This window comes from Micromys minutus (assembly GCF_963924665.1).
Source record: "Micromys minutus genome assembly, chromosome: 22".
NCBI lineage: Eukaryota > Metazoa > Chordata > Mammalia > Rodentia > Muridae > Micromys > Micromys minutus.
Window position 1 is genome coordinate 20,994,111 of NC_137957.1, and position 72,089 is coordinate 21,066,199.

The window sequence follows — 72,089 nt, forward strand, 5'->3', positions numbered from 1 at the left end:
ACATTCTGTATAATTATTGATTATAGAGTATTATAGTATTTATAAGTTTTAAAAACAGATATCTACTATAAATAAATACATAAATTATTAATAAATCATAAATAGTACTACATGATGATATAGCAATTAATGGCTCACATTCTTTAACCTATGAGTAATGAATATATATCACAGACATGAGAAAATAGGACCATTCTTTTTCCATACCTCATCTCCTTGGTGCAGAGATTTATCAACCCAGTTAGGGTAAAATGGCATGGCCATCAATGTCACCCTTCAGTTGGAATTATATCCTACATTTCTATAAATTAGTTGACTTAGTCTCATAGAATTAAAATGTTAGCTAACTTGGAAGGAATACCATTAACTGAATAGAAAATGGAGACATCAAATGTTAAGCTTAATCATCAGTTTTATCTTTAGCTATATACACAAGGTAAACACATTACGTCACTGATGCCATTCCATGTGCAAAGTAATTTTAACTGATACCTTTTAAAACTTCACTGTCTTTCTGATGTCCGTTGTCTCTATGAGTATGTGTGTGCATTGTATGCCTGAGTGCACACACACAAATGAAGTGCACATCTGTATAACTGCATGTGGAGTTCAGAGGTCATGAATAGCTGTCTTCCTCAGTTGATCTCAGTATTACTATTACTATGATGATGATGATGATGATGATGATGATGATGATGATGATGATGATGATGATGGTGATGATTGAGATGAAGAGAATGAACGTGGAGCCTCTGATTTCAACCATACTGCCTGGCCAGCAATGGGACCCTCCTGTCACCAGGTTGGAATCCCTGGGGGATGGTGACATACAACCTTTTATTTGGACTAGGAATCTAAACTCAGAACACTACGTGTGCACAGCAAGTACTTTATCAACACCCCACCCCCTCTCTTCGACTCCTTCAAATATAATTTCTTTTATTGAAGCTGGGGTAATAAAGCCTTTTTGTCTATTTTCTGTCACAGAATTCTCATAAGAATTGTAGATAAAGAGCATGGGAAATCCCCCCAAAATGTAAATATCTGGAAGTACCATGGATTCTATCTCACTTTTCTTTGCCTGTTTCAGATAACAATCCTGAAAGCCACACACAAGAGTTCTGAGATTGGATGCAGTGCTTGTTCAGTAAGAGTTTTAAATTAACAAATTTTAGTTATGCTAACTCAAGTTGAACTAAGCAAATGAAACACAGTTGTTGAAATGGTGCTACAATAAAAACTTTGCAACAAATCTTGCTGGTTATCAGAGACAATTTATAGGTCCCTGCTCTGCCTAACACGAGAGAAGATAATATACATCAAAGAAGAGTTAGAAACTGATTCAACTCATGTTAAATCTGAAACAGGTAATACATGGTAATGATTCCATTGCATCAAAAAGAAAGAAGTCCTCTTTCTGGTAATACAGCAGTGGAATAAATGACCATAGTTGAGAAGCTAAAATAATCACAAATATCTATAGCATAAATAAACTCGAAGTTCATCAGAGATTAAATTGGAACAAGTTAGACTTCATAGCAAAATTTTAAAACATAAGTATACTTTCAGTTTGTTTTAAAAAAGGGATTTATTAATTTGAGCAATGTGATAAAATCTAACATTTAGAAACATTCCTATACTAAATATAAACATGAAATAGAGGGTGGACAATCATTTAGCACATTGTGTCTGCCCTTTGGTTACATCTCCTAAAGAACTGCACAGAGGTTTGACATTTTTCTTAAATTAGTACAAGTTTCTCTCCTTGTTTCTAAAGGGACCTGTCTAAACCTCAAGCTGCTAATAAATCCACATGTTTGATTTTACTCTTATAATAATTAGGAAATAGTCATTTTAATTAAATTAAAGCCATATTTTTAGTTTAATTAACATCTACCGATATGTCTAGCACACTCTTTTTCAGCAATTTTGTGTGTTTGAAGGTCTGTTAAACTCTTTCTGTTACATAGAGTTCTCAAGGGCCATACTTTTACTCATTTCTAGAAAAAAATAATCATGAGACCTAGGCGATTAGAAACATTTATCAGAAACCCAATACTTTGAAGCACTTAGGAAGCTTAAAGCATAGAGTTGGAGAGAGAAGGAACAATTTCAAGATAATGTTCTGAGAATTCTGTAGAAGAATTATGTACAGTTGCCTATGGGGCTATAGCAACAGTGGTGCCAAAGACAGACTGGAGCACCATATAGCTTCAGGTAGATGGCATTATGGGGATATGTGGAATATAGTAAATGGCCCTCAAAGATAAATTAAGGTTATTAGTAACATTTCTTTGTTCGTTTTCCAGATAAACACAGTAAATAAATTGAGGCTAGCTGTTTTAACAAGGCAATCCTATATCTACAAAAAGAGGTCTCTGCTAAAGTTCAGGTGAATATGAAGAGTATAAATTTATCAACACAGTAATTTAGTGACCAAATATCCCCCACTACAATGAGCCCTTCTTATTTTTGTGCTTCAGCATAAATCAAAAGGGAACAGAAACATTAAAACCACCAACCCATTCTCTATTGCATTATTATGTTTAGAACTGAAATATATTATTCATATTTCATTGGTCAGATGGCCCCGCACTTTTTCCAATAATAGCTTTCTTCTATGTGAGAGTCTGCAGCATGAACGAAAGCTAACTACATTTTCAGATGCAAGGGGAAAAATATGTGTGGGTGGTGGAAGAGTATGTATCGAAGAAACAATTATCTCAAAAATTCATTATACTCTATAAAGGTGCCTAAAACATTAGCAAGAGTGATGAAGAACATCAGACACTGTTGCGAAGTGAGAATAAGAAGGATCAACTTGATATAATACCAACTGTACCGATTGAAGCAAACATGTACTGCATTGGATCATAATTTGGGATAAACACATACTTCAAAAATATGAAAATATTCACTATAAATGCACATACTAAATTTCTGCAATAAATTTCTCTGAGGAAAAAGTAAAGAGAGAGAACTGTGGAAACACATAAAATAAAAGCCAACTTTGCCAATAATATATTATTTCATCTATTATAAGATACTAATGGCCTGGAGAGATGGTTCAAAAGTTAGCCTGAGCCATTCTTGTAAAGGACTGGAGTTTAATTCTCAGGACCTAAGCCAGGAGGTACATTTTTAAAAATCAAATAAGTCTTTGGAGATTAAAATAAAAATAGGACAATGGGATGTTACTTTCTTTGTCATTTGAGATAGAGAGTATAAAGTTGTTGATTGGAGTTAATGTTTCCCAGATGGCAGACAGAAGAACACATGTACAATGAGATTAGCTGATCTCCTAGAAAGGAGGGACTCAAGGCTCACACTTCAGGCAGACTTATACTAAAACATTTGGATTGTTCAGCAGTTTTTACACCATGGCCTGGTAGTTTATTTTACACTCCTTTGTGGACTGAAAATACCCACACTGAGCTGTCGAGTGTAATTAGGGGTGGAAAGAAAGAGAAAGAGAAAGTTACCAGATGGGACAGAATGGGCTGCTTCAATTTAGTACATTTATACTGTCTTCCAATCTATCCCCCACCAAGATTCAAGACGAGAAACAACCCATATGGTTCCCAGGAAGACACACTAGAAAACAACTTTAAAATGCGGTCCACAAATGTGGCAGAGTTGTGCAACTGCTTTATTTTCTTTCTTTTAAACTGTCTACATTTATTTAGTTTCTTATTAGAGGTGAAGGAAAAGTGATAGGGGTCAGTTCTTCTCTTTAATCATTCAGAGTTCAAGGTTCAAATTCAGATCATCAGCCTTGACACCACGTGGTTTTATCCACTAAGCAACCTTGCCATCCATATTCTTTTACTTGATAAACTGAATGCCAAATAATTAATCTTTCCTTCTGTTCATATTACTCAATCATGGTCCATAAAAGAAGAAATTTGACTTGAGAGACCATTGATGGCTTATAAGGATCTGTTATTGATTCCTAGAATTAACTCACTTGCTTTTCCTTTGTAATTGGAGTTATATAGTTTGGTGGTGAAATTGTGAATCAGTTGTGCCTTTGAGATTAATGGAAGGGATGACAAGGGACATATGCTTGTGCCATTCTCTGATAAAGGCAGAACACAAAACATGTGAAGAAGATATAACTCAACACAAGCAAGCATGGTGACAGACATGTGGGAGCCTACTGGCCTTCCCTTCCCAAGTTTGCCTTGACCATATCAAACACAATGCTTCACTGGATCACAGTCTTCTACAACATGTATAATAGCTCTGTATTTGGATACTCATTTTCTTACACAAGGGCAGATCAGATATTCTTAGAGATGAGTATAACATTGTAAGTTACCATCAGAAATTAGCTAGTGTTTTATTTCCTTTTCAGTTTCCATAATAAAATGCTCTGACACAGTAAGCTTAAGGAAGAATCATTGTAGAGAAGTCAAGGAATGAGTAACTTGAAGCCAATTCCATTGTATCTAGAGCCAAAAGCAGATAACTAGGAATTAACATACATACACATACACACACTCACACACACATAGAGAGAGAGAGAGACAGACAGACAGACAGAGAGAGAGAGAGAGAGAGAGAGAGAGAGAGAGAGAGAGAAAGAGAGAGAGAGAGAGAGAACTATGCTCAACATACTTTCTCCTTCTTACAATTTAGGTTCCACAGTGTAAGGAATAATACCACTCCCCATATTAATTATGGTAATCAGGTAATCCCCACATTCAAGCTGACAGGTCAACCTGATCTAGACATTTCCTCACTCTGACTTGCTTTCCAAGTGGATCTAGATTGTGTGGAGTTGGCAAGTAAAAGTACTCATCACAACTACATACTTACATGTAACCCATAATAACTCAGGATTGTTTCAACAAGTCTTCCAAAACGCTTGCTGCATTTCACTGCCATCCTATCAAGTGTTTGTAGGTGTATCTTTGAGAACCGAATAGAAAAACATCGACATTACAGTTTGGGATAAAGAATAAACTTGAGCTTCATAATTTCTGTGAATTGTTTCTTGGGTATTCTGAGTTTTCTGGGGTTAGTATCCACTTATCACTGGGTGCATACTGTGTGTGGGTGTGTGTGTGTGTGTGTGTGGTGTGTGTGTGTTTGCATGAAAACATCAAGTGGTTTATGTAATACTATAGGTAATAAAAGGGCTATTATCTCTATTTTGTCAAATGTCAATCAACAATTATTTTAAAAAATGAACATAAGGAGAAAGAAATATATGGATAAAGTATGGTTGATGGATGAGTGTGTCTCAAAACTGAACAATTAGAAGATCATCATGTAGGGTAGAGAGATATTTGCTGCTATTGCGGAAAACTAGGTTTCAACTGAGCCTAAAATCAGAGCAACCAATTTTCTGTTATTTCAGCACCAGGGTATCTCCTGATGCTTTCTAATGACCAAGTTACCTGCATGCATTTGTGCTTCCACACACAATATCATGTGTGTTCTTTTGTGATTGGGTTACCTTATTCAGGATGAGAGTCTCTAGTTCTATTCATTTGCCTACGAATTTCATGAAGTCATTGTTTCTAACATGAGTAGTACTCCATTGTGTAAATGTAACACATTTTCTGTATCCATTTCTCTGTTGAAGGATATCTGGGTTCTTTCCAGCTTCTGGCCATTATAAATAGGTTGCTATGAACATGGTGGAACATGTATTCTTGTTATATGTTGAAGCATCTTTTGGGTATATTCCTAGAAGTGGAATAGCTGGGTCTTCAGGTAGTACTATGTCCAATTTTCTGAGGAACTCTCAGACTGATTTCCAAAGTGGTTTTACCAACTTATAACCCTACCAACATTAGAGGACTGTTCCTCTTTCTCCACATCTTCACCAGCATCTTCTGTGATCTGAGTTTTTGATTTTATCCATTCTGACTGCTGTGAGGTGAAATCTCAGGGTTGTTTTGATTTGCATTTCCCTGACCCTATGAAGCTCAAACAGAAGGGAGGCCAAAATGTGGATGCCTCAGTCCTTCTAAGAAGGGAGAACAAAACACTCACAGGAGGAAATACAAGGTCAAATAGAGGAACAGGGATTGAATTAAAGATCATCCAGAGGCTGTCCACACAATATGCAGCCACTAATTCCAAGCATTATTGCTGATGCCAAGAAGTACTTACTGGCAGGAAACAGATAGAGATGCTTCCTCAGGGGCTCTGCTAGAGTCATACAGATATACCTGAACATGCCTGCAGCTAACCATTGGACTGAACTCAGGGAACCCAAGAAATGTGCTAAAGAAAGGACTGAAGAGCTGAAAGAGGTTGCTACCTCATGGGTAGAACAACATTATCAACTAACTAATTTCTCCACAACTCCCATGCACATAAAAAAACCAACCATTGAAAACAAATTGAGAGACCTATGGCTAACTCTAGGGCATATGTAGCTGAAGATAACAGTGTCTGGCATCAATGTGAGAAAAAGCCTTTTGTTCAGGGAGGGCATGTTTTCCCAATGTAGGGGAATGCCCAGGGTGGAAAGGGTGATTAGGAGAAAGTGCATCCAATAGTCAGAAAAACTATGAAATACCTTGGTTGACTCTAACTAAGCAAGTGAGAGACCTGTATGACAAGAACTTAAACCTCTAAAGAAGGAAATCGAGGAAGATCTCAGAAAATGGAAAGATCTCCCATACTCATGGATTGGAAGGATCAACATTTTAAAAATGGCCATCCAATCAAAAGCAATCTACAGATTCAATGTAATCCCCATCAAAATTCCAACCCAGTTCTTCATTGAATTGAAAAGATCAATGTGTAATTTCATATGGAACAACAAAAGACCCAGAATAGCGAAATCCATCCTTAACAACAAGAAAACATCTGTGGGAATCACTATCCCTGACCTCAAGCTATATTACAAGGCAATTGTGCTGAAAACTGAATGGTACTAGTACAGAAATAGGCATGTGGATCAATAGAATAGAATAGAAGATCCAAAAATAGCCCTCACATATATGGTCACCTGATTTTTGACAAAGGAGCAGTAAACATTCAATGAAAAAGGACAGCCTATTCAACAAATGGTGCTGGTCCAACTGGCACTCAGCATGCAGAAGAATGAAAATAGACCCTTTCTTATCTCCTTGTACAAAGCTCAAGTGTAAGTGGATCAAAGATCTCCACATTAAACCAGATACACAGACATTATTAGATGAGAAAGTAGGGAAAACCTTAGAACACATAGGCAGAGGAGAAATTTTTCTTAACAAAACACCAGTGGCTCAAGCTCTAAGGTCAAAGATTAACAAATGGGACTTAATGAGATTGTAAAGTTTCTGTAAGGCTAAGGATATTATCAAGAAAACAAAATAGCAGCCAACAGAATTGGAAAAGATCTTTACCAACTCCACATCAGATAGAGGCCTATTATCCAAGGTATACAAAGAACTCATAAAGCTAGACACCAGAGAATCAAATAACCCTATTAAAAAATGGGGTACAGAGCTAAACAAAAAAGGTCTCAATTGAAGAATATCTAATGGCTGAGAAACACCTGAGGAAGTGCTCAACATCCTTAGCCATCAGGGAAATGTAAATCAAAACAACCCTGAGATTCCACCTCATACCAGTCAGATTGGCCAAGATCCAAAATCAGATGACAGCAGATGCTGGCAAGGATGTGGAGAAAGAGGAACACTTCTCCACTGTTGGTGGGGATGTAAACTGATACAACCACTCTGGAAATCAGTCTGGCAATACCTCAGAAAATTAATCATAGTACTACCTGAAGACCCAGCTATTCCACTTCTGGGCATATACCCCAGAGACACTTTAATACACAACAAAGATACATGCACCACAATGTTCATAGCAGCTCTATTTATAATAGCCAGAAGCTGGAAAGAACCCAGATGTCCTTCAGAAGATGAATGGATACAAAAATTGTGGTACATTTACACAATGTAATACTACTCCGCCACCAGAAACACTGACTTAAGAAATTTTTAAAAAATGGCTGTATCTAGAGAATATCATCCTGAGTGAGATAACCCAGTCACAAAAGAACAGACATAATATGCAGTCACAGATAGTGGGATGCTAACCCCAGAGGCTCACACTGCCCCAGAAATAACTCACAGACTGTGTGAAGTCCAAGAAAAAAACAAAACAACAAAAAAAATTTGCTCATCCCACTAAATTGAGGGACTTGACAAGTCTGGCCACTCTCTGCCTACCTATTCAACATAGTACTGGAAGTCCTGGCTAGAGCATTTAGACAGCAAAAGTAGATCAAGGGGATACAAATTGGAAAGGAAGAGATAAAAACATCAATCTTTGCCGATGACATGATAGTGTACTTAAGTGACCCCAGAAACTCCACCAGAGAACTCCTACAGCTGATAAACAAGTTCAGCAAAGTGCCTGTATACAAAATCAACTCAAAAAACTCAGTAGCCTTCCTATACTCAAAGGACAAACATGTGGAGAAAGAAATTAGGGAAAAGGTACCCTTCACAATCATCACAAAAACTATGAAATACCTTGGTGTGACTTTAGCTAAGCAAGTGAAGGACCTGTATGACAAGAACTTCAAACCTCTAAAGAAAGAAATTGAGGAGGATCTCAGAAAATGGAAAGACCTCCCATGCTCATGGATTGAAAAAATCGACATCTTAAAAATGGCCATCCTACCAAAAGCAATATACAGATTCAATGCAATCCCCATCAAAATTCCAACCCAGTTCTTCATGGAATTGGAAAGATCAATGTGCAATTTCATATGGAATAACAAAAGACCTAGAATAGCGAAATCCATCCTCAACAACAAGAAAACATCTGTGGGAATCACTATCCCTGACCTCAAGCTATATTACTAGGCAATTGTGCTGAAAACTGCATGGTACTGGTACAGAAATAGGCATGTGGATCAATAGAATAGAATAGAAGATCCACAAATGAGCCCTCATGTATATGGTCACCTGATTTTTAACAAAGGAGCAGTAAACATTCAATGGAAAAAGGACAGCCTATTCAACAAATGGTGCTGGTCCAACTGGCACTCAGCATGCAAAAGAATGAAAATAGACCCTTTCTTATCTCCTTGTACAAAGCTCAAGTGTAAGTGGATCAAAGATCTCCACATTAAACCAGATACACTGAAACTATTAGATGAGAAAGTAGGGAAAACCTTAGAACACATAGGCACAGGAGAAAATTTCCTGAACAAAACACCAATGGCTCAAGCTCTAAGGTCAAATATTAACAAATGGGACTTAATGAGATTGCAAATTTTCTGTAAGGCTAAGGACATCGTCAAGAAAACAAAACGGCAACCAACAGAATGGGAAAAGATCTTTACCAACACCACATCAGATCGAGGCCTAATATTGAAGGTGTACAAGGAACTCAAAAAGCTAGACACCAGAGAATCAAATAACCCTATAAAAAATGGGGTACAGAGCTAAAAAAAAGGTTTTCAGTTGAGGAACACCGAATGGCCGAGAAACATCTGAGGAAGTGTTCAACATCCTTAGCCATCAGGGAAATGCAAATCAAAACAACCCTGAGATTCCACCTCACACCAGTCAGATTGGCCAAGATCCAAAACTCAGATGACAGCAGATGCTGGTGAGGCTGCGGAGAAAGAGGAACACTTCTCCACTGTTGGTGGGGTTGCAAGCTAATACAACCACTCTGGAAATCTGTCTGGTAATACCTCAGAAAATTTGATATAGTACTACCTGAAGACCCAGCTATTCCACTTCTGGGCATATACCCCAGAAACACTTTAATACACAACAAAGTTATATGCACCACAATGTTCATAGGGGCTCTATTTATAATAGCCAGAAGCTGGAAGGAACCCAGATGTCCTTCAGAAGATGAATGGATATAAAAATTGTGGTACATATACACAATGGAATACTACTCTGCCACCAGAAACAATGACTTAACCAAATTCGTAAGAAAATGGCTGCATCTAGAGAAGATCATCCTGAGTGAGATAACCCAGTCACAAAAGAACAGACATAATATGCAGTCACTGATAGTGGGATGCTAACCCCAGAGGCTTGTACTCCCCCAGAAACAACTCACAGACTGTATGAAGTCCAAGAAATAAAGAAAACAAAACAAAAACAAAACAAAAATATTTACAAAACAAGAAAACTTTAACTATTTCCATGTTACATTTTGTTTTACATGTACTTTAGCTCATTGTAACTATTAAGTTTTCAAAGCATACAATCAAACCTTGAAAAAAATCAAGTACTGACTAAAAAAATATATTCTTAAAGTTTTATGTAAAAATTATGTTAAAATCTGAAAAAAAGTACTCACAAAAATGTATAATTTTAAGCAAAAAATGTTTAAAATCTGTACATCTATCTTTGTACCCTGTATTACATGTACTGTTTGCTCATTGTAAAAAAAAAAAAAAAAATCTTTACACACCAAGAAAACTTTAACTATTTCCAGGTTACATCTTGTTTTACATGTACTTTATGCTCATTGTAACGATTAAGATCTTAATCACACTATCAAACCTTAAAAAAAAAACAAGTACTGACAAAAATGTATTGTATACTTTTATGCAAAAAATGCTTAAAATCTGTACATTTATCTTTGTTTTTTCAAATAAAGTTGTAAAATAGAAAAAAAGGAGCGAGTGCATCTTCCTGGAGACAAGTGATGGGGAGGGGAATGGGAGTGGGGTGAAGGGAAGTGTATTTCAAATGTAAATACAGAGAGTATCTAATAAAAAACTTTTTTAATTAAAAAAAGAATCATAAATGTTAAAAAAGAATAAATTTGGCCTGATTTTCTATCTGCATTATTGCTTATCCTCTACCCATAGAAGGGCCCTTGCTAGATGCTGGCACCATGCTCTTAGACATACAGACTCCTCAATTGTGAGTCTAATTCCACATAAGCTTATAGAAGAATTTTAATCCAGTAATATGGCTGTTCTAGCAATGGATCATGTCTAGAGACCTACGTCTTTGATATCCATTATGGCTGGAATGCAGACATGCCACACCCTTAATCCCTCTGGCTGGAATATAGATAGTCCTTGGTACATACCTTTAACTCCAAACAATGTAAGTAAAGTTAGTTTATAGAAGACAGTAGTCATGTTTGAAAGTAAAGTCTAACTGAGGGGCAGAAAAAGTGACAAATGAGAGAAAGATTTGACAGAATGAAATAGATGGAATACACCTGAAAATCAAGAGGACAGAAAAGAAAGGTGGCTTAAAAAATCAGCAGCAAGCAAGCACACACACACACACACACAGAGAGAGAGAGAGAGAGAGAGAGAGAGAGAGAGAGAGAGAGAGAGAGAGAGAGAGCCAAAGACAGAGACAGTTTTTGCCAGGACAATTTATAAAGACAGGTTGGAAGATAAGTAGAGGCCAGAAGTTTAAAACATATTGCTAGAGTTAGTTTTGAGTCCAAGCAGAACAGTTCAGTGAGAAGCTGAGAAAATTCTGTTTCAATAAGTCAGCTTGGAGAAGAGTTTCAGTCAAAGAACTGAATTTAACCAACCATTAAGACTTCAGAAAGAGCTAGAAAAGGTGAACTTGTTCAGCTGTGAACCTCTGAGATTAGATATGGTGAAAAGTTATTTTTACATGAACCCCACTCTCTGTTTTAGCAACAATGAACACACAATGGACAGATAAACAGGAAACAAACTGAGACACAAGCTTTCTTGTGTATGATTTGTTATGCTACATAGTAAACCCTGGAGAATAAAGTCTTCCTGTCCCAGCATGTCTTCAGACAGGGAGACAAGACCTTTTGAGGAAAAGAAATAACCTATTTCTACATTTCAAAAAGATCTCTAGAAGCACCATAATCTTGTTATATCAGCAAAAATAAAAATGTTTAACTACCATTCTTTTGTCTTTAATATTACTGACTCTCTACTCATATAATTTTTCATCATTTTAACATTATTTCTCATACATACAGAATGATAAAATAATATTAAATTAATTATAAGCTATTAAAGTCTGTGAAATGTTTGTACTGATGTTTTATGTTGGTTTTAATTTACATTTCCACAGCGTGAAATTGTTGGTCATTTATATACTTTCTAGAATATGGGTTCATATTTATTCATTATTTCCTAATTGAGGTTTCACCCATATTTATAGATAAGGATATATAATCTTTGTCTTACAGTTTGCAAATATGTTCCAATTCCTGTTTGCATTTTTGCTACATAATTGGTTTTTTTGTGAATAGAAATTTCTTTGTTTTTTTCCTCTCTTTGAACTTTATTTTTTAAAAAAGAGAGATACATGTACAAAGTTTTAAAGGCATTTTGGCATAACACTATATGAATATGTTTTTGTCAGTACTTAATTCTTTTTTTAATATTGTCAAAATAAAAGTCCTTTTTCTACATTTTGTACTTAGCTGGTTTAAGAAATGGTACCACATATGGGATAGATATAAGGTAATTAAAATTGTATTTTTAATGTTTACATTGCTGTAAACACACATATACAGCTTATGTTGGCATATTCAGCACAGGGTTTACTTCCACATACTAGAGTGCCAGCTTTATTTCAAATTTAAAATGCCACATATGAATACATTTCTGTTTTCATACAGAATACAATTCATACAATGCAATGCTTTCTCTTGTTTGTATCTCTCTAAATGCCTATCTTTTATAATAAGTTCTTTTAACAAAATAGAATAAATCTTCCCAGTTTGTTTCGCCTAAAAAAATGTGATACATATTCTTAGACTGGTGTGCTTCCATATGAGTTGTATATTAGAATTTCAAGTTTCTGAAAATTAGCTAGTTGATGTTTTCATAAGATTTTACTATGCATATGGATAGATACAGGACAATTATATCTACAGAGCCGTGTCGTTTCTACCCTGTAAGCATAGTTAATCTCTTCATTCATGTAATTATTTACCTTTATATTAAAACTATATTTTTATTATTTTCAGCATTTATAAGAACGGGTTTCACCTTGGCATCTTCACAGGTCAGTGTACCCTGTGACTTGTCTTCTCCTTCACTATTCTCCCTTTACCCACTGAGCATCCTTCACTGATTCATTTCTTCATCTTGTTTGATCTTTTCTAACCCAACATAGTACCTACTTCTATACTATGTTTGAGTATGTAGTACGTTTGAGTATCTAGTATGTAGTATGTCTAAATAATTTTATTATGTTTTTAAAGTAATACTATGATATGTTTTCCAACATGTAGCAAATAATATCTCTGCTCATGAATGTGGTCAAAGGGAAGTGTTTTTTTTTTTTTATTCTATTCTTCAGAATAAATAAATAATAGAAAAAAAATAAAAATAAATAAGAGAATAACTTTCTTTCTGCCAATGTGGTCAAATTATCTTGCGAACACTTGCAGGACAAAGTTTTTTGTATTAACTGGGAGGGATCCTCACTTTGTCTTGACTGTTGTATTATTTTACCCTATCCTGACTTATTATCGTTTCAGTTCAAATACATTTTATGTCCTATTTGAAATATTCTCAAAAACTCAGAAAAGCATTTTGTTGCCATGGATAATGTCAAAACTGATTATTATTCAAAATGCAGAGAACAAGCAATTCTGGGTGCTAGCTGTACAGGGAATCATCCACATCCTCCCAGTCACAGGACACATAAGGGAAACAAGGGGGGAAGGGAGGAGCTGGAGGATGAGGAGTAGTGCTGTGAAATTCTGTCCTCTGCACACAGTATGGCCCCTGCACACAGCATGGCCCATGCACACAGGAACTCAAGCAGCTCTGGTTACCTGCACCACATCAAGCCAGTTAAAATTTGAAGAATGTAGGGAGAGGAGCTCCCTCTAATTAAGGAACTATCGATACTTCAAAGCTGATAACCTTCTACTGCCCAGAAGCTTCCAATTGACCATAGTTCCATGACTAAAGGCTGGACTTAGTACCCAACTCCTTTCCACTGTGGGATTATTTCTCTATTGGGCTTTGTGATAGTTTCATAAAATGGTCCCTATGATGCTCGACTTGGCCTAGGGAGTGGCACTATTGAAAGTTCAGGTCCTGTTGGAGTAAGTGTGTCATTGTAAGTGTGGTTCATATGACCCTTATCCTAGCTGTCTGGAAATCAGTATGATGCTAACAGCCTTCAGTTGAAGACATACAACTCTCAGCTTCTCTTACTCCATGCTTGCCTGAATTCTGCCATGTTCACACTTGGATAATAATAAACTGAACCTCAAAACCTGTAAGCCAGCCCAAACTAAATGTTGTTCTTATAAGACTTGCTTTGGTCATGGTATCTGTTCATAACAGTAAAACTCTAACACAGTCCCCATAGGACCATAGGAAGTGGCACTATCAGGAGGTGTGGCCTTGTTGAATTTGACGTGCCTTTGTTGATGGAGATGTGTGTTGGGAGTTATATATATATATATATATATATATATATATATATATATATATATATACACACATATATAGTGTGTGTGTGTGTGTGTGTGTGTGTGTGTGTGTGTGGCAGGAATTAAATTGTTGTGGTGATTCACAGGCATTATAGTGAGTCAGACTACTACTTACTTACTTCCCCTCCTTTGGAAAACTGTACAGCACTACCTGGTATCATAAAACAGAGCAGGAATTTCTACTTCTTGCTCAAAAAATGCACATCTAATTCTCAGAGGTCACTGTCAATTTTTTAACATCTTACCTATCATTTATTTAACCTATAACATCTACATCTATTATCCAACTGTTATTGATTTGATAACAATATGCTTTAAATGTCAAGATAATGTGGGAGTTTGATATATATTTATTATAATATGTAAAATTATATATTATATATACACATATTTTGTACACACACATATATATTAGAAAACAACTAGAACCAAAAGCAAATGGAAGGTCAAGACTTTATAAAATCATTCAAGATCTTTAATTTTTAGAAAGAAATTTGTATGTTCATTTTCACAACAAAAGTATACAATTTTAAAAACTTGTTATTTGTCTAAAAAAAAAGAAAATGAAAGAAAGAAATTATCATCATCAAGAAAACTCAAACAACATAAATTTAGAGGAAAAAATTTTGTACGAATGATCAAATCTGCTTTAATTGCAATACCATCTATTAACCCATAAGAAAAAAGACATGAATTGCTCAATATAGTTTGCTCAAATTAACATGCTGATTTCAAGGATATGTACTCATGAAAATTATAATGAAGCCCATTTCTTTGGGTGCTGTAATAATAAAAGGGATGAAAATGAAGATGCAGATGGGACCCTTTAACAAATGGCAATATAGTGACAGCTTCACTGACTTTCAGCTATGTTATAGAGCATGTGCTCACAGAGGTGCATGCCACAAAAATACCCAGACTCCTTATACATCTGACTTCAAGATCCTAACATGACCAGTCTACTTCCTTCTACTATGTCATTGCTAAAATTACAGTTATTAGTGTAGAGAATAGTCAGTGAAAGCAGACATGTATGTTGAGGTTTTGTGTCAGAAGATGTTTTTTCAGATGGTAATACAAGTTAGGATACAAACTGATTTAGATACAGAACTCTGGCCTTGCCAAGATAGGAGAGATGATAGAATACTTCATCTAAGTTGCCAAATCTAAACAGGCTGAACTTCTATTTTCTTTCAGTGTTTATATATGTAATTTATTTTAAAGTCACTAATGCTCACAAGGATTTATATAGTCAAATTAATGTGAAGTTATACATAATGGTTTCCAAATCCTAATGCATTATACTCTGTTGCATTTAAGAAATAAATTATATTTTAGGTACATGATGGATAAATTCAGGCTGAACTTTTAAATATAACTCTTTCCTAATAATTTTCATAATTGTTTCATAACTGCTCTTACTCCATGTTATTTATTATTATAAGACAACCTTTTTATTTAGACAAAAAGGGGGATTGTTGAAGTTTGGTCTATTGCTATGTAATATAATGGTAATTTCTATGTCCCAAGGTCTAGTTGCTTCAAGATGAATGAATTCTCACATATGCCAGCTTTTGTTGTGCAAAACTTGATCTTTAATTGCAATCTATTGCTTAATAAAGATGCCAATAGTCTTTATTTGGGCAGAAGAGAGGTAGGCAGGGCTTAGGTTCCAGGTTCTCTGAGACAGAGAAAAATAAGAGAGAAGATGCCATGTTGTCTGGATGAATCCTAAGCACATGGTTATGGTTTCCAGCCAGCTAGAGTAGGAATGACCCAGGAAGAGCAAGGGAAGTAAAATCTCTGTGTTCTTGACAGTACCGACATGGTAGTAAACAAAAAAATAAAAAAAAAACACAGAGGGTTGATATCTGCCCAGCTCCAGTGTGTTAAGGCTTATAAATATGAATGATTTCTGTCTTGTACTTGGGAACTGAATTTTCTAAGGTGGTATAGAAACTCCCAAATAAAATTACTGCAACACATGTATTTTTAAAAACATTATATGTTTGTATACAGAATATATAATATATATAATATTATATAGTATATATTAAATATATATTATATACATATATTTTTCAGTAAGAATTTAGCAATCTCCCCATAGAAAATGTTTAAAAATTGTTTCCCTAATAATTAACAGATTTATGTTTCTATCATCACAGTGTTATCCTCTAGGCTAAGAGACAAAACTATTTTGTAGAAATTAGATATAAAACATAGTAACTGAAGAGAATTACAAACTTTATCAGAAACCATTTTAACTTCACTTAGTTGAAGAACTGTCTGTGTTTATCCATTGTAGGCAACAAATAAAGAAAGGAAGCCTCTCTCAATATGCCTACAAGCACTTTAAGATTTATAATTGGAAATGTTGTCCTCTGCAGCTTCACAATATTTATAAAAACTTTAAAAATTCATGTAACCTTTTACCCCACTCTTCTTGTATCTAAGTAAAATAACAGATTGCAAAAAAAAAAAAAAAAAAAAAAAAATTCAAGGCTGTACTGGAAATAACATACATATTTATGAGCTAAGTCTACTTCAAATACATCATGTTCATACATTCAGTGGAATAATATACTGTGTTTAAAAGCACATGGAAATTATGTTTAAGCAGATACTGAAAAGGATGCCATCTCCTTATGAAGTAATTTACAACATATGGTATTTTTCTTTGTAAAAGCAATTAAAAACGTATGTGTGTATGCTTGTAATCTTAGTGTATTAGATAAGAAATATCAGTAGATATGCTTGCGGAATAAAACTAGTTCCAATAAGAGTTAGGAAAGTTTTATTTTTAAATCATTTCCCAATTTCTTTTGGGTTTTATATTTTATGAATACATTGGTTTTAAGAAAATAACCAAGTTACACTTAAAAGTGAACAAAGATTTAAACAGCCTTCATTGATGGGTAGCCAGACCTAGCTGCTCAAATAAGTCTGGATTTAAATGTTATCTAAAATGGGCCTCGGATGCTGAATGTCAACTAGAAATAATGTCATCTCAAGTTAATGGGTCTGACTGCCTGATAAATACCAAGACAAAGTCACTGTAAGCATTTGTTAAAATGAAATCATGACCAGTGTGCTTAAACAGTTTCTCCTGTCTTCTGAAGAAAAAAAAAATCAGTCTTTCCACTCTCTCTGACTCACAGCTTTTAAACCTGTAAGTGGATCAGCAGAGCAGGAGTCAGTAATTTGACAGATGTAAGTTCTGCTCCTTCTTTGTACTAATTTGCTGTTTGGCTTTAAGTAGAGCATAGTATTTGTTTTAATCTACACATCTGAATGAACACTACTATGTTTAACTTAATGACAGTAGGTAAGCAAGTGGCTTGTATATTAGCTAAAGAAGAAAACTAAGAAATGCTGTTCACTGGTAGCCTTAGGGTCACTGAAACTTGTGTTATGAATGTTATCACAATGTCAGGACCTTGAGTCTACTTAGCCTTTTTATTAACCAGAACACTAATATATGATTTCTGTACTGAGCAATATAAATGATGATTCTCTTTCTAGGAGACAAATAAACTTCATTGGTGATCCTTTGTTATTTACCCCATAAACAAACAAACAAACAAACAAACAAATAAATAAATAAAATTTCTTTAAGTACTTGAATTATACCCATCCATTTCCACAATAGGAATGATACTTTTAGATTAAATGATATATTTGATAAGGGCTAAAAATAATACTAAAAATGTCCCTCCTGGAGAATCATATCAACAATATTTAATATGAATTATCTTATCAAAATCTCTGATAGTATTACATTTGCTGAATTCCTCTGCTGGTTTGGTACCCACTCCACCTCAGATTTAGTGGGGCTCACATTCTCCTGATCTTGTTATTTCTTATTTCAACTGTCTTCAGTACGTCACTCAATGGAATCTACAGGAACAAGCCTCCTTTGTGATAATGCAGCTATTAATCTTATTCCTGAAACCCCTTATCTCTACCTGCTTCAAAACCTACTGCTGCATATCTACCCAAATGTTAGCCAATTGCTTCCAGCATTGGCCTGCACTTCTCTTCTAACTTAATGCAACAGGTCATCAGCATACTTGCTAGCCTCACTTTAATAAACTCATATATCCGAGTGAATAACACTTCAAGGAAGAACAGAGGACCTCCTCAATAGCTGAGGTGAATGCTCTCCATTATTTAAATGTGATGCGGTGAATGGTTCAGATGACAGCACAGGAGAGACTTAAAAGCCAGTTTTAGTAGCAAGAAGAGCAGCATACTGAAGGAGGATGGGCACATTAACTAGAATTCTTTCTAATATTTGAGTTGAAATGTTGTAGCAACCACTGTAAGTATAGCAGATGGCCCAGTGATGTCTTATCTGATCTAGAATATAAGATGCTGGATACCAGATGATACAACTGCTTGGCCAGATAGTATTGCCAGCACAAGGTAAGCCACCAACCAGATGGCTTCTTGACAATTAGAGCCAACAAAATAACCTGGCAAAGGTTTCTGAGACAGGACCTTGAAGAACCTCCTCATCCTTTAGAAACCAGAAGACTGTACTCAGAGGAGAACCTTGTAATAAATAATGGATATGTTTCTGCCTTATTTATCATTAGTAAAATTGGCTTTGTGTTTTCTCATGGAAGTGATTTCTCAGGTATAATGTATTGTCTGGAATCATCTGGAGGATTAGAGAATAGATCCTCAAGCTATGAAAAATGTGACATTTTGCATAAAAAAATTGATCTCCATGGCAAAAGCTTATGTACCATGCTGCGAGGCATTAATTCACTGTGCTTAGAGTTTCCTGGGTTGCTTTCCATCTCATCCCATTCTGTCCATATCATCAACAGAAAGAATAAATCCCAGTCCCAAGACCAGGAATGAGTGGGAAGAAGGCAAAATATATTCTGGCAAAACAAATTGTTTAATGTAGTTGGGATTTCCAGTTTTGCTGATATTGTTTGGTAAGCCTTGTATCATGTGTGCAACCCACCCTCTTAAGTGCCATTCCATGCCTGAGATCATAAGTCTCTTCCACATTTGGTAGATTTTCAAGTTGACTTACCAGATATTAAAAGAGTTCTAATTTTACACACAGAATCACAAACTTTTAAAATTATTATAGTATGACATTATTTTAACCACTATATACTTCTCAAGGAATATATACTTGATGACATATATTTCTCAAGGAATATTTCAATTATTTTAGTGAAGCAAATCCATCTCTCTATATTTCATTTTTACCACAGTCTTGTCACTTTTCCTCTTTAAATGTATATTCATTTATCTTGAGACAGATTCTTGTGTAACCCAGACTGGCTTCAAACCTACTCTGTAGTGGAGAATATCATTAACTCCTAGTCCTCCTGGTTTTCCCCTCCAAAAGCTGGCATTATAGGCATCAGGTCCAGATACACTGTCAGTCTTAATAACAGCAAGATAAGAATACTTTTAAAGGTGGGTATAGAGCTAGAAAGAGCTTAAGAACATAGTAAACACCTACTAGACACTATAGCAGACAGCTTATGTGCAGCAATTAATCCTTAACACAAAAGAGGGTATATGCATCATGAAACCCTTATTTTGAAGCTAACAGAATTAAATCTCAGTAAGTTGAATTAAATTCCTTAATGGCACAAAATAAATAGTAAAAGATCTGGCACTTAAATATGTCTGGCTTTGACTCCCATAACTTGCTATTCCATGAAGGTTTCCAAACTTACCATTAAATAATAGAGCATTATGGCATATGAAAGATAAATAATCAGCTTAAGGTTAATAAAAATATATAGCCAACTCTCCCTCCCACCTGTCTGCAGGAAACAGTTATCCATGCTAATGGCACTTTATCTTACCTGTAGTAATGTTAGGGATAATTTTGAGATATTATAATAACTCGGTACAAATCCTTGCCATCCCTAATGAAATGCTCCTCCTTATCTAAGTGACTTTACTACTCCCTGTTTCTACATGGCTACTAATGCAATGACTTTGTCGTAACGAATAACTAGTGAGAACTTTTTCATCTAACCTCTCGTTTTATGATGTTGATAGTCCTGTTGTTTAAAAGAAAAACCCATTTCACTCCCTAAATTCTGAGACTATGAACAGATACTTACTAGACTATTCTTTAGTTAACCACCAATTCTCATCTTCTGCCCTTAGTTTAGATATCAAACTGGATCTTTTTTATGGAATTTAATATAACATAATATTAACATAAAATGTCTCAGGTATTTTCATATCATAAAAATTTCTCATAAATGTTAAACTTACTTGGCCGTGTAAGGAATGAAGCTATTCCTGGAGCAGATCACTGTTTTCATTGATCTAAGGATGCTATCAATGTCCGTTCCAACAGTAATCTCAGAACCCTAGAACTCCAATCGCTAGGCTTTTCCTGCATGATTTTCTCTACACTTTAGCTACAAGATCAAAGTTTCCTAGCAATCCTCAAATGAGACCATAAATTCTAATGCTGCACTTTGTGAAAGTTCAGTGTCAACTACACAGCCATTTAAAAAAGTAATTATAAACTGTGGTTCCAAGATCACAAGGTTAAGGCTGCCCTGGCCCTGAACAACTGTGAGCATGTAAAGGAACATTTTCAGTGGGAATGTCTTATCTTTCGATGTGATTTTATGCTCAGTCCTTCAAACAGCTCATCAGGTCAAAAGTATAAAAAAGAATATTCTGAGGCCTATTCTAAAATGAAAAATCAAAATATGCCACCTCCTGTGCACAGATAAAAGCAAAGAACAAACCACAGCCTAAAGACACTGCACAAAATGCACCATGGGCCAAATGATGCCAAACTATTTTAGTGCTGACAACTGGCTAGCCTCAAGGAAGAAAAGTATCCTTTGGCATTGATTCCTCAATAAATACTTTATTCTACATGAAATATTTAATGACATTAAAATACAATTAATTAGACTTTCTGCTTTAAGACAACACACTGTTATCTGAACTAATACAAAAAGAAATCTAGTACTGTTAGCATACAGGTAAATGTCATCTCTACCTTTCCTATCTCTCCCATAGCCAGTGTTTGACATTCGGAGTAACTCTTTCTGAACATCAGCAGATGTAGCCCATCTCTCTCCTCTCTCTCTCTCTCTCTCTCTCTCTCTCTCTCTCTCTCTCTCTCTCTCTCTCTCTCTCTCTCTCTCTCTCTCTCATGATTAAAGGCCTTCATTTTAGAGAACAGTAATCCTACTGTCTCAGCTTTCTGAGGTCTGAGCCTATAGCTATAAGCCAGATTAGCTAGAAAAACTTATTTTCTGGATCCAGAGAGACAATGCAGTGGTTAGGATATATGCTACTCTTTTATAGGAATCCATCTCAGCTTTAATTCACAGCACCCATTGTAGCTCACAATTTTTGACAACTCCACTTTCAGGGGAACCAGTGTCCTCTTCTGGCTCTGTGGGTATCATATACACACTTGGGCAAGTGGTGTATAAACATACACACACACACACACACACACACACACAACAACAACAACAACAACACTCATACACATAAAATAAAATTATAAAAATACAAAATGTTTTATATAAATAACAAATGGTAAATAAATGCATGAAATGATGTTAAGTGTTCTTAGCAATCAGGCAGATGAAAATTGAAGCTACAGTGAAAGGAAATGGTTCAATAAGTGGCCACTTTACAACCATGATGACCTCAGTTTAGATCCTCAGCACCTGCAGAGGTTCAGGATGGGAGCATCCATCTGGAACGACAGCTTTGAGGATCAGATTCCACTAGAAGTGAATCCCAAGATGTCGCTAGCCAGCCAGTCTAGCCATGGATGATAGATACTCTCAGAAACCAATATGAGAGTGGTCAAAGGCAACACACCTTGACCACTGGATTCACACATACAAGCACACACATTCATGTATATTTACACACCAGTACATATACTGTAGAAAGCTTTTGGTGCCATTTCTAGGAAATTGGCATTTGTCACTAAGCTCAGACAAGGAAGGAGGCTCAGATAAGAATATGAGAAACAGTGACCATGGGGCTTTGTTTACTGCTTTGCTTAATTACTACCTTGTGTGATCTCTTGCTTACTCCTTTGTGTATTACCTTGTGTGTTCCTTTTGCTTTACTACATTGCTTGATTGCTATCTTGTGTGATCTCCTTGTTTACTATTTTCCTTGATTACTTTGTCTTTGATCTAAGAACCGACCATGTTTTTTGGATGCACACAGAATGATGAAAAAGCAGGATGGTAAAAAGTAAAGCTGCTTCAGCCTCAGCACTGGCCAGAGTCATGTTATAGTTAGTTTTGTCTCATTTTCTTTTCAGTGCTCACTCCCTCCCTTGAGAATCTGTTTATTGAAAGAGCTGGCTTGGTCACATATCCATATACACACACAAGGATACACACAAACACACACATACACCCCCACACAAGTACATATACCAGTGCACACGTGCACACACACACAGAAACACACACAGAGAAGCACACACACAAGCACACATGCACAAGGACACATATCCACATAAGTGTTCATTCACATACACTCAAACATGAACAATATATCAAAACTATATGTAAAACATCTATTGATATCACTCTGGTCAGAATTGCTCTCATCCAGAGAGCAAGAATCGCGATTAGCAAGGGGTATGATGGAGGAGAGTGGAGAAAGCCTTGAAATTGCTGTTTTTAAATTGGAATGTATTCAAAGAAAAAGAAATGCTGGTGAAGGCACTGAAAAGAAAGACCTCTTGCTCACTGTGACCAAGGTGTAAACTACGAAAGGCATATGGGAATCAGCAATAAACTTACTTTGCAACCTTATAGGAAGAACAACATCGATAAACTGGACCATCCAGAGCTCCCGGAGATGAAACCCCCAACCAAAGAGTATACATGAAAGGATTCATGGCTTCAGAAACATATGTAGCAGAGGACGGCCTTATCTGACATCAGTGGGAGGAAAGCGCTTGGTTCTGTGAAGGTTTGATGCCCCAGCATAGGGGAAAGCTCGATTGGTGGAGTGGGAGTGGGTGAATGGGTGGAGGAGCAGCCTCAGAGAGGCAGAGGGGAGGGAGGAGAAGGAGGATGGGATTGTGTGTTTGTGGAGAGATAACCAGGAAGAGGGATAGCATTTAAAATGTAAACAAATAAAATGTTAAAGGACAAAAATGAGAGAATTTTTTGGTTCAGATATATCACTTCCTTCCTGTCAGAGAAATCAGGAATATTTATGTTAAGGCATTACATGATTGAACAGGGAGAGGTAGGCGAGGAAAGGGCAAGAAATCAGGAGAGGAGGAGAGAGAGAAGAGGGAGATCAAGGTGGACCTCGAGAAGGATGAGCTGGATCCAGGTGAACTTAATGGCCATAGGTAGATATGAATATTTTAAAGGTTTTGTAGGTCTTTTATATGGGAGGGCAGTCTGTATCTTTGTTCATTGGATGTAATCTTATTGTATAGAGGGTTTGTGAATTGAGAATTTGATATGTAAAACTGTATGAAAAGCTACCAGGCCTTAGAGTCATGTTTGTGTTGGGAGATGGGGTAAAAAACAAGCCAGGGAAGAAGCATCAGGGCAGGTGGCATGAACCACCTGGGAAGGGAAGCTCATGGAGAGTGTAACTCATGGGGTAGGTGACAGAGTCTGTGTGTGTGGGTCCATTTTAAGTGCAGGGACTGATAAAGAGAGAAGACAGCTTCAATTAAATAATTACTGCAACAGTTGTTGGCAAACAATAGGGACCCCTGAGCACACGTTTGCTGTGTCACTGTTGACAATAGACAGTTCCAGAGTCAGCCGGGCACCCATCTGAGGATTAAGGAATAAAGAGCATGCTCTACTCAGTCATGGAGGAAAATAAAATTCTGTCCTCCGCTAGAAAATGTGAGGAAATGAGAAAACAGAGATCACAAAAGGAAATGCTAGTGCCACAGAGACGGGCTTCGTAGTTTCTGTTGTTTGTGGAACCTATAGATTGATAAATTACCTACACATGCAGAGGAATGAGGGAAGTAACAAGAAGCCTACTCGTGCTGAGGACTGAGAAGGGAGTGGAGGAAGTGTGGGGAAGAGTAATAGAGGTGGTGACTGAGATCAAAGCACATTGCATTCTCATATGGAAATGCAAAAATACTGTGTCTCTGTCTTATGTTTGTTTACAAGCTCACCTTAGCCTTAATGATATCTGTAGCCTCTCCTGGTCACCTGCCAAATGTAAGATGGAAAGATACAACTTAAAAATTTGCTTCTGGATACCTAAAACATCTCACTAATCTCATTGAAAATTTCATCTCAGAGTATGGAGAATTGAAATGGTTGAATATCAAATAATTATAGTGGTTAAAATTAAGTAAGGAATGTCATCTCTAATCCTAATCCCACAGATAATTCAAGACACACATTTCTAATATTGAGGGCCTCTTTATGCTTCTTGTAGAGGACAGGGATGTTATGTCCTCTACAACTATCCTCAGCTACTATCAAAATTGGACCTGAAAACAGTAGTTAAAGAAACACATATTCCTGTCTTGCTGATATTTGTCATTTACCATTTAATTGGAGAGCCCCTTGGCATTAGAGGAAAAAAAATTTACCTGATTAAAACAAACACACAAACTTGGTTTTCAGAGAAGAGGAAGAGGGATGGAGCACGGAGGGACAAAGTGAGGCTGGGACTGGAGGGGTTACAGCAATTGGGATGTGAAGTAGATAAATCAATCAATCAATAAATAAATAAATAAATAAATAAGGAAAATGTAATAAAATTAATAAGAGACATTCTCGTGGAATGGTACAGATATAAAACAAGCAAGCAAGCAAACCAGAGTGTTGCAGATGGTCCTGTGTTTGTGTAAATATAACCCACTTAGCATCAGAATTCTGAGATTTCTTAGATTTTGACAATTACAGCTTATGTACCCTACAAAACAAGAAAGAAAGCAGTCAGGTATCATGGTTTTCCTTTTACAGAATCTGCTAATAGTATGTTTCAGGAAACATTTTGTAAAGGTTGTATTATCAGTACTCAGTGCCCAAGTTTCTATGAATGAAACCTGTTTTGTACACAGGGTAAGCAAATTAAAAGGCACTTTTCTTACTCAGATTGTCAGTTGAATCAGACATCATGAATGATATGACTTAAAGTAGCCTAATCAGAATGCATTATTCAATATGTTGGTTTGGAACTCTAAATTAAAAGGAAGAAGTCAAAAATAAAAGTTAGTGTCTTCTTAAAACAATCAAGACCTACAACGTGCATAGTGTGTAGGATACCAAAGGCAGATAGGGATTCAAGTCTGTCACTACTAGTTACGTTCCTGTCACTGTTATCTGCAAGTCTGATTATGCCTCTGTGCCCATTTAGTATGTGGTTTATCCTGTGCTTTTGGAATAAATTGCTTTATTTCCTGAAGCAACTATTATATAGCAAGTGACTGCTCAATATATCAAGTGAGGCCTAAAGAAAGAATATGCATACAGCTCAAAGCCATCTGCTTTGCCAAATGCTGTTTACTAAGTAAATAAGGATGCATTTAATCAGTGTATGTGACCTCACTGGTTACGTACGGAAAGCAACGTTAAATATAAAACGTGAATCTTCTCAAATACCGGTGGATTATTAATAACTGGGTTAGCGAACACAAGATTCTCGCAGCTCCTCTATTGCTTCTTCACAGCAAGGTTAATGCCATTGCCTGTGTGGAGACTGAGTGTGCCTGTAATACTCCAACTGTGAAAAAGGTGGCCTCAGCCACGGCAATGGCAATGGAGAATACCCTGAAGACTTAGTCATTGCATGAAGTAAAGTGGTTGTGTTCTCCTGTGGTTCAGGGTGAGGGAGAGGATGGTATCATGTTCATTTTAAAGATAAGAATGACAGAGGTCAAGTAGGTTGTAGGTGATGTAGAAATACCGGGGACTAAGAAAAGATTGTGCTCTGAATGAAGTATTACTACTCATAAGAACTGTACCAAGTTCTCACCATGACCACTCTGATGACATAGGGGATTAAGGGCTGATGCTTTCCGGTAGAGTGGGTTTCCATCCCTGCATTTCTTTTAGACCAGACAAATTTGCAGTCAAATGTTTTGTGGGTGTGTTGGTGTTCTTATCCCTCCACTGGGGTCCTTGCTGGCTATAGGAGGTGGCCTCTTCAGATTCAGTGTCCCCACTCTTAGGCATCTTGGCTAAGGTCACCCACATTGACTCCTGGAAGCCTCCCCTACCCAGGTCTCTGGAACTTTGAGATTATTTCCTACCTGCCCTCACCCTAGGCAGCTGCAGATTTGCATTCATTCTGCTGGTTCTCTGGGCCTCTCTCCTCTCTCTCCTTACACCTGATCCTGCCTCTCCTTTCCCCTCCTCCTCTCCCACCCAGTTCCCTCCCTCCCTTGGCCTCCTGTGGCTATTTTGTTTCCCCTTCCAAGTTTAATTCAAGCATCCTTGCTTGAGCCTTCCTTTTTGTTTAACTTCTTTGAGTCTGTGGGGTGTACCATGGGTATTTTGTACTTTATGGATAATCAAAACCCATCCTATGGGAAAACACCAATCCCTGACAGTATTAATGATACTCTGTTATGCTTGCAGGCGGGAGCCTAGCATAACTGTCCTCTGAGAGGCTCTACACAGTGATGGAATGAAACAGATGCAGATACCGGCAGCCAAACATTGAACGGAGGTCAGGGACATTTATGGAAGAGTTGGGAGAAGGATTAAAGGCCCTGACAGGGAAGGGAACTCTACAGACAGATCAAATGAGTCAACTAAACTAGATCCATGGGAGCTCTCAGAGCCTAAGCCACCAATCAAAAACATAAATGGGTTGGAATGAGTCTCCTGGCACACAGGTAGCATGCATATAGCTCAGTCTCCTCGGCTGCCTTGTCTGCCCTCAGTGTGAGAGAATGTATCTAATTGACAGAGACTTGATGGGCCAGGGTGGGGCGGGTACTCAGTGGGCCACCCTCACAGAGGAGAAAGGGATGAGGGACAGGGAAAGGACTCTGTGAGGGCAGGAACAAGAAGGGGATCAGCATTTTGATTGTAAATAAAGAAGTACAAAATAATTCTTATAAAATTACAAAAGCAAAGCAAATAAAAAAACCAAAAACATCCTAAAAACACAGGGGGTTAAAATTGCTACTGATAGATCATGGCCCTGTACATGCTGGTAGTTTTGTTACTGCAGGCCCACTGTCTTTTTGAATAAAACATAAATAAAAAATATGCTCTCCTAAGTACTTAAGGCTGAACTTAAAAGAAAATTAGTAATAATAACTGTACAGCACAAGATCTTTTTCGATGCCATAACTTGACAAAAAATTTGTTAAGATGTGAAGGACAGAGACCAAAGAGAACAGAGTGGAGAGGAATAAGCTCATAGACAATGGTGGGGAGAGTTTCTGGTGTATGAAACTCACTTAAGGCAAACAAACAGGAACCTTCATTGCTTTATATAGATGTAGCCTTCCTTTTGTGTACCATCTTCCTATGAATTGAGACAGTACCCAATGCAAGGAGAAAGAAGTCTCATAAGACCTGTGAGAGGAACAAATTTACATGTCTGGAAAAAACAAATCAAGACTGAAAGTTTACAAACAGTAAACCACTGGAACAGTAGATTGACAGGTCAACTTGTTTATCTTTTGACAAGTTGTGCAGAGATCTCCAGGATTTTATTCCCTCTTAAAAACTCTAATACATTCATTGGCTCACCAAGTTCAACTTTGGTAGAATGTTGCTTGGCTCTGCCACTGACTATCTACCTGGATTGAGAAGACATTTGTGTACTATGTCTTGCCAGGCAAAGTCTCACATAGCACCTACATAAAGAAAATTCAAAGAATACCATATTATGCAAAACTCTTAATAGTAATCAATTCATCAGTAATAAAGGATATAAAATTAACAGAGACCACTAGCATTGTTTTAGACCAGAAATCAAGGAAAGATTCTGACTTCTGATAGCTACAGAATTTGATGAAATATCAAAGAATACATTTAACATAAATGAAAGTAAACATTTCTCAAAATTTGACAGTGTACTGGGTGGCTGTGCATGTCAACTTGACATAAGCTGGAGTTATCACAGAGAAAGGGGCCTCTCTTAAGGAAATGCCTCCATAAGATTCAACTGTAAGTCATTTTCTCAATTAGTAATAGAGGTGGGAGAGCCCATTGTGGTCTCTGGTCTGGGAATCCTGGATTCTATAAAAAGTCAAGCTGAGCAAGCCAGGGAAAGCAATCCAGTAAGCAGTATCTCCCACCTCCTCCTGCGATTGCTTCTGCATCTGCTCCTGCTTCTAGGTTATTATCCTTTGTGAGTTCCAGTCCGAACTTCCTTTGGTGATGAACAGCAATGTGAAAGTATAAGCTCAATAAACCCTTTCCTCTCCAACTTGCTTCTTGCTCATGATGTTTTGTGCAGCAATAGAAACCCTGTCTAAGCAGAAAGTATAAAACACTGGTCATAAAAACTGGACTCAAAATAATTAAAAAACACAGTGTGTGGGAGAGCCTCAGAAAGAAAATGATGGATAAAAACTGTTCAACACCTACATTGTTAGTGTCCACACTACAAAAAGTGATAAAGTCAACAAAACTGCTATCAGTATCCCAATGATACTATTCACAAAACTAGAGGAAAAATTCTAAAGTGTGTGTAGAACTACAAAAATCTTAAATATTCAAAACTATCTTATCAAACAAAAACAAGAGGCATTATATCACCTGACTTCACACACATGCACAGGCATACACACACACACACACACACACACACACACACACACACACACAAAGCAAAAATCAGACCAAAAATATTGCATTAAAATGAATTGTCAGAGCAAGCAATCATCAGTGTTGCATGAAGAACTACCTCAGAAGTAGAACATTATGTCCAATTTTCTGAGGAACTGACAGACTGATTTCCAGAGTTTGTACAAGCTTGATATTCCACCAAAAATAGAGGAGTGTTCCTCTTTCTCCACATCCTTACATGCATCTGCTGTTACCTGAGTTTTTTTATCTTAGCCATTATAATTGGTGTGAGGTGAAATCTTAGGGTTGTTTCCCTGATGACTAGGAATGTTGAGCATTTCTTTAGGTGCTGCTCAGCTATTCGATATTCCTCAACTGAGAATTCTTTGTTTAGATTTGTACCCCATTTTAATAGGATTACTTGACTCTCTATGGTTTAACTTCTTAAATTCTTCATAGGTATTGGATATTTGCCCTCTATCAGATGTAGTAATGGTAAAGATTTTTCCTCAATCTCTTGGCTGCCTTCTTGCCCTCTTGACAGTATCTTTAGTCTTATAAAAATTCTGCAATTTCATGAGGTTCCATTTGTTGATTCCTGATCTTAGAGCATAAGCCATTAGTGTTCTGTTCAGGAAAATTTCCCCTGTGCCTATCTGTTCTAAGCTCTTCCCCCCTTTCTGTTCTAATAGTTTTAGTGTACATGGTTTTATGTGGAGGTCTTTGATCTACTTGGGCTTGAGCTCTGTGCAAGGAGGTAAGATTGGATTGATTTGCAGTCTTCTACATGCTGACTGCCAATTAAACCAGCACCATTTGATGAAGATGCTGTCCTTTTTCTATTGAATGTTTTTAACTCCTTTGTCAAAGATCAAGTGACCATAGGTGTGTAGGTTCATTTCTGGATCTTCTATTCTGTTCCATTGATCTGTCTGCTGATCTCTGTACCAATTCCATGCAATTTTTATAACGATTGATCTGTAATACAGCTTGAGGTTAGGGATGGTCATTCCCCTGGAAGTTCTTTTATTGTTGAGAATAGTTTTCGCTACCCTGTTTTTTTTTTTTTTTAATTTTGTTATTCAAAATAAATTTGCAAATTGCTCTTTTTAACTTTATGAAGAATTGAGTTGGAATTTTGATGGGAAGTGCATTGAATCTGACCCAGCTATTCGATTCCTGGGCATATACCCAAAAGATCCTCCAACATTTAACAATGACGCATGCTCCACCATGTTCATAGCAGCCTTATTTATAATAGCCTGAAGCTGGAAATAACCCAGATGTCCTTTAACAGAGGGATGGATACAGAAATTTTGGTACATTTACACAATGGAGTACTACTCAGCTATTAAAAACAATGACCTCATGAAATTCCTAGGCAAATGGATGGAACTAGAATCTATCCTGAGTGAGGTAAACTAGTCACAAAAGCACACATGGTATGCATTCACTGATAAGTGAATGATAGCTCCCCAAAGCCCCAAATACCCAAGAAACAATTCACAGATCTTATGAAGCTCAAAAAGAAAGAAGGTCACAATGTGGATGCCTCAGTCCTTCTTAGAAGGGAGAACAAAACACTCATGGGAGGAAATAAAGGGACAAATAGAGAGAGGATCAGGGATTGAAAAAAAGTTCATTCAGAAATGGCCTCACCTGGGGATCCATCCCATATGCAGCAAGTCCAAGCACTATTGCTGATGCCAAGAAGTGCTTACTAGCAGGAGCCAGTTATGGATACCCCCACAGAGGCTCTGCCAGAGTCATACAGATACAGTTGAAGGTGTTTGCAGCTAATCATTGGACTGAGCACAGTGACCTCAATGAAAGAGCTAGAGAAAGGAATGAAGGAGATGAAAGAGTTTGCAACCCCATGGGAAGAACAACATTATCAACCAAAGAAACTCTCCAGAACTCCCAGGAACTAAAACACCAACCATTGAGCACACATGGAAACACCCATGGTTCCAGTTGCATATTTTGCAGAGGATAGCTTTGTCTGGCATCAATGGGAGAAGAGGCCTTTGGTCCAGGGAAGGCATGTTTTCCCAGTTTATGGGAATGCCAAGGTGCTGAGGTGAAGAGGGTTCTTGGGAGAGGGAGCAACTTCATGGAAGCAAAGGGAGGGGGAAGAGGGATGTGAATGAGGGGAAAGGGGATAACATTTGAAATGTAAATAAATATCCAATTAAAAAAATAGAAGTATAACACAGTAAGTGCCAGCTGTATTTCTAACATGAAGCTCACTGCCACAGCAAGAAAAGACAAAGTAAAAGCCACAAAAGAGAATTACCTCACACCAATAAGGAAACTGTTATAAGAAATAAAAAGATAGCAGGAGCAGATAAGTTATACGAGAAACAGAGCTTTGATACTCTGTTGGAAGAAATGTAAGTTACTAAACTTAGTAGAAAAAATATGTGATTTAATTTAAAAGCATCTATTCAAAGGTATTATCATACTTTGTTGAAGAAACATTTAGAAAATTCTGTTTATTGTCACATTAGAAATCTAGGAGTTATAAATAGTCCAAGCATTTATAAAATATAAAAAATAATATAGTACTTATATGTAAAGGAATATTTCTATCCATGAGGATATTGAAAATTTTATTCATTTTGATGTGAGTAAAAATAGGGTTCTTTTGCTACATAAAAAGCTGACCACCAAGAAAAGCTATCTCATGATTACAGTCACAGATGGCATCCAAAATATTGATATCATAGAAACTGAGTGTTCAATGGTCATTACCAGAGCAGGAGGGAAAGGCAGAGAAGGAGACATGAGGGAACCTTCATCACTGGGTAGTAAGTTATGGTTTGATAAGACTCAGATGTTCTGTCTTGCAATTGAGCACCAAGGTGACTTTAGATGATTGCAAACTGCTTTGTGTTTCAAATGGATAAAAAGAAAGGGTCTTACAATTTGGGGCCATAGAATATTAATGAATATTTGAGATTAAGAATGTTTTGCCTGGTTTGAGCACTTCTATATGGGTATGTGCAGTGAGACAAGAAGAGAGAACCATAGGAAGAGTGGTACTACATGAACCAGTGTCAAGCAGGGCACACAGGGCTTCCGACATGGTTGCTAAACTTATTCTCAAACTCTTGTAGACTTCTGTGAACAGATATAAGGTAAGTTCATCTCAGATATGACTTCAGACTATACTAGGAACAGAAGACTATGGCAGATAGCTGAACAAGAAAATCCCAGAGAAAAACACAAAGGGAAGTGTTTGAGACATTGACTCAGTCCAGTCAAGGAAAAAAACAAAAAGACAGAGACCCTTCAGACAGAGACCCTCCAGGGTTTACATGGATGGATTTTTAATTACTATAAGCAGTAATGTGAACTTCCACAATGAGGCTCTGGCAGTTTTCCTCTCAACAAGCTGAGTGGTGATAAGAAAAGGCTCATGGAAATTTTCGTGAAAACAGGTCTCTGAATCAAAAGTCATACTTGAGCCAAGTAAGAGAGGCACGTGTCGTTAATCCAGTTTTTGAGAGGCAAAGGCAGGTGAACATACATGAGTCTGAAGCCAGCCTTGTCAACATAGTAAGTTCTGGGACAGGCATGGCTCTGTTACCCAGAGAAATCTTGTCTTGAAAAAAAAAAACCAAAACAAAAAAGATAGAAAAATGCCAATAACAACAACAACCAATAAAAGTCATACCTGGACCCAGGTGAGCTAAAACTTTCCCAGTGATCCTGCCCAGGATCACTGGGAAATGTATGTCATGATAGGCAGGACTCTGGAAACTAAGCTCAGGGAAAGGTTAGGGGTGTTCTATTTATTTAGGAGAAAATATAAAGTATTAAATGACAACCAGAATTTTTCTGCTAGCCAATCCATTCACCCAATAGTTCTACTATTAATTTTATAGAACAGATTAATATGTACTCCAGATTTCCTTGAAGTTATGCCCTCAAGAATAGATTTTGTCAAACAGGAAAAAAATGCATTCTTACATCCAAAGATGACCCTTAAAATTGACTTTTGTCTTCCTTTCTCTCTCCTTATTTTTGTAGTCAAAATGAAACTTCAAGTGGCAAGAGCTCAGATCATTAAGTCATGAGTTGAAAACTGCAGGGGCATACTTGAACACTTTGTCTTAAATGTTTGCCACAGTAGCTAATAACATTACCCTGCCTAACATATATGAAAATCTTGCTTGTTCATTTACAACTTTAAAAGCATCAAGTATTTTAATATTATGCATTATAATACTGGCATAAGTGTCATATCCAGTGGGCAGGTCAGCAAACATCACCTACCTTTAGAAACTGCAATATTGGGATATGGTTGCTTCCTTTCAACTGGTTATAAAACAAAACAAAACAAAAACACCAACTCTTATCAAATCCAGAAATACAAGTAACCTACCTCTTCTCCTGACACTCCTTCAACAACAACAACAACAACAACAACACACACACACACACACACACACACACACACACACTAGAAAATACGAACGAATGAATGCATGCATGAATGAATGAGTCACTTCCTGAGATGTTTACCATTTATACTGGATGAGCTGCTCACACAGCAAGGGACTATCTTAAAAAGTCACCCTCCCAGAAGTAACAAAATGAGCACACCTCCACTGAATCATCAAAAATAGTGGATAGAAATAAGATTGTAGAACATGAACTTTGTCCACCCCATATGAACACAGAAATATGAGGCAAAAAGCGAGGGAGGACTGTGAGTTAATGAGAGAAGCTCAGCTGATCCCTGATATGAGTCTAATGATGACTCAGTCACTAAACTGTTTAGAACACAGTCAGTCCAAGCAGGAGATAAGAGCCTGTGCAAAGCCTCATTAAACTCAGCATTTTTTGCTGTCAGGGACTGGTCTAAAGAGACTCGATGATACCATCAGGGCAGCCTTTCAGTGTAACAAACCAGCCGACTCCTCGAATTTATTCATCAACAGCCTATGGTAGGAGAATATTAATAGAGTTTCATAAACTTAGCCTCTAATTTTAGAAGCTACCTAAAACAGAGTCATGGAATATCTCTGTCTTCAGATATAAATGTGATTTCAAACTTTTTTAAAGAGAATTCTTTAATAAAGGAAAGAAAAGGGACGTGCGTACAAGATTATAGAAATCCAAAGCTGATCAAGTTCAAAAGATAACCTCATCAAGGTGCTATACCATGAGAAACATCATGGAGAATGCTGGATTGGAGAAGGGCATGCTTTTGTAGTCACCGAAGAACCCTGCATTTGATAACTCAAAATCTATACTTTTAGAAATCAGGGATATTATCTGGCACATACCTCATGGGGACAGTATGCAAGTATAACAACCAAGCTTTTGTTTTGCACTAAAAGATAATGAATATGTTTAGTAGCCTAACACCAATAATTACAAAGAGCAGCCAGATCAGTATTGCAGGCTCTTTACTTTCTGGTAATTATCAGGGACCATGTGAGATACTTGAAGCATCATCATTTCTCCAGAGTTGCTACTTCTTCCCCTTCTATCGCCGTGGCTCTTTAGTAAAGTGCTGGTCTGCTAGAACAAGGACTTGTTGCCTGAAGATGCCTTCAGAAACACTATTAAAGTGCATTGTTTGGTTTCACCATGATTTTTCCTTTGACGGATTTAGAACAATTTTTGAAATCCTGTATTTCCAACAACTATCCAGATGATGTCAATAATGACTGGGAGGACACAGTCAGGGAATTGTCATGGTAAGGTGTTGGATTTAAAGTGGAAATAATTGGTCATATTAAGAACACATTTGGTCATAATAAGAACACATGCACTGGTGACTTTGTGTGGTTTGAGAGAGTCTCCTGTAGGTCAACTGACCTATAACTCACTATGCACTCCTCCTAATGATTTTACTTCTGCCAACCAAGAGTCCAGTAGTACACTATCACAAGTATACAGGTGCATACTATCAATGTGTAATGATCACCCCCCCCCCCCAATTCTCCAGTTATCTTCCCTTAAAACAAGGAGAATATAACCATTTATGGAAAATATATTAACAATCCCTCATACCTTCTAGCACTGCAGTAAAAATCATGGATATCTTGGTGGATGTGTAACAGTGTTTAAGCAAAGAGCACAGGAATCATTTCCCATAGTGCATAGCTACCATGTGTTAAACTGAAATCACCAAGGAAATTAAAACGGACATTTATGAGGTCATGCTCACTGACACTCATCAGACAGACTCTTCCACGGTCTCCATCCTCAGCACCAGGAAAAGGATCTGGGGAAAATGACAAAACAGTAAGTTACTCCCCAAAGTAGTTATTTAAGTTAAACGTTTTAACTGTCCTAGGAATGGGCTTCAGGTATCCACTAGGTCAGGATTTACTGCTTCTAGATCTCTTAATCTAGCTAAAATGCATGCAGAATTTCAAAAATGCTACAGGGTTTCAAAGGGTAGATCTATCCAAAGATGTTGTTTCTAGTTTGAAAATCCCATTGGTTAGACTTGTGGTGGGTATCTGCCTTGGTAAAATGTTATTTGCTTTCAAGGTGAACCCCAATGCCAGTACTGTGGAAACAAACTCAGAATACTCATCCAAAATAGATCTGCCTGATTGTGTCTCCTACAGCTGCTTCTGGAGGGAATGTAATTGGTCCTGCCTCTTAGTCATCTCTAAGACAGATGTTGAAATGACCAGTCATTATAAATGTTCCTCCCTCCTACTTTAACAATTTGGGATTTTAAAAATGAATAAAAATGAAAAAGAAATTTTCAAAGACGTTGATTGCCTAGTTCTGATTCATTTAAATTCATTAAAGCCTGTTCATCTTATGAAGAAATGAAAAATTAAAGAACGACAGTGATAAAGATAGGAGATGAATAATAATGACATCATTAATAATAAAGCCCATGAAGGATTTCAATATGTAAGTGCACTTTGTCTGAATGCAGTTTAAGTGTCAGCCACACCCCTGCGAAGATCTCAATGCTGTAAATTTAGTATGTTGATGTTGGACTGTAATGCTTAGTAAAAAGTGGGTTAGCCATGTGATCAGTGACCTTGGAATGGATTAGTGTAGTTCTCATGGACCCCTGTAAGGTTTCTTATGAAAGTAAAATGATCCTATTCTCAAACCTCTCTAGCTTCCTGGACATCTGGCCACTTATGTCATCCTGCTATGACCTACAGTCATAAAAACAGAGGTAGGCATCACACAACACTTTAATTTTCAGAAATGCATGCTAAGTGAATCCTCTTTCTTCATAAGGTATGTAGTTGGAGAGAATGTGTTCCAGTAACAAAAAACAGATCACTGTGATCATTGGGGGTTTAGAGTGAATTTTAAGACTATATCGCAGATCCTGGGTTCTTATGTAACTCAGACTGACTTGGAACTTGCTATTGATAAGAACTTCAATGTCTGATCTTCCTGCCTCTACTTCCTAAGTGGTGGAATTACGGGCACATGCAGAATAATACAACTCCTGAACCAAGAATGACATAAACTGAAATAAGTAAGTATTTTGGTTCCCTAGACTTTCTAGATATGCATTTCTCATTCACAGAGCTATGGAATTTGAATAAAATATATGACCTCTCCTTCAGTTTGCAGGCAAGAACATGGCTGCTGAAGGCATTTCAACTTAATGAAAGCATTTGGGGAGAACATTTTTTGTCACTATTGAAAACTAGAAAGTGCACCTGGATTCTGAGCAGCAGCACTGTATTTTTTATCATTATGAAAAGCTTTTTAAGATTAAAGGAAATCATCTCCAATTTCATCTGTAAGAAGGCAGAAGAGGAAGTAGGACACAAGAAAGTGCAGCAAGTGAGCGAAAATAGGAACAAAGAATAAAGCCACGAGTCTGAAGCATGGGCATATTACTTATTCATTTGACAGCCTTGGGAATCAAATAGGAATTACATGTTCTGAATATGTCAAATATTAAAATTTCCCAGGAATCACAAAACAAAATGAGAAAGAAGGAAGAATCAGCGATTATATTCTGCCCTAACATGAACTTGGGGGATTATTCCTGCTCACATGAGCATGATTCAATTCTATTACTACTAACAGTCTGTCCAAACCTTATCTCTAGTCAACACATTCTTTTGTTGTAAGAAAACTTGAGTAATGAAGTTATTTATCCTGGCTTTATATATTTTAGGAAAAAAAATAATTTTATCAAGATGAGCGATTAATTTCATCTCAGTTCATTTTTGCAGAGATGGTACTGAGGTTCAAAACCAGGACCATATGCACATTAGCTAAGTAGCCAAGCTGCCTTCCACTGAGGTATTATTCTCAGCCCAAGTATCACAGTTTCTGATATTTTGTTACAATTTTCTGACTAATAAAGTAAAAATAATTAGACTAGGGGACACAATAGATACTATAACATGAATGCTCACACCTGAACACAGAATTCCTAAGGCATGCAGTATGCTGCACTGATTCCTTAGAATGTACTAGCAGGACCCTGATCATTTCAAGGGGTACAGCAGGAAAAGCATCAGTAGCCACAGGTTGACGAAATGCAACCACTGTGTAGACTTTGCCAGGCGTCCAAGACTTCTGCAGTTGCCAAGCTATGCTGACTAGGAAACAGGGAGCAAGGACTAATCCTGAGATGGCACAATGGTTGTGGCACACACCTGCAAGTCTCTGTTTTAAATTCTTCTCTAAAAAATAATAGGAATCAATAACAAAACAATGTAATACACACCTTTTCCGATTGACAAAACACCAGCAAGGATGCCAGTTGAGTTGTTTCATGTCCCCAGTTCTACACCTAGGATGTGACTGAAGCTTGGTAGCTAGAACACTCCTAACTCCTGAAGGATAAATTTCTGTGTGGGAATAGGCACATGAACCAAGTTAGTTCAAGGATGTCGATTGAAGGTATCCTGGAACAACACAGTGGGAAAAAAAATTTACACCAAGATCACAAGTTGAAAAGACAGTTTTTTTTTTTTTTGAAGAAGTTTGCAGAGCAAACTCATCTTTAATCAAGCCAATAGAAAAGATTAAGAATAAGCTAATTAGAAATCCTTAAACCGTCAAAACCTGGACAGTTCCATGCTTTGTTCTTTGAGCCTGGAAGCAGTGTACATGATCATTTTGGAGTTGTTCGTATCACTTACCAGCCAAGGTGTCTTGATAGCATCACTATCCATTTATTTACTGAGGTTAAAACTAGGATTACTATTCCAGAAATAGCAATGTTACCCCAAGAAGGCAATATGGCTAGGCATTTGACTAGGTCTGTTTCTACAGCTGTAACAAAACAGCAGACAATTAATCACAGTTAGATCCCTTTACAAATATTGTCATAATTCTCAAAACTTATTATCAAAATTTCCACTGCATCACTGAGGGAAGTGAGTGTAAGATAAATAAAAGACCCAAGGCCATAAAAATGGCAGGTAATAAAGCTGAAAAAGTACATGGAATCTGGGCAGTTTGGTACTAGAATTCATTTCACCACTATATAGTACCCTCAAGAAGAAAATAGGAATGATATGGAATGGACCACAATGGAATTCACTCACTTTCCAAACTTTTTCTAACATGAAGAAATATAAATTTCATTTGAAAGTCCACAATTTTTATTTCAAAAATGTTGTTTCTTCAACACAGAGACACTCAGAATATTGTGTGAGGTGGAGGAAAAACAATCTTTAATAAAGTTGAATGACCATGAGAAATGATTGACAGACTATTGGAGAGCTGCTGACAGACACCAAATAGGCTATATTTATGACATTTGTGTTAGGAGCAAAGGCTTCAGCTATTTGTCAAAGAAACTACTTAAAGTAGGCTGTTTCCCTTAAGATTCTGAGGTATTTGCTTGGTTAGGCACAGTGTGATAGAGTCAGCAGTAATGAAACTGCCACTGTTCCCGAGATCCTTCAAGGTCTACAGTTTCATGACAACTAACTATTTAGGAATGGTAGCACTCCTGGGAGTGTGTGGACCAAATCCAAATGTGTCAGAGTGAATTCCTATTTTTGCTCCAGTGATCATTTTCCACTTTGTATGGGTAGATTAGTCTATAGATTATCCACTGTTACCCAGCACTGTTGGTAGGGTCAAAGTTGGCCATGCTATAATCAGCTAGTAACAAAGAGAAAGAATATAACAGAATCTCAACTATCTCTATCTCTTCATGATTCCATATAGATAATTACAGTGGAATCTGAGAAGAAGACTATAGAGAGAGTATACACTAATTTGGAGTCTAGCAATGTGATCACCCATTTATATATACTACTTACCACACTTCTTGCAACTTATAAAATACCAGTCATTCTGTTACACTATAAAATTACAGATTTTGAATCTACTCTACTCTAGAACTTAAAATGTTTCATAAGAAGTAAAATCTATTTTATATAGTCAATGAAAATATTTCAAAAATATCATCAACTGAAACAGGAAAATTAGTGGCCATGCAGTACATCAAAGGAATGGGTTCTGATATCACTCTAATGTGACTCACCATATGCATTCTGGCAATGACACAGTAACAGCTGTCACAACAACAGGGATACAGATTCTTTAAGGCTATGAAAATAAAATCATCTTCCTTGTTGAGTTTTATATTTTTCCCTATTCCGCCTTACTTTACCAATTTCAACAAAAGAATAAAATAGAAAATGCCTTAATAGGACTATAAAAATATGTTTCAGGTATAAATAGAGTTCACTAGAGTGCTTTCCTTTGTCATTATTAAAAAAGTAAAATTATCATTTTAATCATCTTTCAATATAAATGCTTTCGAAAAAAATCAATGATCTCACAAAAACATTGGGTTTTTTGCTTAAGCAAATATGTCTATTTCAACTGACAAAATATTTTTATATTTTTATGATTATGGTACATTCATAGAAATAGATTGAACATTCACATTAACTTTCTCTTCTCCTGTGACAGAATGGTGTGAGGCTGTAGCAACATTGCAGAGAAATGAAATAGACAGGCAAGAACTCAAGAGTCTGAATGATCTACAATCACAGAGTGGAGTAGACAAATAGAAAATCCAAACCCTGAAGGTGCCATGTGCATCCCTGAATATTACCTTCATTGGTCTATGAGATAAGTATTCATTAACAAAATTTTGAATTCATTCTGTTAGAATATATATCCCTAATTATATAGACTAGAAACCTAATTCATAGTGCAACCATGTCCAAAGGAAGGACCTAGAGGAGATAATGAGGGAAAAAAAACCCTGCTCTTTATAACATGAAATGTAAATACATAGAATATCTAATAAAAGTGATAAAAAACAGAACAGTGTATAGACTGTCATGGCAGAAGTTGGTCAAGAAACAGAATTTACTATAGAAGAGGCTCCATCCAGCAACTGATAGAAACAGATACAAAGACGCAGAGCTAAACATTAGATGGAAGTCAGGGAGTAGCATGGAAGATGGAAGAAGAAAGACTGTAGGAGCCAGAGTGTTCAAAGATGTCATGAGAACTTGACCCACAGAAACAACTAAGCGGGCCTCATAGGGGCTCATAGAGACTAGACTGACAGTCAGGGAGATGGATAGGTCTGACCTGGTTCTCTACATATATGTATGGTTGTGTAGCTTGGTGTTCTTGTGGGACTCCTTACAGTGGGAGTGGAGGAATGTCTCAGACACGTTTGCGTGCTTTCGGACACTTTCCTCCTTCTGAATTGCCTTGCACAGCCTTGGTGTGAGGGCATGTGCCTAGTCTTCTTGTAACGTGTTATGCCGTGTTTGATTGATATCCCTAGGAAGCATGGTCTTCCATGTAGTGAAACAGAGGAGGACTAGATTTGGGGGATGAAGGAGATATAAGGGACAGCCTGAGAGGAGAGGAAGGAGGGGAAACTAATGTAGGAATGTAATATAGGAGAGAAGAAATAATTAGCTAACTAATTAATTTTAAAAAGAATTAGGCTCTTTTTTAAAATGGATCACTCTAATTAGATAGTGTTCAATTTTCTTAAGGAAAAATATTTTTAACAAAACTGCAATTTGAGGTATGTTTTTTTAGAACTGAATGCAACAATCTCAAAAACTCTTGTTCTCTCTCCTAATCCAGTTTGCTTTTCCTGTGTTGCCATCCTTGTGTAAATATTTTCTTCCATGTGCCACTAGAGATCATTGCAGTCAGATGCAAGTATTCATAGACCTTGAATCCTCAGACTTCTTGATTCTAGAAAGGGTAGACTTTATATTCCCTGGAGCCTATGTACTGAATGTCAACTAAAACTCTGAATTGAGCTGCCTGGAGTTGCATGCTTATTTCTGAATCTATCACCATAAAAAAAGTATACATAGTCCTCTCAATTAGAAGCCTACATGACCCAAACTAAGGCAGATTATACTTTCATGTCAAAAAGAAAAAAAGAAAAAGAAAAGAAAACATCTTTTTGGAGGATGAACAATGCATAAAATTGGTCCCTAAATAGAACAACTACAAAACCTTCAGAATTATACGGACTGAATATTTTCATTTATGTCCAATCTCTAGCACATCAAATGTGAACGTGGAACAAAGATGCTCATATACACAAGGCTCAACACTTACTTCTTCTGTAAAATTGAGAGGGTGTTTGTAGGAGGAGGTATTATAAGTTAAAGAGAGGGTAAAAAAAGATAAAGCACAGAAAAGAGCGTGCAAGTGTGCTATAAGTTGAAAACTATAGAAGAGCACAAATAAGTCATCACATGAGTTTCTACTGCTCAGATCCATACAAGCATCCTAGGAAGGCTGCATAAGCAGACAGAGGGTATGAAAGAACTGAAGAGACACATAATGCAGGAAATGAGCTGCAAAGAGATGTTTATCTCAGGGACATTTAAGGCAAATTAATCAATCATTGTTAATACAAATATCACTATATAGATAATTAAACAAAGAAAGATAGTGAGGTATTTGTCATGTCCAATGTCCATTAAAGAATAATGATGTTTTTTTGAATTAATCACTGTGAAGTGAATAACATGAAAACACTTTTACAAATAATAAGGGAGACAATGAAACGCTAACTTGAAATAAGACCAAGGTCAAAGCACAAGCAAGTTCAGATTTTTCACTGGGTGAGCATCCTAGCCTCTGTTTGAGTGTTGTAAAGAATTGTTCACCATATGGATAGAATTTGTTCTTCCACTCAGTGCAGTGGCTTGCAGAAAGATGTTTTCCAAACAATATGCCAGCTTGGAGTTAAGAGAAAGGCTGGGCGGAGAGCAATGATGTCCTTATCCTTTTGTGTTAGCATAAAAGCGAGCCAGGATTATAGGAAGAAAAAGCAGGAGGTAGTTTGGGTCTCAGGAAAGTAAGGAGCAAAGGGCAACATTCCCGGGTCAGAGGAAGATACAGCTACCTATCATGGGTATAGTGTAGTAACTCTGGGAATTTATGAAGAAAGATGTTAGAGATTATTCATACTCGCTATGATCAGTCAAAAAGAATCCCTTAGGTAACTTCATGCATGGTGTTTATAAACAAGGTAAGTAACAGTTTGCTATTGAAAGTGATTTTAATAAGCACAGGAGAAGAACAATGTACAGTGTATTTTAAAGTCCAGACCACAATTTGGCTTTATAGTGCACATGTGTGTGTGTGTGTGTGTGTGTGTGTGTGTGTACACATGTACATGTGCATCTGTGTGTTTAAAATGATACTATCAGAGTTGGAACTAAGTACCTTTCTTTCTTGCCATTTTCTGTGACTGACACTTTGTTTTCACTGACAAAAGCTGGAATCACTGAACAGTCATCTTAAAATTTCCAGATGCACCGCAGTGCAAAACCTTGAAGTCAAGCTCTGTTTCCACAGCAACCACAGTTTAGCTCCCTCAGAGTTTGACCTTTTCTATGGTCTTCACCTAGATGTAGCCTGACTTGCTGATCTTTGAGGACTGGTTTAGATGATGCATCGGTTATTAAGTTCCTTCCTCATACACTGTGAGTAGAAGTGTAGGAGCAGACAGACACTGAGGTACAAACTGGAGCAAAACAAGAGTAGAATTATATGCAGTTGGGCACTCAGATTTATTTCCTACAAAACTGGTAGATGCACTCAAACTATAGAAATTTTACAATAGATCCGTATACCACCAAGACTTATATCGAGGGCCTGCCTCTTCACACTGGAGTAACTGGAGGTGCTTTTGAGCCATTGTTCCTGGTCTCCAGTGGAAAATCCAACCTATTCGGACAGGAGGGCTGTCTTGGGAATTCATTAATCCACTTGTTTTTGTGCTGATGACCTTCTGTTCACCCCTCCAGTTTCCCAAGGTTCCCAGAAGTCCTACCGACTGAATTAAAGTAGGGCTGATATTTATTTGCTTCCGTCGTCAAGATACTCTGAAAAAAAAAGTGCCAATTCTTATCCAATGAAAAAAGAATTTTCTACTTCTAGGTGCTTAAGAAACACTAATAAGTGAATTGAATTTTTGACAGAGCTTCTGCATAGACAAAGAAACATTCACAAGGGGGTGTGAAGGAGATAAATACAGGATTTGGCAGGGGAAGGATTTTGAATGTAAAGAGGAAGCTACTCTAAGTATTCAACAAGCCAGCACATCACTTACTTCCCATGAACAAACCTCTGTTCTGTCCGTTCTCCTCGGATATTAAAGGAGTGGCTTTCTCTTCTCGCACACAAGTTGTAATGTTAGCTTGGAGAACTGCAGCCTGTACTCAGAATTCAAAAGTCCCTCTCAGTGATTTCCTTCTTACTCCTAGGATCACAATCACTGTTACCTCGAGAATCTTTTATGTTTTTGTTTTTACATGCTATCATGCTGCCCCCACAAACACATGTGTGTACACAGTCACACACCATTGTGAGCCTTTTCCTGACACTACCCAAGCTCAAGGTCAAGACACAAGGGACAAAAGGAAGGCAGACGTTCCCTTTCAGATTCCATGCTGCCTTCCTTGTTTAGTCATTCTGGAGATGCTTTATGGTTTAAACAAACCTGCTGGGTAAAATCTTTTACATTTTGTATTATTGCTAATGCCACAAAAATTGTGGTTCAGAAAGACCTGTAATTCTTCAGCAGTTCTTGGCACCTCACCTACGTAGAACAGTGATCAGTGCTCAGCATGACATGTTTTCAGAGCACTGCCTTTCCCTTTGGCTAACTTACCTCCTCCCCTTCAGTATGGGAGTCAGAGGGTTCAAGAACATCACAATAAAGCCCACTGAATCCATTAACTTGGTCGCAGACACTAAACCTACAATCAGGGAGCATGCACAAGTCTGACCTAGGCCCCTTGTATGTGTGTGTATATATATTATAGTTCTGTAGCTCAGTCTTCTTAAGAGACTTCTAACTGTGTGAGCAAGGGCCATCTTTGATTCCTTTACCTGTTTTTTGAGGCCAGTTTCCTCCCACTGGGTTGCCTCTTCTAACCTTAATATGAGGGTAGGTGCCTTGTCTTATTGCAAGTTTACGGCATGTTTACTTAATATCTCTGAGAGGCCTGCCTTTTCCTTAAGAGAAATGAAGAAAGAACGGAGGAAGGGAGAGACTGGGAAAAGAGGAGGAAGGGGAACTGCATTCAAGATGTTAGATATGAGTGAAAATAAATTTAAACAAAAGGCAGAAAAAATCCTGATATGATCACATGAGAAATCCATCCTAAAGAAAATCTATCACTTCTTCCTGTCTGACCTTGAACATATGCCTCATTCCTTTCCTTTGTTCTCATCGAATCTGAAGTTCTGTTCCTCTATTCCAAATACTATATTCAGTACTGATTAATTCATGCTGGGAATTCTATTCAGCCATAATTACTATTATTTTATATTGACAGCCTCTTTATTTCTAGTCCCCCCTTCCATTTTTAATATAAAAACACAAGTATAACATACACTAAAACTTAAAATGCAAAGAAATACATATGTTTGCATATATATATATATATATATATATATATATATATATATATATATATATATATATATATATATATATTTCTCCTCTCATTTGTAGATGACCATGACAACAGTCCACAGTCACCCTTTCCCAGTTTGTTAATCCCACCAAACGAGAGTACAGACCATCACCCAAAGTCACCACCAAATTAAGCAAGCTTTGCTTTCTGTCAGACAGGGCTATCTCCCTAAGGTAGGTTACTGATCTCCACAAACTGTGGTTAAGAGCTTGGAAGAAAAAAAACATTTTCAAATATTCATAATTAGATGAATTAATTAGGGTATTTATCACCATGTTCTCATAAAAAGAACATTAAAGCATACTTCACATGTTTAAAAAAATAAAGCATCAAACCCAGGAAATGAAAGAATTTGCAAAGTCCAAAAAACAAAACAAAACAAAACAAAACAAACAAACAAAAAAAAAAAAAAGGCAAGACTAGGGTTTTTCAAAGATTAGGAAGATTTCCAGATGAGATTTTGTTACATAGGAATAAGGCTAAACATTCTTAAATTGTTTAAAAGAACATCCTATCTTATCAGGATATATTAAAGGTGTGTGTCAAACTGCTTAGGGTGGGAAGCAGGCTGAATTCCAGAACCAGGGTAAAGCATGACCAACTTGAACTTTTGCAGCAAACAGGAGTTACGTTGATCCGACCTTATAACAAAATGGCTTCCATCCTTACGATAACGACAGGCTGGCCCACCACATTCTCCTCTTCTTTATCAGTCTATAATGTGTGGACGGCTACCATGGCCTAAGCACAGGACATGATTGCATTGATTTAGTCCAACAGTAACATTCTGATTCTTAAATAAGTAATTCATAGCATACTTTTCATGAAGCTGGAGCTATTAGTTCTGCATTCTCTTCATAAAAGTTTATTAGGCTGTGGCAATTTTTTGTATTAAGGGATTTCAGTTCTCTATGTGCATAAAATGCAGTCCTATGCCTTCCTATCATTCCTTCTCATTTCCTCTTTCTCACTTCAACAAATCGGTACTTTTTCCTTTTGTCCCAAGGCCCTTCCTTTTCCATGTAGCTTCCAAGTGTGGGAAAACCCATGCAACATTTACCTGTCTCCTTTTACTATGATGATCTCCAGTTCCATCCATTTTTCTGCAAATTATATAATTTCATTATTCCTGGAGACTAAGCAAAATTTCATTATTTATGTTGGCCATATTCTCTTCATCCATTCATAGGAACGCAGGCTGGATCCATAATTTTTCTATTGTCATAAACACAGATATGCAGATATCCCCATAGGAAGTTGTAATTTATATATATATATATATATACCCAGAAGGATGTCCATACCATATACAAGTGACATTTTAATTATTTTGAAAATAGCCACATCTATTTACATGTATTTAAACTAATTTAAATATCTACTGGCAATGAGTAAACATTTACTCATTCTACTGTTATGCCACCAGCATGTGTTGTTATTTGTTTCTTTATTCTTACTGGTAGTAAAATCTCAGGGTCATACAAATTTACATTTGTCTGAAGGCTAAGGATGTTAAGATTCTTAATCAATTTTAATGTACGTCTTGGCCATTTGTACTTCATTTGAAATGTGTAGTTTAAGACGGTTGGCCCACTTTGAGTTGATTGGTGTGCATGTGAGAAATGGTGATCTTGTTTAATTTATTCTAGCTTTTCTCACTCAGCACTACTGCCAAAGAGGCTGTAAACATTGTGTGTTTATGGTGCCTTTTATCATGATATTACAGATGGCTGTAGAAATTGGTTTCTCATGGTACCAGTGGCAACGAAGTCTAGTGAGACCTTCATAGATGCTGTTGTCCACTGGCTCTTACTCTTCTTCACAGGGAACAAAGGCAGGGGAGAGCTTCTTTCAAAGCTATCTGAAGTCATTAACCCTTTGCTGAGAGATCTTTCCTACTTGCCTCCCCAAGATCTCCATCTCTGAGTATTATCACCCTGTTGTTTAAGATTCATCACATATGTTCAAATCACAGAATGAAAATTCACAGGTGGAGGACTCATTTTAATAAAATACCCAAAGCAAACAAAATCTGTCAACCATTTTTCTTTAACCTTTGAGATTTAATATGCATTTCCTATGTTCTCCTGGAACTCAAATGGTCTTCTTATTAAGAACGGTATTTTTTAAAAATTATGGTAGTTTGAATAAAAATGGCGCTCATTGACTCTTATATCTTTGAATGTTTGCTTCACAGTGGCTCAATGGTTTGGGAAGGATTGGGAGGCATGGCCTTGTTGGAGAAGATATATCACTGAGGATGGAATTTGAGGTTTCAAAAGCCAATAACAGAACCAGTCTTACTTATATTCAGCCTTCTGTCCCAGTGCCAAGCCATGCCTGTCTGCTGCCATGTTCCCTGTTATGATGATGATGACCAACCCTTTGCAGCTGGAAACAAACCCCAACTGAATGCTTTCACTTATAACTGGCCTTAATTATGGTGTCTGTTCACAGCAATAAAACAGTGACTAAAGCATTCTCCATATTACCAAACAGAGTAACTGACAACTCATCTATCGTAAAGCTGGAAATGGATAAACTCACAATTATGAGCTACACAGTTTCACCTATTGAGACATTCGGGATTTAGACAATCAAAACCAGTGCCCTTATTAAAACCAATGGAGCATAAAGTTGAAAGAGTTATGGTAAATAAGTTTGAAGAGGCAAGAACATATATTAACAATCAAAGAGAGGGATTGATATCACAAAACAAATAAAATTTCAATGTTAAGAAACAAGACCAAATATTCAGAAGATTACAGAATGATAAAATTGCTATTGTTTTCCATGAAGGAAGAGGAAGGAGAAAGATTTCCTGGGAAGGAAAAATTGAGATAGGTAAAGGGGACAAGCAGGATCAGAAAGATGAGTCACCAAAGGCTGTAGACAAAGCACAGCTTGTATTCTAGAAGGCTCTGTCTCCAGTATACTTTTAGCAGACTCTTGGAACAGGTACTGACTCTATTTCTCAAAGATCAAGGAATTTCCACTCCATTTTTAAAATGGCTGAATATGTTAAAAGAACAGTATGTGAGAGGTCCCCCCAACCCTTGTGGCCTCTGCAACATTTTATCTCGTCTTTCTGATAACAGCCCATATCACAGATACGATGTGCTATTTCTTTGTGCTTGCAATTTTCATCACTTCCTCTGATACAGGTGTGTGTATGGGGGGATTGTAGTATGACTGTGGGTTATTTTTTAAGTTCTGAATTTTAGATGTGTTCATTCATGTATCTCCTCTGTCTTTAACAGGATGCAGAGTTAAGATATTAAGCCTTTATCCAAACTTTTATTTGTACATGTTCTCTCATTCCGTAAGTTGCCTCTGATTGGATATTGTCCTGTGAAGAAGTTTGTCATTTTATAGAATCCTCATTGTCTATTGCCAGTGACATTTGGTGCTTCAGATTTTCATACCATGTCTAAAAAGGTTCTTGCTTCTCCCGACAAACACATACACACATGTGCATACCAACACCCACATGCACACAGAGTCATCTAGAAATATCTTAGTTTTATTGCTGAAATTTAAATCCTAGCTTTAAATTTTCCAAGGGTGCTTCTTTATATTATTCCCTGAGTTGTGAATCAAACCTATGTATATGATAGACAAGTACTTTGCCTCTGAACTATATGGGCATCCCAATTGTTCTTTTCATGTGAGGTATAAGTGTTAAATTCTATTCTTCTGCAGTTATATATCTAATTCCCAAGACCTCATTTATTCTAAAAGAAACAAATGCTTTCCTTTTCTTCCAAATTCTTGACAGGTATGTTGAGATCAAATACAACTATTTCTGAGTTCTCTAGATTTATAAGTCTTATACCAGTGCTAAACTGTTCTGGTTCCCATTGAAATGTGATATATTTTGAAGTCAGCTAGTGTGGTATTTCCAAATATTTTTGTTCAGTCGATCATTGCGGTTTTGCACGGGCTTTCCTGATTATTTTTCTACTTCTGTGAGGAATGCAGTTGGTATTTGCAGACAGTTACCACAATGAATCTATGGAGATATTGGGGGAAACCAGAAAAAAAAAAAACTTTTTCCCCAAGATCTTGAACAAGATAAGAATATCTAATTCTACATTCATCCATCCATCCATTCATCCATTCATCCATTCATCCTTTCATTCTTTCATTCATTCATTCATTCATTCTACGGAGTGCTCATTCATTATTTCATGTTTTTGACTCATCTGTCACAGATAAGTAGAATGTGGGCACAAGATTTATTTTTCTTTTCAAAATAAATGCAATTTTGAAGTAAAGAAAAGAGATGCAGTTAATATTTTGACCTAGCTTTAACAGCAGCTCATTCTGTGTGATTCAGGCTTTCCTGCTGACTGCTTTTCTCTGTCCCCTTACAGTTCACTGATTGAGGTCAGCAAAGAAAACATCTCAGTTAATGTTCAAAAAGAAAACTTATTATTTCTGCAAGTTGGAAAGAGATTCCCTGTAAGATGTAATTTATTGTTAGGGATGACAAAGAACTGGACATAATACATTGTGAGCAAAACAGTGAAACTGTGACAGCAATTTGTTCCTTTAAACAAGTTTCTAATTTGTATCACATTCAATTTCAGATTCTCTGTGTTTTATTAAAAGAAGGCAGAAGGCTAATGTGTACCATATATTTCTTCCTCTGCAAAAGTACAACTTGGTTTACTAGAAACTTTTACTTGAGCTTTTAATTTTTCTCTACCCAAGGACTCCAACCTAAATTCTTATCCCAACAATGATACCAAGCAAATTACTAGTAAACAAAAGCATGGGTCTCAAGCTGGACCAGTCCTTGGTTGGCCACTACTGCAATTTCTGTCCCTCCCTTATCTCAGCACATCTTGTAGTCGGGACAAATTGTAGGTCAAAGTTTTGTAGCAGAGTTGTTGTTCCAGTGCCTGCACTGGAAGCCTTGACTATTTCCAGGAGATGTCTGGTTCAGGATCTTAATCTCCTGTTTCTAGGAGTCTTAACTAAGCTCACCCTCATCATTTCCTGGGTTTTTCATTGGTCTAGCATTCTAGCTAGTCCAAAACATGGCCTCCTCCCAGATTCCAGTTGTCTCCGCCAGTACTCTCTCCCTCCATCCTTGCCCCATTGTCTAGTCTCCTCTCCCCATCCACTGGCAATTTCTGCACTTTCCCCTTCTCAGTAAGATCCTTGGGCTTCCCCATAAACTTTCCTTGTGACTTAGCCTCTCTGGGTTTTGTGGATTGTAGCATGAGTATCTTTTATTTTACAGATAATATCCACATTTAATTGAGGATATGCCATGTTTGTCTTTCTGTATCTGAGTTACTTCACTCAGGATGACTTTCCTTTTCTACTTCCATTTATTTGTCTGCAAAATTCACAATGTCATTGTGTTTTTACAGCTGAGTAATACGCCATTGTATAAGTGTACCACATTTTCTTTATCCATTCTTCAGTTAAAGGATACCTAAATTGTTTCCAGTTTCTGTATACTATAAATAACAATAACACTGCTATTGAAGAACATAGAGGTTCTTCAAGAATGGCAGAATGTCCTCTGGGTACATGCCCAATAGTAGTATAGGTGAATCTTGAAGTAGATATATTTCTAGTTTTCTGAGAAACCACCATATCGATTTCCAAAGCGGCTGTACAATTTTTATTATTGAAAGCATATAAATAAATAAATAAATAAATAAATAAATAAATAAATACATTTTATATTTCATGGATGCTTTTGTTTAATAATGACAATTTATTAAACATTTTAGAATTAGGTAAACAATAATGAGCTTCTGTTTGATTTCTTGGAGCATTTGTGTGTTGCATGGATACTTTTAATTTTCTTTCCTTGGCAGTGGACCTGTATAATAAATGAATCCATTTTAAGGGATGGGCAAACACTAGTCTTTAGAAATTAGTGACCCTTCTCCCTGATCACCTCAGCAGCTACAGGTGACACGTTGGTGGAGGTCACATGTACTTTAGTCTTTCCTTCCTGATGTTTTGTGAATATCTTGGCATACAGTATGAAACTACTTGAAGTAGTATTTCCTCACTCATAACTGGTAAAATACAGTGCATGATCTTTCTGGTGAAAGACTAGCCATAATTAGCTATTCTTAATAATGACTTACCTGTAAAGTTAGATTTCATGTCATATTTGTTGTATACGTCTTTCAAACTCTTCACTGTTTCTTCAAATATGAGGCAGAATCAATTTCCCGTCTCTTGAATACTGAATTCTCTTTAGAATTGCTTCAAGAAATGGGGATAAAGATTCCCAAGACTACTCAAAAATAATATTCAGATTTTGTTAACTTTTGAGAATTTCAGCCTCTATTATGAGAAATCTGGCTACAAGTGTGGGTGGCAGGTGAGGGAAGGAACAAGCATAGGAAGAGAGGAAGAGGGAAGAGAATACCTATTTCTATATTCCCAGTTCCACCTTAAGACATTTGAATGGAAAAAAAAATCTTTAGTGGCAATATTCCTACTACTACGTGACTTCATTTGCATGACTCTCTAGACAAGACACACCGATATCTGACCTTCTTGTAAGGATCTGAGAGAATAATAAGGTATTTGATGCGAAGATTCTCTGAGAATGTGTCGTGTCCACAATGTGACGTTTATGGGCTAAAGCTACTTAAAAGTTCTATTTTTTTCTTTTTCTTTTTAGTAATCATTTCACTCATTCACATTTTAAATGATATGCCACTTCCCAGTTACCTCCTCCACTAAACTCCATCTCATGATATTCCACTTCCCATTTGAACTACTTTTGCAATACAAATGGCGCCATATGCTACACCATTTACTTTGTATTAGTGATACTGCAAAATTCCATTTATAGCTATTTTTGAAGTATAGGAGACCAAGTAGATCAGTTGCCTATAAATCAAGCTTTAAGTTGGACTATACTTTATACTACATTATTGACAATAATTATCTTATTGTTTTTGAGTTTTAAATACCCAGTTTTTCTCAAACAAATTTAAAAAACTATGTAAACAGGCTTATTATAACAAATAAATTTTAAAATTTACTTGACAGTGAAGAACTAAAGTATATTAAGTACATTGAATAATTTAGTTCAACATTTACAAAAACAAGATGAAAATCAAGCTGGTAAGTGAGATTTTTAAATATGAAAACCTAATTTTTTATTTTAAAAAATGTTTCAAAAATGGGAAAATAGAGAGTGAATTCAGCAGAAATATTCATACATATTACATGGATACAAGGCTGATTATATGGAAAGGTAAGACTATTCACTAAAATATAATTGCTTCGTGGTTTCTCCCTGCAGTGAGAAGTATCACAGGTTAGAATTTCATTTACTTTGTAGCTTTGCTTTTTATACTGTAAGGTTGCTCAGCACACAGGTCAGAGAGTTTATGAGGGTTGTGCTAATGAATGTCTCCCTCTAGTCTGCAGTTGCATTGTTTCAGGCATGGAAACATGACCCTCAGTGCAACTCTGGGGATGACGAATGAATGGAAGGTACTGGTAATTAATGTTTTGGCTTTGCCTCATTTAATCTCACCCTGAATCCACCGCCAACTCGAACTCACAAGGGAAAGACTGCGGAGGAAAATGCTGCTCAACGACTCAGAAGAAAGGAAAGAAAAAGAAAAAAGATCAAGTGGGAATTTACTCTTCTTTCCCTCTCCCCTCACTGTTATATTTATTGGCAAAAGTCATTTTAGAGTTCAACAAGAGCTCCTGGGTTAGAAAAATAAAAGAAATTTGAATTGGGATAATTTCAAAACTCTAAGATGCATTTGATAAAAGGGATTAAACCATGCTGCATTGACTGATAGGCTATAATAAATGGATAAAGTAAGATATTTTATGTAAGAGGTAGAGATGGTTTTGGTGAGGGAACCACTATTTCATAGATTGGTTTTTTCTTCACTGTTCATCTTTTCCATTAATTCCAAACCAAATCCTCAAATCTAAGTGTGACTTACAGGCGACCCTGCTCGCATACTGGACATGGGCAGTTCACTGTTTGTTAAAATATCTAACATGTCGATGCAGCTGAAAAATCACAGCCATTCCCTTCCTTAGCCAGGCATCTACGACCTGGCTATTAGTCCAAAATTTTATCCTATTTAAATTTAAAACTCATGTGTCTGATCTTTCAATGAAACTTCCGCATACCTATATCTACAATTCCGACATCTTCAGTGGCAGTGTTTAACCAGGTTTTGTTACTATAAAGTTGTGATGTACATAACCCTCTCCACTTTAGTTTTTATTCTTCCAAAATGCAAATGACACAGACCTCAATGGATTCTTGTGAAAATGGAAAGGATTTGCACAGCTTATTTATATGTATATGCATATGCTATGTGAATGTGTGTATGTCTATGCCTATACATATATGTATGTATTATGTATGTATGTATGTATGTGTGTATATGTACTTATACTTGTGGGTTTGTGTGTGAATGTGTATGTCTATGTGTATGTGTGTATGTCTATGTGTTTGTTTGTATGTGTGTATGTCTATGTGTTTGTTCTTATGTATGTATGTGTGTTTGTCTATGTGTGGGATTGTGGTCCAATCTTAACCTTGAATAATCCTTTCTGTTTCTGAGGACCTGTGCTGCTGCTGCAGATATAATGTGATCACTGAATATTCATGATGTTCCCAGCATATTTCCTATGGAGCATGTCAATGATGGCACCTTCAGTTTTACACCGGGTTGTGGGTCCTCTATTTTTATTAGGTTCTATTTTGAGTTGCATTCTTCCTATTTCTCTTCATTGAGCATGGACATCTGCTACAAAAGACCATCATGTCTGCCTCTCACAGTTGTGCTCCGGCTAGAGCTCAACTAATAAAACAATGTCTTCTGCATCTAATGTTGCCTCCCTCTTTACAATCTTGTTTTATTGTACAATTGTTCTTACTTGTTCAGTTCTCAAATAAGCATAACCTCAAACATATAACTCCACAGAATGATAGCTAAATCATATAGTTAAGCTCATGCAATAAGAATGCATTACTACCTGTTTTTAAAAAACTGATAGTGTAGGATAGAAAGCACCATCACAATCCAACAGGAAAAAAAAACTTTGAATTGGTGAGTCATGCAAAGGTACACACACACACACACACACACACACACACACACACACACACACACATACACTGTGTGTTTATGTGATATGTATATGTATGTGTGTATGTGTGTGTGTGTGTGTGTGTGTGTGTGTGTGTATGTGTGTGTGTCTATGCCTATATATGTGTTTGTATTTTTATGTGGAATGTGGAGTTGTGGTCCAATTTTGACCTTGAATAGTCTTCACTATATATCTCTATCTCTATATCTATGTAATTATATGTCTGTATGTATATATAGATATATATGTGTGTGTACAGTGTATATTCATATTATATTAAGGAAAAAAACTTGCATTCTTTGTGACTCAGTTAATAAACCACTGTAAATAATCATTTTACATTTGGTCATTATTATGAAGGCTTCTTGTGCTAGCTACTTTTAGGTTAACATGAGACAAGCTTGAATTATTTGGGAAGTCGAAAGCTCAACTGAGAAAATGCCCCCAAAAAGATTACAGCCTTTGAGCAAGCCCAAGCCTCTGGGGCATTTTCTTGGTTGTGATGTCTGGGGGAGGGTCTAGGCCACTTTGAGTTGTGCTAATCACCATTCTGGTTGTTGTATGCCTTAAGAAAGAACGAGGAGAAAACCACGAGAAGCGCTAATTAGCCTCACTCCTTCTCAACCCACTTACCCATTCTCTAAAAGAATTAGTTTCTCTAATTTCTTAAGGTAGCAAAAAAAAAAAAAAAAAAAAAAAAAAAAAAAAAAACTTCATAGGAATTTGTATTACTAGTAAAATAAATATTTTAGGATGTTGCAATTTTTTGTTTTTTTTTTCTTTTTAAAATTTGTAATAAAATAATGTATATTTTTTAAAAGGAAAGATTATAGTTGAATGGGTGATATGTTTATATGTCAAGATAACAGGGTGTCAATTGTGCTGGCCAGTTTTATTTCAACTTGACAAATGTTAAAGGTCTTCTCTCCTTTAGTCTTTCTTAATTTCAATTAAGAAAATGCCCGCATGAAAAAATTAGTATTTTCCTTATTGATGATTGATGTTGGAGGGACCAGATCACTGTGGGTAGCATCCCCTCTGGGTTGGTAATTCTTGGAATTATAAGAAGGCAGGCTGGCCAAGCCATGAGTAGCTAGTCAATAAGCAGCATTCCTCCAAGCATCCCAGTGTACTGGTTCCTGCCTCTGGGTTCCTGCCCTCAATGCATGGCTTTAGTTCCTTCCCTGATTTCCCCATACTATAGAGTATAAACTATAATACAAAATAAATACATTCTTCCCCAAGATACTTTATGTATGGTGTTTTAGTACAGATATTGACATTACGAAACTAAGACACTCCTGTATGAAGAGATTTTAAAGGTATCTGTGGCTTTGCAAACATGCTGCTGCTCCGTACCTTCAGCATTTATGGAAGTGTGTTAGCATTGCTTGTCATGAAAAGACTGCTTCTCATAATGTGAAGGATAGTCACACAGTTCATGTGCCAAGAAGCCCCAATAATAGAATTCCATTCATCATCCTACATTCATTTTACAAGTATGGAGGAGTTAAATAATTTAGTTAAGGGAGTGATAGGTACATCGAAGGGCTTTATGTACTGTGCAAAGAACAACATAACTCTATGATTGTATAGTTACAGAATGGAGATGTAGATTTGGAAATGACTTCACAAGTGCGTGTGTATTTGTGTATTTGCATTTACATGTACAGTTTTAAAAGATACCCCAGTGAACATGAAGCACCGACAGAGCTGAAATCGGTTGTACTTTGCCTTATTAGATTTTGAAACTATTTTAGGACTCTGTGAATTTAATAGAAACATAATTTGAGATATGGGAGTGTCACAGAGCAATTTCTTCTGGGTTTGAAACATTCTATCCTGCCAGAAAGCTCCTTAAGACGGGGGAGTAAATTACTCACAATGCTTCAAGAACTTCCTGAAAGTGAATTTAACACATCTCTTCTTCCAATAGAAGAGTCAGAGAAAGGACTAAAGGAGCTGAAGGGGTTGACAACTCCATAGGAACAACAATATCAACAAATCAGAACCCCCTCCAGAGTTCCCAGGAACTAATCCACCAACCAAATATTACACATGGAGAGACAATTGTTCCAGCTGCATATGTAGCAGAGGATGGCATTTATCTGGCAGGAGAAGCCCTTGGTCCTGTGAAGACTTGTTTCCTTAGTGTATGGGAATGCCAGGGTACTGAGGTGGGAGTGGGTGGGCAGAATGGGAAGCAACCTCATAGAAGCAGGGGGAGGGGGGATGGGAGTGGGAGAGGAGGGGACAGGGAAAGGGGACAACCTTTGAAATATAAATACATATAATATCCAATAAAAATGCAAAAAAAGGGTAAACAAAAATGTCTAAAAGTTCCTCTCTGCCCCATTCAGCCAAGCCAAGCTGCAAGACACCTCTCAGATACGCCAATGTGAAGAAAGGCAGAGACCAACCGAGTGCCAATGAGAAGGAAAGACAAGCTGAAACACCTGGAAGTCCTTTAGGCGAGCTGAGTTACCAGGGAAGAATACTCTAGCCTGTTGAGCTGCCTGCAGGCTCTGCAATGTGCATAACTTGTGCGCTGTGCCCCTGCTAGGGTGGGCTTGGGTGTTGGAGCTGTCTGAGAGTCATGTCTGCTCTAGCAAGTGACTCTGCATCCCTATTCCTATAAGTCACTCCAATAAAACTCATTGATCCACTATGTTGAACTTAGGTTGTATGTGTACATTGATCCATTGTGGGATCCCTATCTGGGGTGAACAGAAGTGTGTGATGTCTCTCCTCAGAGCAAGTGTATATCATACTATGGAGATATGTAGAAGGTGAGTCCATGGATTTATTCTATGAGTTTAAAATAATAGTAAATATTGTTCAAGTTTATATAGAATGTAAATATATACCTATATATTAAATTTATAGTCTACAAAATTATCTATACTTATGGATTAGCACAGACAAACATCTAAATTGTAATGCTGATGTATTGGTCTTCAAACAATAAATTATATTTGAAAATCCCTCTAAATATATTTGACAACACATTATCACATATATTTAGGATACTATTGTTTCATGTATTTTGGCATTGTAAATGTTTATTTGTGTATGCTCTTCAAAAAATTCCTAAATTTCCTGCTTCTTTTACACACCATTTTTCATTTAATCAAAAACATACACAAAACATAATTAGTTTTATTAAAACTTGATTTTAAATATTGAGAAAACAGATTTATTTCCATATCTTTTCTGAGAAAAAATTTTATACTACTTTTAGAATAGCTGAAGCCCCACCATCTTTGTTTCTGAACAAATTGACATGCTAAGTTTAGAAACTTGTCATGGTTATTTCAGAATTATTAACCTGTAAGTATTGGTAAGCGCAAACATTTTTATTATGCCATATTAGAATAAAACAAAGTTAGGAATATGAACTTCTACTGTTAAGATCCTATTTTCCACACAATTTGCCTTACTTTACCTTGAAGGGTTGCTATCAAAATTAACATAATCACACTACTACAGAATCATAGCTAATATATTAAGAACCCAATGATTCATTGCAAGCAATACCATCCACAGACACTAGGATCTAGGTTGATGCACATCCTTACATAATTATTTCAAATTTCCATTTTTCTTAGTAAACAATTTATTCTAATTACATATCTCTAAGTCTCAAGAACTTAAAAGAAAGATGCAGAGTTTAATAGACTACTTGGGTTTTCCTTAAATATAAAATTTTAAATTATAACTCCTGAGGTGGTGATGGTATCTGGAACCTCTGAATGATGGCGGTGAGCAGAACACAGCTCTCCTAGATGAGTTTGGAACTCTATTCCGGGAAATTATCTTCATATTTATAATTATAATGAGATGACAACCCATAACCTAAGGAGCTGATTCTTCATTGACAGATCCTCTGTGAGTGCCTCAGCTAGAGATGACCACCTATACTCTAATACTTGCATCACTGTCTACAGTAACCTATAACAGATTAAATACTCCAAGTCACTGGCATAGCACTTTGTTTCCATATAGATAACTTCTGCTGCGGCTATCATACCTGTGAGCATATAGTCTCTTTCTTTCTTAAACTTCCCCATCCCTAGTTTTGCACATAACATATCAAGATGATTGATATTTGCCACCTAATCAAATAATAACTATTTGATCTACTTTGAGATGTTAGTTTAATGATTGCATGTATTACACAGTGTTGTATGACAAATATTTACAATTTGGTGGAACAAATATCAGCATTTGTTATTTGGAAGTCCTCTGTCCCCTAAGCCACAAACTTTCAATCAAAGTACTGTCACATGCCTTACTTGTTTTAAGCTTCAAATTATAACAAGATTTATATACTCACAGGTCAGAAGCTGGGCCAGGGACTTTACCTCCCTGCCAAAAAAATGAACTCAAGAAACCTTGCCATGGGACCTTTCATTTTGAAGTGGTTAACATAGCTTAGTTTATTGGGATATTCAAATAAGAAAACAAGAAACAAAATGTGATTGATGGAAAATTAACAGACCTTTTAAAGGTTATAGCACATGTGGGGTTTATTGACTGCCTTATTCTTCTTTTGAAAGGGAAGCCACTGGGTGCAACCCACACAAGGGCCTCCTCAGGAAAGTTGGATATCATTGGAACCATCTGAGAAGCAGCCTATAGCACTGGTGTGCATTTAACCTACTTTAGGTAATTATTTCTGTTAAACAATAGTTTTAACGGTGAATACTCTTTTTCAGGGAGGAGGATGAAATACAATGATGAATACTTTGAAGTGCTCTTCACTTATTCTGGAAGCAAAGAGGTCTTAGTTCATTGTACTATAAATTTTTAATATATACCAGTGGTTCTTACCTTTCTTAGTGATGAAGTGCTTTACTAAAGTTCTTAATGAGGTGGTGGCTCCAACCATAAAATTATTTTCATTGCTATTTCAAAACTGTAATTTTGCTCCTGTTATGAATCCTAATGTAAATATCTGTGTTTTCTGATGGTTTTAGGTAATCCCTGTTAAAGGGTCATTTGACCCACCAAAAGGGAACACAAATCACAGATTGAGAACTGCTGATACAGACCGACCATGAAATCAGGAAAAGCTGTGCATGATGAAATTAAGACAGGTGTTGCACATAAAAGGTGGAAAAAAGGTAAAGTCCCTGGGATACGACTGAGATTGTCCAGCTTCTCATCTTACCAGTCATCAGTGTCCATCTGAAGACATTAAAGCACAGTACACTCCTTCGGAATGTGTGCAAGCCATTCTTCAGTACCATTCATAGGTGCTGTTCTCTTCAACTTATGTGCCTTTGGCTGTCATAAGGGAATCCTTTTTCCGGTAAGGATAGTACCCAAAATCAGGACTCCCGGGGTAATTGACAATAATTACAAATTATCCCACACAAATCTCAAAGATTTTTGTAGCTACAGGGTATCAGCAAGCCTCTTTTTATCCTCAGAAGCAAAGCATTCAAATTAAGACATAATAATGAAACATGATTTTTCCTATTCCCAGTTTTCCTATGGGAGTCTTTACATTCCTCCAAAGTTATATAGCCTGTTAATGTTTCAGAAACAGTTTCTTTTTTAACAAAAGAAAGCTATTTGAATCAAATAATCACATCTTGTGTTGAACCATGTGGGAAATTTTAGATTTTTTTTCTTTGCTGCTGGGGAAGATTTGGTGTAACTGTCCCTTTTCTTAAAACATCCTGCTTCCTGAGCACTTCTGAAACTGCTATACTGGTTCACCTTAAGCATTAAAAGCATTGAATGACCCCAGATATCATATATGCATCTAACATTGGAATATAAACATACCTAAATTGTGTCTGTCTGACTATAGTGGAGAGAGGGCTGTCTCAATCCTTTAGTGATCAGCATATCTTGTTAGCATTTTCCTGAAGAGCCACTTGATTTGGGAATTTCACGGTTTATAATTTCTAGCTCTATCCACGAAATGCTGCTAGAATTTGATGTCATCAACTGTCTCCCCCTATCTTTGAATGACTATGGCTATGGGATCCTTGTGACTAAAAGGAGAATGGCAACAAAATCCACAGTGGGAATTCTTCTACCCCATACTCTGAGTCACTGGTATCTATATTTTGGTGCCAAAATCCAAATATGTTGAAAGGCATATCAGATGTCAGAATAGCCATTGAAGGTGATTATGTCTCTAAATGGAACCTTTTCTTGGGGATGATTGAAACTGTCATTCAGGGTGATAATTTTCCTTATAAGGAGGTCCACCAGTGTTGTGAAGACACAGCAATGGTGTGGTCGGTATTGAAGACACCAGTATCATTAGCTTTAGTTTCCCATCCCTGACAAAACAAATGAAATACATCCTTGTGGTTCATAAGTTAGTCATCGCATCTTTTCTCACAGCAGACTGAACGGATGTGCTATGACAATGTAGAATCCTATGTGACTCAAAGGGTTAATTGTTGAAAGTAAATGAAAAACACAAAATAGCATCAAGCACAATGCCATGCTAACAAATAGAAAAAAAATCTCTTTAATAGATTATGACCAATACAGTTCATATAATTATGGCTTAAAATGTCTTAGCAAAAACCAATTTTGATGAAGACATTAAAGCTCCCAGGGGCAAAGGGATTGTGCCCTGAGCAGCAATCATTTCTTTGCTGGGATCTATCTGTCAGCGACAGCAGCTGAAGTGGGCAATTATCCCTATTAACCTCTACCAATGGTTTTCATTCCTGTTGTGCTAACGTGGAATTGAGAAATCTGTGCAGGTAAATAGAGATACACAGAATTACCAGTTAGACAGCAAATGTGTAGATAAGAATATTATTTTATAGGCCTTTCCTTTGATTTAAATTCTGACAAATTATTTTTTTACAAACTCTATTAACATCCCTTCCTGCAATATGAAAGTAATGATAACACTATACATTTGTCTTCACACACACACACACACACACACACACACACACACACACACACACGTACACAGACACAAGCAGAATTGCTTATGGCAACAGTGTTTACAATGTTTCCCTTTTACTTTGCCCTTTTATGGTCAGTATGCTGGTGCAATATTCTCGTCTTAAAGAAATACCCTTGGCTTTGTTTCAGAGCTCTAGTGTGTACAAACAATAGCACCGTGCTTCTTTCTGTAAATTCCAGGAGGACATCTGACTCTGTTGCTCAACATTGTGTACCACTGGGTACCACTGCCTAGTGAATAGCAGGTGGTCACTATGAATTAAAGCACATCCCTTGTTCTCATATGAAGGCACCAGACTTGCCCTAAGGAAAGAGATATACTGGTTTGGCAAAAAACCACTAGTATATATATGTATGTATATATACATACATACATACATATATATATATATATATATATATATATATACATATTAGTTAGGTAAAGAATAGATTACATTTACATTTAAAGTCTGAAAATTTTACTATAACTTCCCCCTTGAGACATTTTGATCAAGGAAAAGACAAGCTGACAGGATGCTAAAAGTTAATACCTAAATTCAAGAAGAAATTTCATTGTCATAAAAGGAAAATAAATTTGCTCTTCTGCTTCCTGAATAATTGTGTGAATTTAGCCATACATGCATTGTTTGTCTTTCTTCAAACAGTTTGAAAAAATTAATTTTAAATGAGAAGTGAGCTTGACAGCAGGATTCGGTAGGCTGATTATATGGCACTGTTTGGAGCTCACCATGCCTGACTGTTTGTGTTCACAGGAATCAGATTCTGAGTTTAGAATTTACAATGTTTAATTAGAGGGCTCTTAATACTTCCAGAAGGTAGATAATAAAAGTGAAACCTCAAAAGGAAAAACAAATACTCGGATGTACTGAAGTTATAGAAATCCTATCTTAGCCCAAGAAGGGGAAGGGCATTGTCTTTGTTTGTTGTTTGTCTGTGTGTGTGTGTGTGTGTGTGTGTGTGTGTGTGTTTGGAGTATATAACCAAGTGACTTACTTATGCTAGGCAAATGCTTCAGCACGGAGCTGCAGATGCATTCCATGATGACATATTTAGAGCAATCCTTGTTCTGAAGAATCTTCAACGAGGCTTGGCACAACTACCTATATCTCCTGATGAGCAACAGAAATGTGTCTACTGATAGCATTGAAGCACCTGACACACCAGAATATCTTCATGGCGATCTCTCTCCCTTTGTATGGAGCAATAGGAATTGAATAAGTCTCTTTCTATAAGTATGAAAACAAATTCTTTTCTTGGATATTAATGGGACAATCATTTCAAGTTATATGATCTGTGTTTTCTTTTTTGCATGATTCATTCTATTTCCACAAAGACTGAGTATATATGAGAAAAATCAATGAGCATATAGTTAGTAGATGATAAATGATAAATGATAAATGATAGATGATAGATGTTATAGATAGATGATAGATATGTGTTAGATATAGATTAGATAAATTATATTCTCCTAGCTTTTATTAACAATATTTTAATAAAATATACTCTAAGTGATGAATTATTACTCAGAACTATGAGTTCTTTTATCTTCTGAAAAAAATTAATTATATTTTCATTAACACTAAAAGAGATCAGGTATAAGTAACTTTTTAATGTGATTAAATTCATTTGTTTTTAATAATGACAGTCATTCCAAGTCTATTCTGATTGGATATACATGAATGTACAGGCATATATAAGATCAGGTACACATATATGCTATATACCTATATAATGTATATATGCAGTTCATAACAGGAAAACCATTTGGATCAAGGACTATTTTAACCATTGATATATATGTATGTGTCAGATTTTTATAAATGAAGTATACCATATCTATAAAATCTAATAAAAAATATATCTGTAACTCTCTAAAAGTGTTCCATTAATAAGTAACATGCAAAATGAGGTCAATAATCACATTGGATCATTATATAAGTATGCTCTAAGATGTAGTATTAAATAGAAACAACCTTATATGAAACATATGTTGCATATTTACAACTAGATGAGATTAATGTATTTTAAACATATGTATATTTGAAATTGAGATGGTACTTACAATAAGATGAAGTGAATGATGATATTGATCATTGTTAGATCAAGTGATACATAGCAAATAGATAGCATTAATTTTCTTTGTGTAAGTTACTACTCTGAAAATTTATAGTGCTGTTACCCATATTGGCAATAAAATGTAAAAATTAACAAATCACAATGGATTGTATAGTTTATTTGTGCTATAATAAAATGTTGTAGAAACTGAAATGAAAAATAAAATGTGTGCTACTGGGGTAGGAAGCTTTTACAAATGCCTGAAATTGGTCATAATATGTTCATCACAATTTACTAGGCAAAATATAGAGGAAAGGTTATGGCACCTGTAGTAGATATTTTACAATCTTAATAGCATAATGTGACTAAAACGATACTAGAAATTGCTTCAAACATGGTGTAAAGAAGCAGAGGACTACAATCTCACAGATGAAAGGCAGGAAACTGATAAATATTTGTTTATCTTCTATTTATCATATTGCTATTCTAAACAGGTATAGGACAGGCTGGCATCTGCCACCTATATAAAGCAAAGCCAGAGAAGCAGGAGGAAAATACAATTTGGGGTTTCATAGTTTGTAACTACTTATAGCTAGTGGGAGAACTGTAAAAATAAACAGGGGTCTATAAGAGAGCAGGAAGAGCAAGCTATGAGAAACAAGCCCATAAGCAGCTCCTGCTACATGACCTCTGCATCACCTGCTACCTACAGGTTCCTGCCCTATTTAGCTCCTGTCCGGACTTCCTTCAGTGATACAAACTGATATCAAAATGTCAATCAAATAGTCTTTCCTTCCCAAGTTGCGTTGGTCATAGTGTTCTTTATACAGTGTCAGAACTAGGACACAATTTTAAAGGTGTGCATTATCTTAAATTGTAAAACTTAGTTGCCGAGGACATCCAGGCCATAGTAAAATTGGTTGCATTTTTCCTCTATTGTTGTTCTTTTGTTTTTGTTTTTCTTCTATTATACTTTTACTATTTAAAACAAAACTTATATATGTTTCAATCATATTCTTTCCTTTTGTAAGTCTATTCAGATCCTCTCCCTCTCCCTACCCAAACAACTTTTAAGTTCTTCCTCAAAATAAAAAATTCAACACAACAGCCCCCAAATTCAAGAAAACACAATAAAATGACACTCAAAACAAAAAAAATCATACACAGACCAAAAAAAAAAAAAAAAGAAAACAGGCAAAAGCAACAAACAAGTGATATTAAGAAGTCTAATCAGTTTGTCCACTGCTCCTGAATATGACGCCTGTCCTGGAGTGGTTGATAAATGGTTGATATACCAAGGTTCACACCATTGGAAAAAACAGGTTTTCCCTCTCCCAGCAGGTATGAATGATAGGCCAGTTGATAAACTTAACTCTATAGGAGGCTATCATATAAATGCAGAAGACCTGGTGCAGATCTGTGCAGGGAACTTACAAGCTGCATCAACGCCTGGGTGTTCCAGCACCTCTCATTCTCTGAGCACTGTTTGGCTGTGGATCTCTATTTCGGTTTCCATCTGCTAAAAGAGGAAGGTTCTCTGATGATAACTGAACAAGGCACTGACCTATATGTATAACAGAATATCACTAGGAACCATTTTATTCCTACACTTTTTCCTTTTTATAGGCTGTTACTATTTGATTTTTGCGTTAGGACCCCGGACCATCGAGTCTTGGGTTCTTGGTCACCCAAGTAGTGTTGGTTATGAGTTCCATCTCATGAAGTAGGCCTTAAGTCAAATCAGTTATTGGTTGGTTACTTCAAAAACCTTTGTGCAACCATTGCTCTAGCATCTTTTAGACAGGATACCAATATAGGTAAAGAGGTTGTGCCTGGAAATTTTTACATTTCTCTTTTGATAGCATGGAGAATGCCTTCTGTTCCAAAGACTCTGGTTGTATTGCTCTCTTAATTGCAAGTTAAACTTAAATAGGATGAATCTATAGCAGAAGAGCATATTCCTGAATGATCACAGGGTATGTTAGTAAATTTGCTGTGAAGTATTCCAAAAGTACAGTCTTGTTGGGGTGAAAAGATATTTTCACAAAAATGAATCCCTACAATGGCTAAGCAGTCAATAGTGCTCGCTGCATAGTCATGGGGACCAGGGTTCATAGCCCAGCATCCATATAACAATGCAGGCTTAAGCTGCTGCCTTACAACCCCATCTCTAAGCAGGGCTGTGATAAGAAGACTGCTGAGTCTTGTTACCCTCTATCCTAACCTAGAAACTGTGAGCCCTGGTTCAGGAAGATACTGCCTCAGGAAAGGAGTAGGTGAAAAGTAGATTTAAGATAGGAGCAGAGAGATCTTTGTGGAGTGCGCACGCGGGGCGCACCCTCCGACCTGCCTGATCCGGGGACCAGTAACAGAACTTTGGAACTTCTGTTTCTACCCAGCGGCGACTAAAGGGCACAGAACAGACCCAACCATCTGCCGCACAGACTGCCAGCTCCTAAGGTTGAGAGACTGGTAAGTGGGAGATCTGGGCGACTGGGGAACAGAGAGATCTCTGCAGAGTGTGCACGCCGGACGCACCCTCCGACCTGCCTGATCCGGGGACCAGGAACAGAACTTTGGAACCTCTGTTCCCACCCGGCGACTCTGAGGCATAGAACAGGGCTGGGCCCATCTGCCACCTGGACCAGTGGAGATGCAGGGACACAGACAAGATACAAGGGAAAAGTGAGAACATATCACTGACAACAAAATGGCAAGAGAAAAGCAAAAGAGTATATCCCAAGGAAACCAAGACAACCTGGCAACACCAGAACCCAGCTATCCCATAACAGCAAATATCAGAATTCCAAACACTCCAGAAAAAGAAGACACAGACCTGAAATCATACCTCAAGATGCTGATAGAGATACTTAAACAAGAACGGGAGGAAAAGCAAAAAGATTCAGAAGCTTTTAAAGAGGAAACAAAAAAATAAAACACTCAAAGAACTCAAAGAACTACAGGAAAACAGAACCAAAGAAATAAAGGAATGGAAGAGGGAAATTAAAACAGAAATTGAGACAATAAAGAAAACACTAAAAGAGATAACCCTAGAGGCAGAACACCAAAAAAAGAAACCAGGAGTCACAGAAGCAAGCATTTTCAATAGATTACAAGAGATCGAAGAGAGAATCTCAGGGGCAGAAGACAACATTGCAAACAGACAAAACAGCCAGAGAAGATGCAAAAAACAAAAAGCTTCTTACCCAAAATGTCCAGGAAATCCAAGATACAATGAGAAGACCGAACCTAAGGATAATAGGAATAGAAGAGGGAGAAGAGTATCAACTAAGAGGCACAGTAAATATCTTCAACAAAATTGTAGAAGAAAACTTCCCTACCCTCAAGAATGAGATGAACACGGGCATAAAAGAAGCCTTCAAAACTCCAAATAGGTTGGAACAGAAAAGAAATACCTCCCGACACATAATAGTCAAAACACCAAGTGCCCAAAGCAAAGAAAGAATACTGAAGGCAGTAAAGGAAAAAGGTCAGGTAACTTATAAAGGCAGGCCAATCAGAATCACACCCGATTTCTCAACAGAGACTATGAAAGCTAGAAGAGCCTGGACAGACATCATGCACACCTTAAGAGAGTACAAGTGCCAGCCCAAGCTGCTATACCCAGCAAAACTATCAATCACCATAGATTGAGAGATGAAGATATTTCAAGACAAATCAAAATTTACACAATATCTGACCACAAACACAGCACTACAACGAATTATAGGTGGAAAACCCAATACAATGAGGGAAAATACAGCCTAGTAAAAACAAGAAAACTCCTAAACAAGAAAACTAAAAGAAGAAAAAGACACAGACACAACTCAACCCACAAAAGCAATAATGGCATGAAACAAAACAACTATTCCTTGATATCTATTAACATAAATAGACTCAACTCCCCAATAAAGAGACATAGACTATCAGACTGGATACATAAACAAAATCCACCCTTTTGCTGCATACAAGAAACTCATCTCAGAGACAAAGACAGACACAATCTTAGAGTAAAAGGGTGGGAAAAAACTTCCAAGCAAACAGCCCCAAGAAGCAAGCTGGAGTGTCTATTCTAATATTGAATAAAGTAAATTTCCAACCAAAAGTTATCAAAAAAGATAAGGAAGGACACTTTTTACTCATTACCAGGGAAATCTGTCAGGAGGAACTCTCAATTCTTAAAATATATGCTCCAAATAAAAAAGCACCCACATTAATAAAACAAAATCTACTAAAGCTCAAAAAATACATTTCACCCCACACAATAATAGTGGGAGACTTTAATACCCCACTCTCACCAATGGGCAGATCATGGAAACAGAAACTGAACAAGGACACTGCAAAACTAGCAGAGACTTTGAACCAACTAGAATTAATAGATATATACAGAACCTATCATCCTAAAACTAAAGAATACACCTTCTTCTCAGCACCCCATAGTACCTTCTCGAAAACTAATACAACCACTCTGGAAATCAGTCTGGCGATACTTCAGAAAATTGGACATAATACTACCTGAAGACCCAGCTATTCCACTTCTGGGCAAATACCCCAGAGACACCTTAGTACACAACAAAGATATATGCACCACAATGTTCATAGCAGCTCTATTTATAATAGCCAGAAGCTGGAAAGAACCCAGATGTCCTTCAGAAGATGAATGGATACAAAAATTGTGGTACATTTACACAATGGAATACTACTCAGCCACCAGAAACAATGTCTTGACCAAATTCTTAAGAAAATGGCTACATCTGGAGAATATCATTCTGAGTGATATAACCCAGTCACAAAAGAACAGACATAATATGCAGTCACTGATAATGGGATGCTAACCCCAGAGGCTTGCACTGCCCCAGAAACAACTCACAGTCTGTATGAAGTCCAAAAAATATAGAAAACAAAACAAAACAAAACAAAAGTCTCTATACAACAAGAAAACTTTGACTATTTCCATGTTACATTTTGTTTTACATGTTCTTTATGCTCATTGTAACTATTAAGTTTTCAATTCATACTATCAAACCTTTAAAAAACTCAAGTACTGACTAAAAATATATTCATACAGTTTTATGTTAAAATTATTTCAAAATCTGAAAAAAAAGTACTGACAAAAATGTATTGTATAATTTTATGCAAACAATGCTTAAAATCTGTACTTTTATCTTTGTTTTGTAAAATAAAGTTGTCAAAAAATTATTGGATATGTGTCTCTCTGTACATGTGTGTGTGCAGATAATCATAATGGTATGAGTTACCCTCTAGCTAGAATTATAGGTAGTTGTTAGCCCTCCAAGATGGCTGTTGCTTGATTCTAATTTATTCACTCTCAATATATATAAAAGGAAGAAGGAGCATTATTGAGACAGAAATTGTGAATCCTTTCTCTTCTGCTTTAAGTGAATCAGAGCTACAAGTCTTTCATCTACAGCCTGGTTCATTTTTTGTTCATTATAAAAAGTCAAGAAAGAAGTTTGCTATTTTACATGTAGGTCATCAGTTTCCTCACAGCAGTCATCATACCATGCACTTTAGCAAAGTAGGCTTTATTCCTGGGCTAGCAACATATTTCAGTATACAGCCTCAGCAATGTGAAACAATCATGATAGAGGAATGAAAAACAAAAATCACATAGTTCACTAGGACACAGGGAAAAAGCATTTGCTTAAGAAAATGGATGCATCTAGAGAATATCATCCTGAGTGAGGTAACCCAGTCACAAAAGAACAGACATAATATGCAGTCACCGATAATGGGATACTAACCGCAGAAAGCTCTGATCATCCCAGAAACAACTCACAGACTGTGTGAAGTTCAACAAAAAAGGAATATATTTAATTAAAATAGAACTGTATCACATCCCCCTTTCCTCCCTACAGCCCCTCCTAGTCTCTCTCCTATCCCCTCAAATTAATAGCCTCTTTTCCTATATTATTGTTACATATATACATATGTTTATGTATATGTACCCACAAATACTTAATTGCAACCTCTAAAATGTATTCGTATACTTTTATGCAGAAATGCTGGAAATTTGTACATTTATCTTTGTTTTTTAAAATAAAGTAAAAAAAGAAAATAAGTATATGAAGTTATTATCTTGACATGATATAAGGAATATATGAAAGATCAACAGTAAAGAATTGCCAAAACCTGTGTAAATTCCTCTCTGCTCACTTCTGCTTAGTTTATTAACAAACTCATTTGGCAAAAATGAACCAAAATTAGCACAATTCAACAAAAAAAAAAACAATAAAATTATCTGTGCTTGGAAATGATGCATCTTGTATGCAGAAAACTCTACAGACTACACAAAATATTAAGATCAATGAACACATCAAAGTTGTAAATATGAAACTTACTTTCCAAGGTCAGCTGAGGCTCTGTTCTGAGTTATTTAGAAAGAACAATGAGAAGTCAGTGCCACTTATAACGTCAGCAATGTGTGAAATTTTCAAACAGCAAAATGACTGCTTGGCAAGGATAACATTCAAAGACCTTGTAGGTCTGTGTGGTCTGACTGCAATATAGACATGCCTTCAATCCCAGAAGACAGGGGCAAACAAGGTCATTCTAGTATAGAGCAAGTTTCAGTCTAGGCATGGTGGTCTACAATGTTAATCTCAGCACTCATGAGTTGGAATCATGCAGATTTCTGAGTTGCTTTGGGTCCGTTGAGTTCAAGGCAGTGGAGGTGAGCTAACGACCTGAGAGGCAAGTGCAGTGGAGTGGAATTCTTGGCAGTTCAGTTCATGGAATCCAGAGGCAGTTTTATCTGAACAGTTATATAGACACAGGTTGCAGAGAGATAACAAGAAAGACACAGGTGAAGACAGAATGAGCCAGAGAATGAGAAGGAGCCAGCACATTAGAACAGAAAGCCAGGGCTAGTTTGGGGAAAAGCAGAGCAGTTCAGTGAGAAGCTGAGAGAATTCAGATTGAATCAGTCAACATGGAGAGAAATTTCTACCAACCCAGCTATGTGGACCCAGCCAACCAGAATTCAAAAAGAGCTAGAAAGGATGAGCTTACTTATCAGTAAGTCTCAAAGGCTAAAACATTCTAGGGCTAGGTTATCAGACAGAGGGTGGAAGATGAAACCTTCAGGGTCAGGGCTTGCCAAAGATTAGATCGTATGAAGGAAAGAAACCTCTAGGCCTAGGCCTCGGAATAGTCAAATAAAAACTCTCTGGGTTCAACCCAAGGTGTGTATTCGTGAATCTAGGGTATGGCTCTCATCGTGTCCCATTGTCTCAAATGAATAAAGTTAATTTTATAAAATAGAAATGTATTGGGGAAAATAATTATTCTGAGAAGTAAAATATATACACTAAAGATTACAAATCACCAATGAGTAAAATTTTAAAAGATGAATACATAAACACATGACTAATATTCATAGATAAAAGTCATGTTACTGACTCATATACTACTCAAACTTATCTATAATATTCAGTGGAAAACATATCAAAATCTATAATGATTTCTTTTGTTTCTCTAATTTCTTTCCTAGTCTGTTTATCCTTTGAGTGGAGGAAGGCTACCGATTCGTTTGAGTTAATTTTATATCCAACTGCATTGCTGAAGTTGTTTATCAGGTTTAGGAGTTCTCTGTTGGAATTTTTGGGGTCACTTAAGCATACTATCATATCATCTGCAAATAGTGATATTTTTACTTCTTCCTTTCCAATTTCTATCCCTTTGACCTTCTTTTGTAGCCTAATTGCTCTTGCTAGGACTCCCAGTACTATATTGAATAGGTAAGGGAAAAGTGGGCAGCCTTGTTTAGTCCCCAATTTTAATGGAATTGCTTTAAGGTTTGTTGTATATTGCTTTTACTACGTTTACGTATAGACCTTGAATTCCTCATCTTTCCAAGATTTTTAACATGAAGGATTTTTGAATTTTGTCAAATGCTTTCTCAGCATCTAATGAGATGATCATGTGTTTTTTTTTTTCCTTTGAGTTTTATATAGTGGATTAGATTAATGGATTTCCATATATTGAACCATCCATATTTGAATCCCTGGGATGTAACCTACTTGATCATGGTGAATGATTGTTTTGATGTGTTCTTGGATTCGATTTGGTTTGCAAAAATTTTATTGAGTAACTTTGCATCGATGCTCATGAGGTAGATTGGTCCCCAGTTCTCTTCATTTTTCACATAGGCATAGAAAACTTGGCCCCCAACCAAAAGTAACCACACCCAATTGAGAATAGTGGAAAGCTTGACAACTTATGTTTGCAAGCAGGCTAGTTTTAATCTGAGCCTCAAATCTAACACTTGGTTCTGTGCTTTTTAGCATTTGTCCTGAGTGTCCTCTACATTGCCCTGTGATACAGTGTCTGACTCCACTTGGCTCATCTTCTGGGGCAAGTCCTGACTTTTCTGTTTAGCCTTTAAAAGAATTAATTTCCATACAAATGAGACACATGAGTGTATGTGTAAACAACGAATGTCAAACCAAAGGGATACTGAAATAAATACAATCTGACTATAATAGGCAACAATTTAGCCAGAACTTTCCAAAAGAAGCAAGAGTCCATTAGATAACTGGGTTCTTTCACGTCTCTCTTTTGCAGCAAGGTGCCTTCTGGGTAGCCATATCTGGATATTTCACGGCCTCATAACTTACTTATAGATGCATGATGCATCTGTCACAAGATGAAAACAATAAACTGAGAAATATCTAAAAATAGTCCTGCATTGTGCCATAAAGTCACCCCATTCTTTCCTGGTACCTGGAGATTACAGTTCCTTGAAACTAGAATAGAAAACAAAATGTCACCCATTTAAAACTAATATCTTCACAAAGCAAAAAAAAAAAAAAAAAAAAAAAAAATCTAAAGAAATCCTTTGGGCATAATGAGC